Source organism: Castor canadensis, unplaced genomic scaffold, assembly GCF_047511655.1.
Source record: "Castor canadensis unplaced genomic scaffold, mCasCan1.hap1v2 HAP1_SCAFFOLD_119, whole genome shotgun sequence".
In the NCBI taxonomy this organism is placed as follows: Eukaryota; Metazoa; Chordata; class Mammalia; order Rodentia; family Castoridae; genus Castor; species Castor canadensis.
This window is the reverse complement of record NW_027395346.1, coordinates 66697-138785: the sequence shown is the minus strand read 5'-3', so window position 1 is coordinate 138785 and position 72089 is coordinate 66697. Positions and strand designations below refer to the sequence as shown.

The following is a 72089-nucleotide window of genomic DNA, read 5'->3' as shown; positions in this document are numbered from 1 at the left end:
CCCACACTCTTTCCTTATATCCTCCCCCCTCCCACTGATACCAAACTCCAAAGAGGACCTGTGTTACCTTCCTGTTCTCAGTTTTTGAAAAAAGACATTTTTGTTTGTATAAGATAACTACACAAGGAGTTTCCTTGTGACATTTCCGTGTATATGTGGGTTATAACCTGAATTGGTTCATCCCCTCCATTTTTCTTCTTTCTACTTAGTCCCCTTCTAAACCTGTGCTTTCAAAAGGTTTAAAAAATTCTACATTCATTCTTATATAGAAAGTAATTGACTATTTTCACCTTCTTAACTTCCTTCTTTTACCCTCCCTTTCTCATATGCAATGACCTCTCTTAGTGTGACCTGTTTTTCATAATATTGCTGCATTTGTATTAGGTTTATATTCCACATATGAGAGAAAACATGGTGACTTTTGGCCTTCTGAGCCTGGCTAACTTCACTTAAGTTGATGTTCTCCAGTTCCATTAAACGACAAAATTACATTCTTCTTGATGACTGAATAAACTTCCATTGTATATAAACACCATGTTGTCTTAATCCAGTCATCAGTTGTGGGGCATCTTGGCTGTTTCCATAGCTTTCTGGGTTTAAAGCACTGATGTGATGAGCTTTCCTTCTTCTCTGAAGACAGAACTGAATGTGTCAATAGTGCACCAGCAAGAAGAATGGGTATTTCTGGCTCTTCCAGTCAAACATAGCTCAGATATCCAGGGGCTGGTTGAACCCTATCCTAGATGGGAGGAAAACTTGACCAAAGATCTATAAGGACAAAGGAAAATTGTTTGAATAAAGAAAATAATCTCTTTTTCGAAAAGCAAATGGGAGGATATGTGATTTTACTATAGTAAGAGAGCCTGGGAGATCAGGTTGATTGCACCCAAGATGGTTGCAGTCCCATCCACTTATGGGACAAACAGTTGAATCTGGTTTCTGGAGCATCTTCACCAAGTGTGGGTAGAGGCCTGCTGGCCGTGTTGCGCTCAAGGAAGGACAGGACACTACTGAGTTGACAAGGCTGATGACCACACAAGAGATAAGATATAAACTCCTGGGTCTTCACACATGGTTTCGTGGCCTTGGAAGGTGGGAGACAGATGGAAGGATCGGAAGTGAGGGTCTGAAGCTGTATATTGAACTGAACTCTCCATATTGTATTGGTACAGAGCACATACTTCTATCGAGTGTGTGTCATCAAAGCCTCGTGTTCCCACACTAGAAGGAATAAGGAAGGGGTTGAGATGGTTAGTGGACAGACTCCATCTTCCCAGAGTAGGGAGTGAGGAAACTGGGATTGCAGCCCACATAGCCTACAGAAGAGTCCATCCAAGTGCATCTGGTGGACCTCCTGCCATTCTAAAGTCTCATCTGTCCTTCCCTACTAGGTCACAAATGCGTATATTTTAACAAAATGACAAATGTACCATCAGGAGTGAAGTTCCTTGAGTTTTGTACATAAGAATGGAGTGTAGTGGGAGAAGATGTGAGATTCCCCTGCTAATTGCCCTCCCCAGGGTGGAATCTAGATTTGATCCAACCACAATTAATGTACTGCCCACTTTGTGTCTGTCATCCCCACTGAGGGAGAGACAGTACCCTCCTCATTGAGAAGGTGCTAGTGTGAGAATGCAAGTCAGGGAGGACTTCCAGGAAAAGGGACGTAGTTACTTGTCAGAGCAAACAGTCACTGGGATAAGACGAGCCGAGTGTCCTAGCAGACACCAGAGGTCAGCACCCTGAGACAGGAGACTGTGGTTAGAGATCCTGTGGGAGAATTGGGTCGAGGTGTTGAGATGTGAGACTGGGAAGAGGTGGGTTGTTAGGACACAGTGCACCCCAGGAGTTGTACAGTGAAGAGACCAATTTCCTGATATGTCTTACTGGAAACACAGTGGCTTGTAAAAAAGTCATTTTCACTTTATAGCAGGACTCCACTGTGTGTGGTCATTTGGAATTCTTTTCCTGCTGGAGACATCTGGATGTTTGCTGGGCTGGGTGGTTGTGGATGCTTGTGTTGATGGGTCTTCTCCACTAGTGACCAGAGCACCCTCAGGGGTCTCTTTGTGGCTTTGCCTCCCACCACATGAATCTGGGAACTATACACACTGTCCACATATATTCCAAGAGGATAAATTTTAAACAGCAACTTTCACAATTATTCAGGACATCTCTATGGGAGATCTACAGCAAGGTTGGTGACATCAAAAGTGTCCCTGGGGAACTAAGAGAGACTCCATAGCTGGGGAGGAGCTTCCAGAAGCCAGGTCAAACCAAGGTAGTAACCTAATGACACCTGTTTGAGCACCATATGGAAACAACCCTGCTGTTTCTGGACATTTGTATCTCCTAGAAGTTCAAAGCTATCCCTGGCCATAGTGTGTCTTCATCTTTTGGGGTGGGTTTTAAAAGCAAGAGAGACCATCACTTGTACTTATTTCTAGAATGAAGAAGAACAAAGGAGAGCAGTATGGGAGGAGAACTTTAAAATAATTGAGCTGCACAATGAAGAGTACAGACAAGGGAAACACAGCTTCTCCATGGGACCTGGTGAGTGTGGTGTGCATTGTGTAATCTGTGCTTCCTCTCCTCTGTTTCTTACAAAATGCTCTCTGCTTTGAACATGTTCTTTACTCTTTCTTGAAGACCCATGAAGAATTCAGGAAGACAAGACTTGGCTATCAAACCATGGAGGACGATTGCATGGATTGTCAAGGTGATGTGACTCATGTGAAGGATCAGATATGACACTGTCACATTCAACCCTTCCAGTGCCCACAGAAAAGACAAGAAGGTATTGCCATTTCCTTTAGGAGACTACAAATTGACCTTAGGTTTACCTTTTCTTTTTAGAGAATAGCAGACATCAGAGCTGCTGTTCAGGTCTTGGTATTTGCTTTGTGGTTGATGCCTTTTATTCCCTTTCTAGGGTTAGTGTGTTTCTTGCTAAGCTTTTAGTGTGATTGGGGCCCTAGGAGGACAGATGTTCAGGAAAACTGAGTAGAACCTAGTGGAATGTTCTTCCTCTCAAGGAGATTGTGACTGCACAGATGGGCAAGTCAGTACACACTTCCTGTACCCGATAGATGATGGAGGGCAGGCACAGAGGAATCACCTCTTTAGGACTGCAAAGTAAATGGATCTCTTCACTTTGGTGTCATTCCTGCTCTGGTTGTGCAAGGTGAAACAACCTCAGAGGTAAAAGACTCCTTCCTCAGAATTCCCCTCTAGATGGGAGAATCTGGATATGTCCTAAGTGAGTTCACCCATTATGAAAAGTTAACCTGGCAGAGCTCTGGGGTGGTATGGTTAGCACACAGGCAATCTTATTTCCCTGTAACACAGAGCACATGCACACATTGTATATGTAATGCGTTTCTCCACTGTGGAAAAATTCCTATAGAATGTTAGATGAAGCATGTCTTATTAAAGACATATTAGCTATGTTTCGGTATCAAACAGCAGCATGGGATGATTTATAACAGCATTGCTTTGGAAACCCTAAGCTGCAAACTTCTGAGTCCTGGGAACCCAACCCATGTTCAGCGAGGTGGACAGCAATAATTAAGTCTCTTACTCTTTACTTTTCAAAGGGCCGATCCTCAGATTGTTTATCTGAGATCTCTCTAATTTGCTCTTGTGGGTGCTCCTGGCTGTGTACTTCCTTCTTAAATTAGTTGTTACTTTTATGAACACAAATGCTTTGTTCTTCCTATTAAATGGGGAATTTGCTCTTCCTTTAGATGCATGAAGATCTTAAGAGACCAGGACAACCACTGTGGTAGTGCCACACGGTCCAGCTACCCCACTGTGCGAGCTCCTCGTTGGTGATAGGAAGGTTTCAATTGCGGACATCATGACCAGAGGAGGGACTTTATCACCAAGGTGACCAGCTCCTACTGTGTCGGATCCAACGCTTGATAAGTTGTGAGCTCTGACATCTTTGTAGAAGTAAAATGATACCACTATTATAACTGACATAAACACAGTGGTATTAGTGTACATAATGCATTGACTCTCACTTGATTAATGAAATTTAAACTTTGTAAGGATGATACAGCTTTCTCTTTAATACACATTCCATTCTTCTCTGAAGGCAAAATTGAATGTGTCAATGGTACACCAGGAGGAAGAGAGGGTGACTTCCGGCTCCTCCAGTCATACATATGCAGACCTTATCTCAGGTGCCCTGTGTCAAACCCTAACCTTGAGTGGAACAAAATTTGACAAAAGATCTATGAGGATAAAGGAAACTTGTTTGAATAAAGAAAAAAATAATTTTTAGGAAGCAAACAGGAGGATATATGATTTCACTACTATGAAAGGGCCTGGGAGATCGGGTTCATATACCAAGATGGTTGTAGCGCCAACAAGGTATGGAATAAAAGATGTGGATGTAGTTTATAGAACATTTTCATCAACTGCAGCTAAAGTCCTGGAGGCTAATAACAGTCAAGGAAGGACAGGACACTGGTGGGTGGCCAAGGCAGATATGATTCCTGGGTGAAGGCTGTGCTTCACACATGGTTCCATGGTCTTGGAAGGTGGTAGACAGATGGAAGGATCAGAGATGAGGGTGAATCTGCATTAAACCAAGCCACAGGTAATCCTAGAAAAGAGCATCTCTGTTTGAACATAAATTAATAAGGAGAAGTGCTGCCCAGAAACACAGCTTCTTCTCCTGTAGTACATTTGTAAAGTGTCAATTCATGTATTTAAGTAGCTGCTGCTATTTTGAGTGTGTGCCTTCAACAAGTGTCTAGTGGGTCCATTCTTGAGGTGGCACTTGCTGAGCCTGGAGACACAAAGGTCAGATAGATAATGCCGGTTCCCTCCCTTTGGAGCTTCCATTACCTTTGGGCAGCCAACACATCCCAGCATGGTGGGATTCCAGGGCACTGACTTGCATCTGAAAGGGGAGCATAGGACACTGGATGTGTCAGGGTCACAGTGCCCTTTTGGGGTTGCAGAAGGTCTGACAAATGTTCTCTGGTCAAATCTCAGGAGACCTGTGTCATATGTAGTACATGAGATTAGGAGGATGTTTCTCTGTGCTGTGTGAACTTCAATTTTGAATTAATGAACTTTCAGTGAAATTTTGTCATTTGCAAATAAGTGAATGGAACTGGAGAACATCATCTTAAGTGAAGTTAGCCAGGCTTAGAAAGCCAAAAATAGCATGTTCTCCCTCATGTGTCGTTTATAGACCTAAAACATGCAGTATTATTATTGTACATGGGTTACACAGTAAGGAGAGAAGTTAGGAGGAATAGGAAAAGGGAAGAAAACCCAAAACTTGAATGTGGTTGATGTGCTCCTCTGTAGAGGAGTGAATAAAGTAATCCTAAAGTGGCAGAGGCCACAATGGGAAGGGGACCAGGAAGTAGAGAAGAGGTCTGGCAGAGATGAACCAGTGTGTTTTGTAATACACAAGTACATGGAAGCAACAGTAGGAATCTCTTGGTATAGCTATCTTTATCTTAAACTAGCAAAAGCACTGTCTTTTTTATTATCTCCTATGTTTTCTCTTCAACAAAAATCAGAGAACAAGAGGGCAGAACAGGTTCTGCCTGGAAGTGGGGTGGGTAGGGGGGAGGTGGCCTAAATGTATACACGTGAATAAATGTAAAAATGATTTAAAAAAAAAAACCAAAAACGTAAGAAAGTATTTTGCAAAATAAAAAGAATTGTGGAGAGAAAAAAAAGATAATGAACTTTCATCTATTTCATGGGCTAACATATGCAGAAATATGTAGTTCTAGAAAAATAATTGATAAATCAGATGGAAGAGGACAGGGAGAGCAAAAGGATCTTCAGTTCATAACAGCAAGTCTGCAATTGGAGAGTTTGTTCCTGTGATTCACAGTGACCATCCCCAGCTCCTCTCACACAGCGTGGACAGAGGAACCAGTACTGGCCAGTTGACCTCAGTGCAGGCCGTACAGGTGTCAGCACCCAGTACCTCTTGACAATGTTGTGGTCCAACTTACTGTTCCAGTCCAAGAAAAATAGGAAGATAATTTTGTTCTGGGCTAAAGGACAGAAAGACGGCTAGGGAATATAATGTTCTAATAAGACTGTTTTGCTGGTTTCATTAATGATCCCTTTGGTAACAAAAAAAGTAAAGTAATTGTCTCATTTCTCTTGTAAAAGGAGACCAATTAGTCATTGTTGACAGACTCAATGAAAGCTTAAAATTTAATACCCAACTTGCGGGGCACAATAGCAAACTTCTGTAATCCTAGCTGAGGCTGAGATCAGGAAGATAGGTGTTTGAGGCCTACCTCAGCACAGGAATGAAAGACCTGTCTCAAGCAACAGTGGGAGGCACCCTACCCTATGAGCCACACCTCCAGTCAGTTTTGTTCTGGTTATTTTTCAGATGGGGTCTTTTCTGCCCAGGCTGGCCTAGAACCATGATCTGAATCTCATCCTCCCAGGTAGCTAGAATTACAGGCCAGTGGCGCCCAGCTAATTCTTCTGTTTCTTACTTTAATTCTGGCATTTCCTCTGCTTCTGTGTGGTTGTTCCTCTTGTTTTCAATTTTGGACAGTATCTTTTGACTCCTAAATAGAAAGGTGATTTGGCTCACATGCTCCACCCCTTCCTCTTTGCCCTCTCCTTTTTTCTTTTCTTTTTTTGGTAATACTGGGATTTGAACTCAAGGCCTGGCACTTGTTAAACAAGTGGTCTACTACTTGAGCCATGCCTCCAAGCCCCTTGCAACTGCTTTATCAAGATCTAATTCCCATACCATCTATTTTCTGTGTTAAACTGCACAGCTGAGCAGTTTTAAGGATATTCACAAAGATGACGGCCACCTCTAAATGCAGCGTGCACCATTCCTAAGTGCAGAACAGGTTCGTCCTCCCTCCAGAGGAAAACCCCTCCATTGTCAGCACTCCTCATTCCTCTCTCCTCCAACCCCTGACAGCAACCTATTTTCCTCATCATCACTAGTGGTTTTTATTTGTTTGTCTTTTTCCTTTTCTTCTTCTGTGATGGTACTTGTGTTTGAACTCTGGCCCTTGAGCTTGACCCTTGAGCCACTCCTCCAGCCCTTTTTGCTTTAGGTGTTTCCTTGTAGTTTTTTTTTTTTTCTTTTAATGGGTCTCAATTTTTGCTCTGACTGTCTTGGAGCTTCAATTCTCCTACCTGTGCCTCCCATGTAGCCGGGATGACAGGCATGTGCCACCATGTCTGTCTTATTTGTCTCAATAACTGCCTGGGCTTGCTTTGAAACTCTATCTTCCTACCTATGCCTCCTGAGTAGCTGGGATTATAGGTGTGAACCATAACTCCGGGCTTGTTTTCTCTTGTAGTCATCTACGGATGTAACATAAGATCTTACTGTGGGTTTGAGTTGCGTTTTCCTAATTACTAATATTTTGAGCGTCTTTTCATGAGTTTATGTGTCATTTAGGTATCTTCTTCAGAAAAATATCTATACAAATCTTTTGTCTATTGTGTATTCAACTTAAGTTTAAGAACTTTATATCTTTTAGAGACTCTGCCCTTATCAGATATATCAGATAGCTGATTCACATACATTTCCTCCTGGCCGAGGATTATCTTCTCACTTTCTTGATGACATTTTAGAATCACCAAAGTTTTCAATTTTGGTGAGGTTGTTTACTCATGTTTTCTTCTAAGGTTTCTACATTCTTAGCTCTTACATTTAGGTCTCTGACAAGGATTGTGCTCAGTCTGTGGGCCACTTTGGGAACCTGTCATTTTAGCAATATTGTCTCCCAATCCAGCCTGGCACCAGTGGCTCATGCCTGTAATCCCAGTTACTCAGGAGGCAGAGATCAGGAGGATCATGGTTCGAAACCAGCCCCAGGCAAATAGTTCTCAAGACCCTATGTTGAAAAACCCATCACAAAAAAGGGCTGGTGGAGTGGCTCAAGTAGTGGAATGCCTGTCTAGCAAGCATGAGGCCCTGACTTCAAATCCCAGTGTTGCCAAAGGGAAAAAACCTCCCTCAAATATTACTTCCATTTTCAATATTTTGTTACTTTTCAATTTTCAATGCGGTTGTGAATGGAATTATTTTCCTAATTTCATTTTATTGTTATAGACATACAATTGACATTGTATTTTTTTGGTGGATGTGGGGTTTGAACTCAGGTCTTTGCACTTGCAAACAGGTGCTCTATGGCTTGAGCTACACTTTCTTTTGTGACAGGGTCTCACTCTGAAGGCCAGGTTGGCCTCAAACTCACTAGTCTCTTACCTCAGCCTGCAGAGTGCTGGGATTATAGGCCTGTACTACTGTGCCAGCCTCACATCTAATTTTTGTATATTGATTATGTATCCATGCTGGTGGAGTGACTCAAGTAGTAAAGTGTCTGCCTAGCAAGCACAAGATGCTGAGTTCAAGCCCCAGGGCTGAAAAAAAATAGAAAAGGAAAACGAGTTCTATGCATGTGTGTGCCTGCACCACCCATGCACTAGAATTTTCTATGTACAAGACCATGTCATCTATGAATAGAGATAATTTTACTTCTTTTACACACTAGGATTTTTTTTTTTTGGCAGTACTGTGGTTTGAACTCAGGGCCTCATGCTTACTAGGCAGGTGCTCTATCACTTGAGCTACTTGGCCAGCCCTTTTTCGTGATGGGTTTTTCAAAATAGGGTCTTGAGAACTATTTGCTGGGGCTGGTTTCGAACCACAATCCTCCTGATCTCTACCTCCTGAGTAGCTGGGATTACAGGCGTGAGTAACTTAGGTTTCTCTTGTTGTTTTGTTTTGGCAGTACTAAGTATTGAACTCAGGGCCTCACGCTTGCCAGACAGGTGCTCTGCCACTTGAGCTATGCTGTATGCCTGGGTGCCCTGGACCACCACCCTCCTATTTGTGCCTCCCAGTACAGCTGGGATTACAGGTGTGCACCACTGCCCCCAGCCATATGTTGAGATGGAGTTTTGAGAACTTGTTCCCAGGCTGGCCTCCAACTGTGATCGAAACTCTGCCTCCCATGTAGGACTGAGACACCTTACCTGAGTTAGTGTTTTCCCTTGCCTTATTGCTATGGCTTGAACCTCCAGTGAGGATGAAGGTTGTTGAGTTTCTCCTGATTATTGGGTGAAGTTATTTGATCTTTCATCATTGAGTATGATGTTAATTGTGGGTTTTCCAGAGATGGCCTTTGAGGAGTTTTCCCCTATCTCTAGTTTGTTGAGTGCTGCCGAATGGCAAAGGGTGTTGGCATTTGTCCAAAGCCTTTCCTGTATCTATTGAGATGCTTATGTACTTTCATCCTTTATTTAATTAATATAGTATGTTACATTGATTGATTTTCATATATTGAATCAACATTGCATTTCTGGAATAAATCTCACTTGGTCCTGTAATCCTTTTTATATGGATTCCATTCACTAGTATTTTGTTGAGGAATTTGGTGTGTGATTTTCTTGTGATACCTTTGATTTGGTATCAAGGAATACTGGTCTCCCACAGTGAGTTAGGAAGTATTTCTTCCTGCTCTAGAAGACTTTGTGAAGATTTCGTGTTAATTTTTCTTTAAACATTGGGTAGAATCCAGATAATTCAGTAGAGTTTTGTGTGCGTTGGCAGTGGGTAGGGGGCTGATGACTAATCCAGTCTTTCTTTCAGCAGAGAATTAAAAGTCTTGCACTTGCTAGGCAAGTGCTCTGCTGCTTGAGCCATGCACCCACCCCTTTTGCTTTAGCTATTTTTCAGATAGGGTTTTGTTGTTCCTCCTTCCACCCCTCCCCCTCCCCACAATGCCGGCCTGGACACAATCCTTCTACCTACGCCTCCTGTGCAGCTGGGATTACAAGTGTGTACCACTCAGCCCAGCTTCTATTCAGGTTTCTATTTCATCTTAGTACCCTCTCTTAGTGTTTGATGTTTACACTATTACTTTTAATTTCTCCATCAGCCATTTTTCTAACTTTAAATAATAGGATTACATTTTTGTTTCTTGCACATCAACTGTCCACTCTTTCCTTTGATCCTCTATTTTGTTAGACAAAGATATTTACATCCTTTCCTTCTGTGTACCTTATCATAACATCTATCAGCAACACTTTTACCATGTTAAGTTGGGAACATTTGCATTCTGTCTGTCCCCACAACTGATTCCTGAGTGCAATGTCTACAGTTTGGATTTAAAAGTTAAGACCACCCTAATCCTAACTACTCAGGAGGCAGTGAGCAGGAGGATCATGGCTTGAGAACAGCCTGGGCCAAAGAGTTAGTGAGACTCCATCTCAACTAACAAGCCAGACATGGTAGTGCACACTTGTCATCGTCTCAGCTGCTTGGGAAATGTAAGTAGGAGGATCTCAGCCCAGGCTGGTCCTGGGCAAAAATAATAATAACCATATCCTAATAATAACCATAGCAGTAAAGAGCTGGGGGCATGGCTCAAGTGGTGCAGTACCTTCCTAGCAAGAGGAGGCCCTGAGTTCAAACCCAGTACCACCAAAAAGATTTTAAAAAGTTAGAAATGGCTTCTCTCATACCCACAGCCTCAGGAGCATTCTATCTGACCCAATAGTGAACTCTTGTTATCTTTCACTGATTGCTTTGCATGGTGACACATTTGGTTTGTTTCATTTTTGGACCATTATTTCCCATATGGGGTTTGTTGTTTTTCTTGGAGTGTTTAACTGCCTTGTTTGGCTCTGGCATGACTTCATTCTGTTCTCAATACTTTTTCAGGCTCTTCATCATTCCGTCTATTTTTATCGAATCTTCCTTTTCACTACACATCTTCCTCTGAGAGCTCTCTTCCTTTCTGCTCCAAACTAGATGATTTCTTGGTACACCGTCCCCAGACTTCTGTCTTTCCTCCGTGAAGTCACATCAGCTCCTCTGAGCTTGGCCATGCCCTAGTCTCTTCTCTCTGAATTATTTCTTCTGTTATTAAGGGACTTAGCCTTACCTCAGTTTTCCTCTATCTCTCTTTTTGGTGGGACTGGAGCTTGAACTCAGGACTTCACGTTTGCAAAACAGGCGTTCTACCACTTAATCCACACCTCCAGTCCATTTTGCTCTGGTTATTTTGGAGATGGGGGTCTCACAAATTTTTGCCTGGGTTGACCTCAAACCTCAAGCCTCCTGATCTCAGCCTCCTGAGTAGCTGAAATTACAGGCATGAGCCATGGCACTGGGTAGTTTTCCCATCTCTTAAAGGAATAGTACAGATCTTTCTAGAATATAACTTCAGCAGAATTTAGGAGGCAATGTGCTTATATTGAAAATGTGCCTCAAAATGCCCAGGAGAAGGAATTCTGACATAAAATCAAGAATTGATTTCCTTGTTAATTTCTCGTGACTTTTCCCTGGTTTTGACTAATTATCCATCCTGCAGGCTAGATTAAGTTTTGAATTTAATACCTTATATAGCATTCAATCAGAAAAAGAGACAGTCAAGGTTAAAATTGTTACACAATTAAGTCATAGTTTTTCTCCCCTCTCTAAAATAGAAACAATAAGAAGTTACTTCCTTAACATTAAAATGAGTCCAGATATTGATAAGTCTATCAGCAACTATTTAAGGCAGATTTTTTTTTGGTACTTGGGTTCGAACTCAGGGCCTTACACTTGTCTGCCCTTTTCTATGTTGGGTTTTTTCAAGATAGGGTCTCTGAGCTATTTGCCTGGGCTGGCTTCAAACTGCAATCCTCCTCATCTCTACCTCCTAAGTAGCTAGGATTACAGGTGTGAGCCAGCGGGGCCCAATTTAAGGCAGGTAATCTGATGCATAACCCCTTCTGAGCACTATTGAAATCAGAAGGCTGCCTACTCTAGTGGGCAGAATTTGTATTTGAGTCAAGTGCTTTATTGGATGTATTTTGGCTTAATTCAACATATTTTCTTTAAAAAAAAGGAAATCAGATTGGATTTCCATATCTTTGTAAGAAAGAACCCATTTTATATGAGCAGTAATCAAGAAATAAATCAAAGTCTTACACCTCTGAGGTTGTGTGTGTGTATGTGTGTGTGTGTGTACTGGGATTTGAACCCAGGGTCCCAAGTTTGCTAGTTAGATGCACTACCACTTAAACCACAGGTTCAGTCTGCACTGATGAGCCTTTTTTTTTTTTTTTGGTGGTACTGGGGTTTGAACTCAGGGCTTCATGCTTCCTAGGCAGGTGCTGTATCACTTGAGCCACTCTACAGCCTTGTATTGGTTGAGTTTTTTTCAAGATAGGGTCTCATGAACTACTTTCCCAGGCTAGCTTCGAACCTGAGTAGCTAGGATTACAGGTGTGAACCACTGGGGCCTGGTTCCACACTGAGAAGTCTTTAGGGTGGGCTGAGTGGTGGTTTGAGTTTTTAACTTTATATTAAAAAATTCAGATCAGAAAGAAATTAGGGTAAATTGGGGGATGTCAAAATCACTTAAAAAATTAAGATGTTTAGCATCTGTGTGACTTGGGCCCAAGGGATCCTTCCACTCAGCTTCTCAAGTAACAGACTACAGACAGGTGCTACCATACGTGGTAACTTTTCAGATTTTTAAGAAGCATTTTTGCCTTCCCCAGCATGAGCTTTCGGACAAGCATGCAAATCACTAGAAGAAAAACTGTCAGCTCATAAAGTGCTTTAGCAGCCTGCCATGCTCTCAGATGGTAAATAAAGAAGAAGTCCTTGTCTTTTTCCATTTTCCTGCTGAAACAGTTAACAGTTCTAGGTGAAGGGGACTACAAGCTATTTGGGAGGCAGAGCCATTTTGTATGGACAGATGCCATCCTAAAGATAATGCCGATCAGTTAGAGCTTAAAATTGACACATCATAGGTTCCAACCCTTAATGTACAGTGAAATAAAAATAGTAAAAATGTAGGTGCACCGAACCTTTGCAGAGTTACCATTTTTATGATTTTGACAAGTTCACATTCTGGTTTTACCCTCACACTATTCCAGGCTTAAGTATTTAATATTTAACAATCTGTATTTTATAAATAGTAGATGTGCCTGTCTTCACAATGGAGGGTCAGTAGCAGGTTCGATTGTTGACAAGAGTGCTCATGTGTCAGGTGCCAGTGGCTCACACCTGTAATCCTAGCTACTCAGGAGGCACAGATCAGGAGGATCACAGATCAAAGCCATCTTGGGCAAGTAGTTCACAAGACCCTATCTCAAAAAACCCATCACAAAAACAGGGCGGGTGGAGTGGCTCAAGATCAAGGTCCTGAGTTCAAGATCCAGCACTGGAAAAATAAAGAGTGATCACAGTTGTCTCACCTGCTTAACTTATGTTACTGTTAATTTCCCCTTGTGGCTGAGAGTCCAGGGAGGGGTTTGGGTCATTCTGGAGAAGAAAGAGCTGGAAGGAGTCAATTGGAACTGAGCACCAGGGTGCTTGGGTAACTCTACAAGCATCTCAGAAGTTTTATTCTCACACACATGCACATGCTAAGCTGAGAGGAATCACCTGCCCATCCCCGCCAGGGAGCTGCAAGTCTCCCTCCCACAAATACAGTGCCAAAGCCTACTATGTGCAAAGAAGACCCTGTGGGATGGGATGGTTCTCTGTGAAGGGATTTGGCCGAGGTCATAGGGCTAATTGTTGGCAGAGTGGATGAAATTCAATTCAATCCAATTCAATTCAACTCAACTCAATTCAGTTCACCTCAACTCAGCTCAACTCAACTCAATTCAATTCAACTCAATTCAATAAATGGTTGGACAGCAGTAAGAAACAGAACCCTGGCTGTCTAGAAGTTTAGAGCATATGAGTCCCTGCTGGAAATTCTTACAAATGAACATCTACTCCATTTACAATAAAATCTGAGCTCCTCTCAAGGGCCAGCATTTCCCCATGAGTTCCTTCTTCTCTCTTTGTGGTCACATCAGCTCCTCAACCTAAGGTCATTGCCTCATCAGGGACATAAATGGAAACCTCTGAAATTGGAAGCCAAAATAAACCCTTCCCCTTTGGAGTTGATTTTCTTGGGTATTTTGTCACAGAGACAGAGAGCTGATATCAACCACTGTAACCATTTGTAGGTGCGCAGTTCTGTGGCCCTTGGTGCATTCTCACTGCTGTGCCACTGTCACCACTGTCCATCTCCAGAAGAGGAAGCTAGTTCTGGGACACTCCAACACTGAGGTCCACAGTGGAGCCGGGGACAAGTTGGCCTAGAGTTAGTGTTACCAGATCTCCCTCTTTTCGAGGGACAGTTCAGATTGTGCCTATTGTTCTGGAATAATTAATAATGGCTCTTTTCACTCTGAAAAGCATTCTAGTTTGGAACTATATGGTTTGGATAATATGGTCAGGCTGGTTCCTATGCCTGATATGCTCTTCCCCCATATAGTCCTGTAATGCTAGGTAAAACAGCATCAAGGCCTCCTCCATCTTGTTCTCCTGCTTTGTTGACTTGGAGTGTATCTCACCAGGGAACCCAACCTATGCCTTTGTTCTGTCTTCTTCACTAGAATGTGAGCACCCCTCATGACAGGACCTGCCTCTGTCCTTCATCTCTACAGGCCCAGAGCCAAAGTCAGTGCTTGGGCTGGTGTAGAAATGTACACGTCTGTGGGTTGATGAGTGAATACAGAGGGAGGCAGCTGAACTGAAGGCTGGCACAGTGCTGAGGGATGCTGGGCCCAACCCAGCCTTCAAGGCCCACCTTGGCCATCTCTCTCTGTTTTCCTCGGAATTTGGTATAGGTATTTCTTGGATTACTCAGGGTGTCAATGTGTGGTACCCTTGGTTTCTCTGCTTTGGAGGGCAGCTGGGGATTCCTTCTCTGAGCCTCATCACCAGCACATCCTTAGAGGATGTTGTGAAGGAAGGAGGACAGCTGAGGGAGCAGAGATGGGCATTAAGAACTTGGATAGCATTTCTCCTTCTCAATCATGAGCTCCCTTGGGTGGCTGCAGTCTTGGGCCACCCAGTGTTATTTATTAGTCTGATATCTACTCTTTACCAAGAGTTAATGTGTATAAGGGCTGCATTTTTCCCTTGCTTTCAGAACCCAGAACAAAAGCAGACTAGTTCTATGAGTTTGGCATAGCTGCTTAAATAAGCTTTGTGAACAGAAACAAGTAACATAGAAAAAAATATAAGCAAATAAGATGTATGTATGTGTTTAAGTCTCCATGTTAAGTCACCAGAACTTGCTTTCATATTTCCTACGACCTCAGTCAAGTATACTGCAACTTAAAATGAAAATGAGTTGCCAGGCATGGTGGTTCATGTCTGTAATCCCAGCTATTTGAGAAGCAGAGGTAAGAGGATCAAGATCCAAGGCTAACTTGAGCAAAAGAAATCAAGATCTTATCTGAAAAGTAATCTAAGAGCGAAAAGGGCTGGTGGAGTGGCTCAAGTGGTAGGGTGCCTGCCTAGCAAGCACAGGGCCCTGAGTTCAAACCCCAGTACCCCAAAGAGAAAAAAAGAAAAGAAAATGAATGGAGAGACACAAAGAGAGGTGCAACCGTTGTAGAGGATAAAGAGAAAATGGCAATGGGGATTATATACTTATTTTTTTGTCTGTTTTTTTTTTTGAGACAGGGTCTTGCTGTGTTGCCCAGGCTGGCCTCAAACTCATGATCCTCCTTCCTTAGCCTCTCAAGTAGCAGGGATTACAGGCACGTGCCACTTCACCTTGCTCACAAACAATTTTAGATGGGGAAAACAAAGCTCCCAGAAGCTGTGTGAGTTGCCCATTTGCCCCCATCTGACATCGGCAGAGGAATCCAGGCCCAGGTAGTTGTCTAGTGTCTTTCCTTGAATGCTCCCTAATGACAAAGTCAAGTTGGAAACCGCAGCGAAGGAAGTTGAGGAGTTTCTGCTGATTCCATGGTACCAACTGCCAAAAAGGAGTTTAGAGACAAGCTCCCTTGCCTCCTCTCTCCGATTTCCTTTCCCCTGTTGTGCAATTTACTGCTGACTGGGATGGTCTGGAGAATTAGGCTCAGCTGTGGAGTAATCCTGCTGTCATGAACATGGCATGAGGATCCCAGCTCTTGTTCGCTAGCCCTCTGTAGCATTTAATTGTGTTTCTGTGGAGGCCTGGTTGCGGGGAGCCAAGTGCAGGGTCCTGGGGGCAAGTGGAAGGAGGCGCTGCTTCTTGAGGCTGTGCACGTGCAGGGTGAGTGCCTCTGCTGTACCTTGGCTTCCTGGCTTTTGCCCCTGAAGTCCTGGCTCTAGTCTTGGTGCCCACAAAGCTAGCCACTGGAGAGGGAGAATGTGGTAGATAGAGGCTCTGGGGTGTCACTGGTGGGGCAGAGTCTCATTGCTCTTATTTTATTATTTTTGGCATTACCGGGGTTTGAACTCAGCACCTCATGCTTGCTAGGCAGACACTGTACCACTTGAGCCACTCCATCAGCCCTTTTTTGTGTTGGATATTTTCAAGAAAGGATCTCAAGAACTATTTGCCCAGGCTGGCTTTGAACCACAATCCCCTGATCTCTGCCTCATGAGTAGCTAGGATTATAGGTGTGAGCCAACAGCACCCGGCTGAGTCATTGCTCTTTAGACCTGAGGCCCTCTTCTCTGCCCTGTGCCATCTGGGGTTTATCCCCAGATGAGAGATCTCTGAGGCAGGCATTGTCATCCCCTGTCCAGGGCCTGTCACTGCAGCTCCAGAGAAAGTGGGTAGAACTTGAGGGAACTCTCTCTCCCTGCCCTTGACATGGACTCCACACTCACCCGGGCAAGCACTTTCCCCTTCCCATGCAGGTCTCCAGCTCTGGACCGTGGAAAGCCAAAAGGGACCCGTCTCCTTGGGCCTGTGAGACAACCTGAAATGCTTGGTCAGGACTGACTCAGCGCTCACTGCTCATAGGAAATTCCTGGCCGTTGCTGCTTCCCTTCAATTTGTAGGAACATTCCAAGGAGTGGCAAGATGGCCACATTAGATGGATAGACCTCCAGCCCATGGGACTGGAGGAAGGCACTTTGCATTTGGTGATCGTGGTAGCATCTTATTAAGCATACAGCTGGATCATGGTAATGACTCAAAAACTTTTATTACAATAAGAAAGAGGGTTGGGTTTTTATGCATCTCAAGCTGTCAGGTGGGCTGGCTTTGAGAAGGGTTTCCTCCACATCCTATTTAGAAAGAAGCATCATGGGTACTTTAAAAGATGTCACGCCAAAAGAACAGTTGGTTTTTATCTCAGACACACAAACATTGAAAGAGCCAGCTTCGTATTTGACTAGGGTTTAAAAAACCAAAAACACTTGGCGTCTTTGCCAAGGTTTTCCTCTACAGAGCAACTTTGTATGAGAGGAAATGAGCTTCAGTATTGCCATGGAGCCATCAGAGGCTGTGTAAGTCAGCTGGTTTGGGATGCTGGCCAGAGCAAGTGCACGTTTGATGCCGGCCATGGCACACTCCCTGCTTGTGCATGTGCATGTGAAATAAACAAGACCAATTTTGTCACCTCTACCTCTATTATCAAGAGTGAAAATTAGAACTACACAGTGCGGAGATCTAGTTTATGAAGGAGTCACTGAGGTGAGGCGAGGTGCCTCACGCCTGTATTCCTGGCTACACCAAATCTATGAGAGGGTGTGGTGGTGTGCACAACTGTGTCATCCCCACTATGGAGGAGGCTGAGATCGGGAGGGTTGTGGCTCCAGTTCTTGAGATCCGATCTCAACAGAAAGAAGCTGGTTGTGATGGCGTGCACCTGTCATCCTGGCTATGTGGAAAGTATAAATAGAAGGAATGAGGTCCTGGCCAGCCCCAGGTGTAAAGCCAAAGACTATCTCTAAAATAACCAATGCAAAAAAGGGCCAGCGAGTGGCCCAAGTGGTAGAGCTCCTCTCTAGCAAGTGTGGGGTCCTGAGTTCAAACCCTAGAACCAAAAAAAAAAAAGCCCATGATAAAGACAGCATATTTATAACTTCTAAGTATATTTCCTTTAAGTAGTGCATTTTCTGGAGCATTCTACACAAGTTATTTTTCACTAGGCTGTTTATGTTAATCACCTTCAGGATTCCCCTGCATGAAGAATTTTCAAAGGACTTTGAAAGTCTTTGTTGGAACTGACAGGTTTCTTGTCTTTTTCACCTTCACAGGTTTTGATCCAGTGTGCAACATGGCCAATTTTTTAAATTAAGGAAGCTCTAGACAAGGTGTCGAGAAGCTCCCTTCCCATCCCACCATGCAGCTGTCTAGTGTTCATCTCTCAGTGGTAAAGATTGGAAGGGAACCTGAGAACCAGGTCCGGTGACTCTCAGCTCTAATGAAGCATATGGCAGTGCCATCTGCAGAGCGGGGACCACTGACGGCCCCCTGTCCAGGTGTTTTTCCTTCTTTAGGGCTCAAGCAAGACCCCAGAATCTGCATGTCTAACAAGGCCCTCTGGTAGGTGCCTGGAGGTTCAGATATAAGACTTGGCCCAGAGTGCTGGAATCTCTATTTTTATCAAGGGCTGTAGGTCACTTTAATGATTGAGCAAATTTAGGAGATCCTGCACAAACTATATTGTTTCTTTACTATAAGATCCCCCCCAAAAGAGTTCTCCCAATCACTAAATTCCTAGAGTCTCCCCAAGAAAGACAGAAATCAAGCCAGCATATGTGATCTCATTTGTAAGAAGGGGCAAAAGCTTTGATTCTGAAACATAAAACAAACACCTAATTAAAACCTCTTTCCATTCAGCCTATAAACAGAACCATGTGCCTGCCTGCCGTCCTTGAAAACAAAGCCAGGCATGGTGGCTTGTGACTGCAATCCCAGCACTTGGGATGCTGAGACAGGATGGAAATGTCCAGGCCAGTTTGAGCTACACAGTGAGACTCTGTCTCATCAGCAACACAAAAGGAAAACCCTTGCTTTGCCTCTGTCCTCCACACCTTTCTCATCCCATCACTTTTGTGGTTTCTACACCAGGGCTTCACTTCCTTCCTTCCCAGTGGTTCCTCGGCCCCCTGAGGTTCAGCTCCTGCCCTTTTATTTCCACAGAACCATTTACCAAAATCCCCAGTACCTCCCAGATTGCATTCACATCTGTTCTCTAACTTGATGTCTTAAAAATTGTGCTAAAATATACATAACGGAAAATTTACCTTTTTGATCACTTTTATGTGTACTGGTTTGGTGCCATTGATTACACTGAAGTTCAAATGTCACTGCCTTCTATCCCCAAAGCCTCTTCCTCTTCCCAAATTGAAACTCTTCTCCCTGCCCCCTAAGCCCTTAGTACCCACCACTCTTTCTTTCTTGTGACTCCTTCAAGTACCTCATGTCAGTGGGATCATACACTCACTAGTTGTCCTTTGTGACTGGCTCCTGTCACAACTTTCACCCCTGCTGGGACACGTCAGAATTTCGTTCCTTCCCACGTGGAATGTAATACATGTGTGTGTAGACCACATTATCTCTATCCCTTTGTCCATTCATGGGCACTGTTTGATTCCACCTTTTGGTGACTGTGAACGAGACCCTGTTTTCAATGCCTTGGGGTGATACCCAGAAGTGGAATTGAGGGTTCATGTGGCTTCTCTGTTAAATTGTCAAAAGAATGGTCCAGACTGTCATCTGCTGTCCACAGCAGCACTGTTGTCCTTTCTCACCAGCAATGCTCAGATCCTCTGTATCCTTTCCAGCACTCATTGTTTAGTTGTACTTCTTTTCTTTTTTTTTTTTTTTTGGTGGTTACTGGGGTTTGAACTCAGAGCCTTACACTTGCAAGACAGGCGCTCTACCGCTTGAGCTACTCCACCAGCCCTGCAGTTACTTTCTTTTTGATAATAGTCATCCTTGTGGGTATGAAGTGGCTGTAAGTTAAATTTTCTGAGGTGATAATTCTATGAACACTCCTTCTCTAAACTCTTCTTTCCAGCCGGGCGCTGTAATCCTAGCTACTCAAGGAGTGTCGTGCTTTGAAGCCAGCCTGGACAAATAGTTTGAGAGACCCTATCTTGAAAATATCTAACACAAAAAGGGATGGTGGAGTGGCTCAAGGTGATGACCCTTAGTTCAAACCCCAGTAGTGAAAAGAAAAGAAAAGAAAAACCACGCTCTTCTTTCAGCCACACACAGTGATGCATACCTGTAATGCCTGCTACTTGAGAGACAGAGGTAGGAAGACCACAGTCCACTGGCCTGGGCAAAAATGTCTATGTTTTTCAGACTCTATTTGCAAAACAAACTAAAAAGGACTGAAAAAAGGGGTGTACGTATCTCAAGTGGTGGAGGGCTTGCTTGAGTTTAACCCCCAGTACTCTGACCCCTCCTACCTCCCAGAATTGCTTTCCTCGACCTTCCCCAGCTTTTCTTTTCTACTTTGATTTTGTTTGTCTTTTCTTTTCAGTCTCTAGCCACCTCATCAGCATTTGCAGTACCCAGAGCTGTATCTGAGCTGTGGCTCCGGGGCCACTCTGCTGCAGACTGCAGACACCATCTACTGAAGCTTCATCGAGAGGTGACTTCACCTTCCACCCGAATCGGTGGGGATTCTCAAGTCTGGATCCCCTACCCAGACCCTTTTCCTGAGCTCTGTTCCAACCAGCCACTATACACAGAAGTTAAGAATACCTGACAAAGCCTGACACAGAGAAGCACTCCTGTCTCTTGCCATGTGATGTCCTGCGCCCCCGTGGGTCTGCCAGCAAGAGGGCCAGCATGACCTACAAACCCTCAACCTTGTACCTCCAAAACCATGAGCCAAAATAGCCCTCTTTTCCTTATCATGCATTCTGCCTAAGGTGTTTCATTATAGTAACGAAAAGCTGACCAATATGGTGTCTTAAAATGTACAAATAGGACCTGGGGATGTAGCTCAAGGGAAGATCACTCGGGTAGCATGTGGAAGGCCTCGCGTCCCATCCCCACACCACACAAACATACAAAAAAATCCCTATGAAGCCGGGTGCTGGTGGCCAATGCCTGTAATCCTAGCTACTCAGGAGGCAGAGATCAGGAGGATCGAGGTTCAAGGCCAGCCCAGGCAAGTAGTTTGCGAGACCCTATCTTGAAAATATGCATCACAAAAAAGGACGGGTGGAGTGGCTCAAGGTGCAGACTGCAAAAAAACCAACCCTATGAATAACTTCAACATAAATTACATATCGCCTAATATATAACATAGATTATTAAAAAAAGAGCTAATATTGTGTCAGGTATGGGGGGATGAGTGATTTATAAGTGTTTTGTCATTGATCCTTTTTTCTCTTTCTTTGAGACAGGGTCTAGATATGTAGCTCAAGCTGGTCTTGAACTTGTGATCCTCCTACCTCATCCTCCAGATGTTGGAATTACAGGAATGCACCACCATGCCCAGCTGTGACCTACCCATCATTCAACACTCTCACCAATCCTATCAGGTAGCTTCTATGTTTAGTCCCATATTGCTGTTGAGGAAACTGAGCGTTTTGGGAAGTACCTTGCTCAAGGTCACACAGTTCTGAACCAGCCTCACCAAATCTACTGTGCAGCTAAGTCTGTGCCAGGCCCCTTGGTACCCTTGGCTCCTCACCCCGAGCTTCTTACTGAGTTGTAATCTCGTTTACTTCTCTATCACTGGAATATACTGCATGAGGCTGGGGAAACTTTATTTTTAATTTTTATTTCCTTCTGTATCAGGTCTTAGCATAGTGCTTACTGTTAGCACCTGCATCCAATTTGTGTAGGTGAATGAGCCAGTAGACAGCACACCGTTATTCATCCATGATCACGCAGTACCGAAGTTTACGATATGTGTGTGCATCACAGAAATTATACAAATTAATATGAGTCTTTTGTCTTCGAGCTCAGTTCTCATGATTAAGTGTCATTTGTCAGGAGACTCTCAGAGGATGTGTGACCTGATGCTCCCCTCTCCCCTCTAGGTAGGTAGAAATGGTAGGGAAGCAATTCTTGTTTTTCTTTTTCTTCTTCTTCTTTTTTCTTTCTTCTTCTTTTCTTCTTCTCCTCCTCCCCCTTCCCCTCCCCCTTCTCCTTCTTCTTTCTCCTCCTTCTTTCTACTACTTTTTTTTCCTCAATACTGGGGTACTCAGAGCTTCACACTTGCTAGGCAGGTACTCTAACACTTGAGCCACTCTGCCAACCCGTTTTTGTGTTGGGTTTTTTGATAGGGTCTCCAGAACGATTTGCCCAGGCTGGCTTCAAACCACGATCCTCCTGATCTCTGCTTCCTGAGTAGCTAGGACCACAACCTGCCAACACCTTGATCTTGGACTTCCAGCCTTCAGGACTGTGAGAAAATGAATGTCTGTTTAAATCTCTAGCCTGTGGTATTTTGTATGGCAGCCAGAGTGAACTGATATAGTCTCCATCCATGCATCCATGAATCCCCTGCCCCCTCAGCATCCTGCTTCCTTTGGATGGAGCTGGACTAGGCATCCATCCATCCACCCATCCATCCATCCGTCCACCCACCATCCATCCATCCACCCATCCATCCATCCGTCCACCCACCATCCATCCATCCGTCCACCCATCCATCCATCCACCCATCTGTCCACCCATCCATCCATCGTCCACCCATCCTTCCATCCACCCGTCCATCCATCCACCTGTCCACCGGGGCCTGGCGGGAGGCACGCACCCTTCCCCCGCGGCAGGCAGCGACGCCCAGACTCTGGGCCGGACGATGCACTCCAGAGCGTGGCTCCCCAGCGCATCTCAGAGCCAAGGCCTCCCGGGACCGCTCCCCGCCACTTGGCAGGCTACAGGACTGCGGAGATTCCAGCGCGTCCTCCCCTGCCACCGTGACCCTACGCGCTGGCAGCGGCTTCCCTGGGAACTTCCTTCAGCCCCAGGATCACGCCGGTGAGGTGGGGGGGCGGAGGGCGGCCGCGTCCTTAGGGTGACTCGAGGGGTGGCGGAGCGCGACGCCCCCCACCCCCGGGGGCGGGCTGGGCTGGGGAAGCGGAGGGCGCGCGGGGCGGGGCGGGTGCGCGGCGGTGGTGGCAGCAGTAGGAGGCGTGCACTCGGGGTCCAGGTCGCGAGGAGGAGGATGTGGTGCGCAAAGGGGAAGTGGCTGCCGAAAATAGCCCGGAGGTATGAGCAGGAGGGCGAGGGCCGGGAGGGGCGGCGCGGCAGATGGCGGGACTTGGCCCAGCTGGACATCCTGGGCATTGGCTTGTATCTGATTAGATACAAGCACGTGAGATGATTTGATCCTTTAAACTGGGCTTAAAAAGACTCATCTGCTCCTATTTATGAAAAAGAGAGAAAGAAATCATTCTCCCAAAAGTATTTGATAAACTTGAGTTTATTGGACTCATGACAGCTGATTTGTTATTATGCAAAATTCAAAATGAGTTGATTCTGGTTGCTATTGTGCTCTACCAAATAGTTTGTTTATAGTTCATTTAAATGTCATGTTATATTACATTTCAAACAATTTCCTGTCAGCTATACTTTACAAGGTGTCATTTAAGTCTCTGACTTGTGTCTTAAAATGTCGAAGCAACAATTAAACTATCCCATTATGCTTTCATGAGTGGAAAATAGTGTTTTATAAATTTTGAGAATTGCATTACTCACTTGTAAACATCAACATCAACCAAGATGCAAATTGTATATTTTACTTTGTTGAATTACAAAAAGGATATTAAGTTACATTGATAGGCATAACCTAGCTTGTCTCTGCTTGTTTTTCCAAGAACACAGATGAACTCATTTAAATGTAGCAGTACCAAGGAATCATCAGCCAGAGAGAAAACCATGGCAGAGAAAGTTTTCCCTCACAGATAAATGAATCACTGTGTCTTTTAAATAGATTTTTCTCTGATGTTGAATGAGACATTATTTTCTTTGCATCAATAGAGTAGAAGTAGTTATATTTTTGTTTTTGTTTTATACTTGCGTTTCTATTAAGTCAAACTTCTTTTCTTACTGTCATGGTCTGATACTGTGCCGAGTAAAAAGCAAATTTAGTTTGTTATAATGTATTTAATTTTACAAGAGTCAGAAGAGAGTATGCTTTTTTTATTTATTACTACTGGAAGCATTACAAATATTGTGCTAAGTGTTTTGCACGTACTATTTTATTTATCAGCGAATAACCTGAAATAGGTACTATTAATTTATTTATAGTCTACAGTATTCATTTAATAGTCACAACTAAAACTTATTAGTCTGATGTTCCACAATGAGAACGTAAAGAAGCTGGCTCTAGCATGTGTTCTAACTTTCATATGCTAATCGATTAGGATACATTCTTTCACTCAAGGGGAAAAATGGGCACACGCATACACACACAAATAGAAAGATAAGCTCTGCTTTATTTTATCCATGGATTTTTAAAGTATTTATTTTCATTATTTCTATACTGGGAGTGCATTGTGATATTTGCCAAATTTCTTACAATAAATTGTAGTTGAATTCACCCCCTCCATCACTCTCCTTTATCCTCCTCCCTCCATTCATAAAAGAAAATACATAGTAGAGAAGAAATTCATTCAGCTGATGATAGAAGTAACAAGATAGAAGTTGAAACCATAAATGTAAAATCTGTATGAATTTTAATTTTAGCTGTTGTTTATTTTCTGGAACCTCAAGTACCTATGATAAAATATGAGCACACATTACTTTGCTAAACTGCATCATATACAATTTATTTGTATGCCACTTAAAACTTTATTTCTCCTATTTTTCCCTCCCCCTCTTAATAAAAATAATTTACAAAACTGAAAGTACAGCCTCTAAAGTATGGGGGCTTAGAGACCCTCATACTGATAAGTGACATTTCCATAAAATGAGAGCTACCTATGTAGTGAACATATGAAATTCAAAATGAATTGATTCTGGTTGCTATTGTGCTCCACCAAAATCATAGCTACTGTTTAAAGGTAGTTTAAATGTCATTTTACATGACGTTGCAAATAACAAATCAGCTGTCAGGAGTCCAATAAATTCCTTAATTTTGTCAAATACTTTCTGGAGAATGTCTTCTTTCTTGTTCATAAATAAGAGCAGATGAGTCTTTTTAAGCCCTGTTTCAAAGGATCAAATCATCTAGTGTCCTTGTTTTTAATCAGATGTCTTAAGCAATAAGAAGAGACAGAGATCTTTATCTTAATATGAAGGCTCATATCAAGGCATGAGCTCATCAGGCTTATATCATTATCAAAATTAAACCCCTTTGTACTATTAAATGTATGCTAACAAAAAAGGATCTTCCTAGAAAAAAACATTCTAATGTATATTTTCCACTTATGTTTATGAAAGGGGTTATTTTCAGATGTAATTATATGCCTGAATGCAATTGGATGTAATAATCAACAGAGAATAACTTTGCCTGGACCTACAGCCAGTGTCCCCCCACTACAGAGTTCATTCATTAGCTGTAAGAAGAGACATTTGCCAGTATTTTAAAATAATATTCTACTTTCTGTCTCGGCTATGAAAATTAGTTGGAGTGATTTCAATGTTTATTCAGTTAGTACTTATTGATCCACATTATTTTTCTTTTTGTAAATTGTTTGAGTGTAATGTTCAATTGAGAAAACCCTATAGAAATCGGTGAAACCAGACTTGGGAGGCATCTTTATGGAGAGTGCATTTTCATCTTTGGCTCTCAATTTTGCATGGGCTGTAGACGACCTTGATCCAGTTCTCCCAGTTTATCCTGCTTTGTCTGGGTTTTATCAGCAATTTTGTAACATTAGGGAAACAAGGTTAATTATTCGTGAGTTGCAAATTAACAGTCAAGATTTTTAACTACATTATTTATCCACATTACATTCATCGTCTTCTCAGACTTGATTGCTGATTGATCTGTCATCTATCCATCTCTATCTACCTATCTATCTCTATCATCTATCTTGGCAACTATAATTTAAAAGGTGTCATTTAAACATCTGCCTGTGTCTTAAAATGTCTTTTGTATATTTGCCCTTGGTTTTCTGGAAGGGGATATTTTAATATGTAATTATATACCTGAATGCAATTTGATATAATAATCAACAGAGAATTCCTTTGCCAGGACCTATAACCAGTGTACCCCCACTACAGACTTCATTCATTAAATGTAAGAGGAGACATTTAACAGTATTTTAAAATAAATAGTATTCCATTTTCCATCTTGGCTACGGAAAATGAAAATTTAGCTGGAGTAATTCCAATGTTTATTCAGTGATTACATATTTATCTGCATTATTTTCCTGTTTTTAAATTGTTTAATTAAGTTTAACAATGTACTCTTCATCTTTGCTGAATTCATTAATTGTGGATTCCTTGAGTTTTTATAGAAAGAATCATGCCATATGCTGACAGAAGGGTTTATTTTCTTCATTTCTAAGTTGACTGACTTTTTAAAGAGTTTTCTTACCAATTACTCTGGTTAGAACTTTAAGTACAACATTGTGTAGTCTTGGTGATAGTGAGCATCCTTGTTTTGTTCTGATCACGGGAAAAGTTTCAGTATTTTACTGTAGAGTATTCTTAGCTGTGAGTAATCATGTTGGGGAAGTTTTCTTCCATTCCTCATTTTAAACTCTTTTTATAAAGCAAAGGTGTTGAATTTTTTCAAATGCATTTATCAATGTTTTCAAATGTGGTATATCAGCTTGGGTGATAATCCATTTTTTCCCTTCCTTTTCTATTAGTGTGTTACAATATATTGATTTTCTTTAGTTAAACCACCTCACATTCCTGGGATAAATCCCACTTGTTCATGCTGTAAGTACTTTTAATATATTGAACAATTTGATTTGCTAAAATTCAGTTAGTATTTTTATATCTGTATTAATAAGGAATATTGGTTAATTTTTTGTGCTGCTTTTTGCTTTGGTATCAGAATAAACTCTCACCTCATAAAATGAACTAATAAGCAATTTCATATTGTAGAGTTTTTGGAAGAATTTGTGAAAGATTGGTGTTAATACTTTTTAAAATGTTTAACTCAGAAGCAAAGTGACCTAGTCCTAAAGTTTTCTTTTTTGGGAGGTTTCTGATTACTGATGAATTTTTGTTGCTATGTACTTGTTATAGGTCTGTACAGACTATCTTTTTTTTATTTTGGTGAGATTGGGGCTTGAACTCAGGGCTTCAACTCAGGGCTTCATGCTTCTAAAGCAGGTAGTCTACCACTTGAGACAGACCTCCAGTCCATTTTGCTCTGGTTATTTGCCCAAGTTTGCATTGAATCATAGTTCTCCTGATCTCAGTCTTCCTAGTAATTACAAGTACAAGCATGAGCCACCTGTGCCTGTCTATATTTTCTTATCCTAAAATTGTTTAAGTTTGTGAGATTCTAGAAATTTGTCCATTTCATATTGGCTATCCAGCCATTGGCATGCAGTTTTCATAGTTTCCCTCATAATCTTTGGTTCTGTAAAGTTGTATTCATTTCCCCAATTTTGTTTCTAATCTTATGTCCAACCACTTTTTCTTCTTAGGTAGTTGAGATAAAGATTTGTTAATTTTGTTGATCATTCTAAGCAACCAATATACTCTATTGAATGTGTATCCCGCCATTGATTTATTACTACTTTAATCTTTATTATTTCCTTCTTTCTTTTAGCTGTCATCTCGTTTGTTTTCAATTTTTTTGTTTTCTTAAGATATAAATTTAAGGTTTTGAATTGACATCTTTTCCCATTAAATTGGAGGTTTTTCCATCCATAAATTTCCTTTTGATTAATACTTGTAGTAAATTCTATAAACTTTGGTATTTTTTATTTTATTTGTTCCAAAACTATTTCTTCTTTTTCCCTTTGTTACTTTTCTCACCCATTAATTTATTGAAAGCATGTAATTTAAATTCCACATTTAGCCAAGTTTTCTTCTTTTATTGTATTATTTATTTGTATCTGTATTTCATACCATTAAAAAAATACTATGTACTATTTCAATATTTTAAAATTAACTGAGAGTAGCACTCAGGAGGCAGAGACAGAGGAAAATCAAAAGTTTCAGCCAGTCTTGGGCTACATAGTGAGTCCTAGGTCCAGGTCATATACTGAGAAAAAAGGATTACTGAGACTATTTGGGGGAACTAATGATTGGTGTATTCTGGAGAATTTTAGCCTATACATGAAAAACTTGTGCATTCTTCTATTATATGGTGAACAGTTTTGAATTTATCAGTGTTTTAACTACTTGTTTACATGATCATACAGTATTATTGACCTTCTATTCATTCTTGGAAGTAGAATATTACAGTTTCTAATATACACTTGGCCATTTCTCCCTTCAATTTTGTCCATATTAGACACATATACTTCTTTTGTTCATTTGTGTTGCTCTCACAAATTACCATGGACTGGGTAATTTATAAATAATAGCAACTTATTTATCAGAGGGTCTGGAGTCCAAAATTACAGTATCAGCAGAGTGAGAGACTGGGGCTGCTTTCTGCTTCTAAGATGGTACCTTGTTACTACAACTTCTGAGGGTGAGGAATAGTGCGTCCTTCAATGGTAGAAGTTTTAGAAGAACAAGAAAATCCTGCTTTAGCCTCAAAAGCCTTGCTAAGAAAGCAACTCCCGATCATGAGGGGCAGAGCACTCATGACTTTACTCTTATCAGAGGCCACACTTCTTAACACTGTTTGCACTGAGGATTTATTTTCAATAAGAATTTAGAGGGGACACCATTGTTCAAACTTTAGCATATAATTGTGGCTTTAGTGTTTGTTGCTTCCATGATGACTGTTGTCATATCTCATTTATTGTACTTTTTTGCCTTTTGTAACTTTTTTTACTTAAAGTTTATTTTGTTTTACATTAGTATAGCCAACTCTGCTCTCCTTTAGTTATTATTTGCATGGAATATATTTTTACCTTCATTCATCCTCTATATATTTGTGCCTTTGGATGTTAAATAATGTATTATTTCCACTCAAATGTATTACCATTTTTAGCCATTTTATTAATTAGAGCCTAATCCATTCACATTTAAAGTTGCTTACGACTAAGATTTTTTTTCATTTTTACATTTTTATATTTCTTTTACCTTCTTTAATTCCTTGAGTTCACCTAGTGTTGCCTTCTTTGATGTTTCTTTTTTGCATGTATACTTTTGTTGATTCTTTTTTATTTCCTTTTTGTATTTTGTGTATAAATCAGACATTGTAATTAATATATTAAAATGACAGCTACCCTCTTATGATGTTTTTGGCACACAGAACCTCTGGGTTCGTTGTATGACTTTTCACATAAATTTATAATTACTTATTTATATGTTTGTCTTTTAAATCAAATAGAAAATAGAGTTATAAAATAAATATAAAATAATACCACACTTTATATTTGCTTACATAGTTATCTTTAATGCAGTTCTTTGTTTTATCACATGGTTTCAATTGATTGTCTAGTGTCCCCTGACTTCATTCTGGAGAACTCCATTTAACATTGTTTTGAAGGGCAGGTCCAAGGGTAATTTTGCTGGATATAATGGTTTTGGCTAACAGCATTATTTCAATATTTTTAAAATGCTGTTTCATTTCCTTCTCACTTCCATAATTATTGATGTGAAATCTGTTAAAGTTATGATGGATTCCTTTTTTATGTTAAGTAGCTTCTGTCTTTCTACTTCTAAGATCATTTATTTGTCCTTAGTTTATGATAATATGATTAAAATGTGTCTCAGAATATATCTCTGTTTCTCCATATTGAAGTTTACTGAGCTTCATGAATATATGAACCTATGTTTGTTTATCAACTTGAGAAACATTTAGCTTATCATTTCTCCAAATACTCATTCTTCCTTTTGCACCCTTTCCTGTGTTTTTTATTCTTGTATGAATACCATTACAGTTAGACTGACTTATTTGAAGATTTATTCCAAGTGGTTTTTAATAAGAGTATTAAAAAAAACCCTCCCATGTGTGCCTTATGCAGCTCACATGATGTGAAGAAGCTGTGTCAGTCCCGCCTTAATGTCAGTGGTGTGAGTGTTCATGGTGCTTTCTCATGGTGTCATTGGAACTTTTCACCCACAGACAGCGAGGGCCAACTCTGTCCTTATGTTTGTATGCTTCATGCTCCACATGTACCTTCGGTTCATTGCATGTTCTTTTGTTCTTTTTACTCTCTTCTCCTTCCGTTCCTGGTAATTTCTGGAGGAGGAGGATGTGGCGCGCGAAGGGGAAGTGGCTGCCAAAAACAGCCCAGAGGTAAGAGCCAGAGCACGAGGGCTGGGAGGGGCGGCGCGGCAGATGGCGGGACTTGGCCCCGCTGTTAATCCCGGGCATCGGAGGCGCCATTAGGGGCGCGGCTGGCGGGCGCCCTGGCCGGGGAGAGGGCCGGTGAGGTGGGGGTGCGGAGCACGGCCGCCTCCTGAGGTGACTCGCGGGGTGGCGGAGCGCGGAGCCCCCCATCCCCGGGGGCGGGCTGGGCTGGGGGAGGGGGGGGCGGGTGCGCGGGGGCTGGCTGGGGAAGCGGGGGGCGCGCGGGCAGCAGAGCCCCGGGTGTGGGGCAGGGGGGAGGAGAGGGAGGCTAGATGGATAGAATGCTGGAGGAGGGAGTAGAGGAGCACAGCTTCCACCTGCTGGAGCAGTGGGTGGGTGACCCTGGAGTGCTGAGCACAGATGGACACGCGGTGGCCCAGATCCGGTGATGCTGCAGCTGATCCTGCTCCCCGTGGGCCTACCAGGGATGATACACACGACACACACACACACACAAAACACACCAATACAGACACATACAACACAAACATACACATCACACACAGTACACATACGCACACAACTAGGCATACACAGAGACACATACATGACACACATGCACAGAACAAAGATACACAACACATATACACACACATAGCACACACACACATACATACACAAGATACACAACACACACATTCACGCATCGAAACACAGCATACAACACACATACACGACACACACAGACGCACATGCACACACACCTCCTACACCCACAACACATACCACACTAACACGTATACAAAACACACACACAAAACACATACATAAACAACAATACACATAAACAAAGACACATACATACAACACACACAGACACACACCTAATATCCCCACAAACCTACACACAAAACACATATACACACTGGCTGAACACACTAGACACACCAAACACACACAACACACACACCTGACACCCACACCAAACACATACAACACACACATACAATTGTGCTACTGGTACAGCCTGCATCTGTGCTGTTCTGAGCCCAGGTGCCTCCAGGAGCCTTGCAGTGCATTCAGCAGACCATTTCTGCAAGGCAGAGCTCGCCACAGATTGAGCACCCTGCCTGACCCCACAGGCAAGGATGGCTCTAGGACGCCATAGCCCAGAGACATTGGACCCAAACAGGGCAACTCTGGTGCCTGTGACCCACACGGACTTCTGGAGCAGCCAGTCCTCTCTGGAAACCTCAAGAGGCCTTTGGGAGGATACAGGGAGCCAGTGCCCAGGTTGCAGACACGAACACTGCGACCTCCTCTGGAGGGGGTAAGGGCATCTACAGTGGACCAGACCAGTCACCCTATAGACCTCAAGCATCTTGCTCTGACCCAGGCCTCTGGAGGAGGAAGAGGACCTCACTGCTCAGACCCCAACAGGGTTTGGCTTCCATCAACCCTCAGCAGAAGCCTCAGCAGACAGCCCACATGCAGGGAGGCATCTGGGGAGAGACTTCAAGCCCAGATGTCAGCCCTGGCAGAGTTGTCAGAGAAAATGTGCAGCATGGAGCTTGCATGCCCCATGAGGATTTTCCTGGCCACCCCGGGCTGAGTACCTGAGATAAACTGGGAGAACTATGGCAGCTACTTTCATGGACGTGTACCTGACCTAGCCCTTGGGGACTTTGTGTGCTTGAATTGTCTAAAGATGGGGTGCTGAGGGGCAGGAATGGTGAGGCTTTCTAACAATACTTGAAACCTAATGATAAGCAACATTTCCTCATTATTTTCCAGTGACCGACCTTACTGAAATGGTGCTACAGTTGCTGTGCAAAGAAATTCTGGCATGAAGAAGAATGTAAAAATCTACCTTCTGTGGTTCAAGATCAGGTTGGGTGTGAGTAGGAGGTTGTGGGGATCCTGGGAGAGCTAACTTAGCAAAGGTGTCTTTAACTTTTCCTTGCTCCAAGAAGCACCCTGACTGCTTTGCCACTCAGGCAGAGGGGACATGTGGGGAGAGTTATTCGATTTTTTTTGTGCTTTATTCTTTCCAGAAATCCACAGCCAAAGTACAGGCTCTTGAGCTCCAGGTACTGCTCTTGGATCACCTTGCTCAGAGCTCACTCCATCTCCCTCTCATGGAGTGTACTTTCTGCTTTCACTTTCAGTAAAACTTGGCTGCTGCTTTGCAATCTGTTTGTTCCCATCCAGTTCTTTGTTCAGGATGCCAAACACCTGAGATCTTCTCAACCAGGGTCTTTTGCGACCACCCTCTGAGAACACTATGAATACATCTGGGACACATTCATCTAGAGTGCCTTTCCCCACAATTTCTTCCTTTTTTTTTTTTAACTTTCATTTTTCTCTGTTCTATTTTATCACCTTCACATTTATTTACATATGTGTACATTGTTTGGGCCACCTGCCCCTCCTCCCATGCCCCCCAATACCTCCAGTCTGGGCAGAACCTGTTCCACCATCTTGTTCTCCGATTTTGTTGAAGAGAAAACATAGGAGATAGTAAGAAAGACATAAAGTTTTTGCAAGTTTGAGGTAAAGATGGCTGTACAGAGAGAGTCCTAGTGTTGCTTCCATGCACTTGTGTATTACAACCCACATTGGCTCATCTCTGCCAGACCTCTTCACTTCTTCCTGGTCCCCTTCCCATACTGGCCTCTGCCAGGTTAAGATTACTTTATTTGCTCCTCTACAGAGAGCACATCAACCACATTCAAATTTTAGGTTACCTTCCTTTTTCCTATTCCTCCCACACACATTCTCTCCTTACTGTGTGACCCATGTCCAATAATAGTATTGAATTTATTTTGGGTCTACAATCTGCATTTTAGGGAGAACCTGTGATTTTTGGTCTTCTGAGCCTGGCTAACTTTGCTTAAGATGGTGTTCTCAACATCCATCTGTTACTTGTGAATGACAAAATTTCATTCTTCTTTGTGGCTAAGTAAAATTCCATTGTGTATAAATACCACATTTTGTTAGTCCATTCATCCACTGAGGGGCATCTTGGCTGTTTCCATAGCTTGGCTGTTGTAAATAATGCTGCAATAAAGATGGGTGTGCAAGTGTCTTTGAAATAACTTGAGCCGCATTCCTTTGGGTATATCCCTAGGAGTGGGATTGCTGGATCATATGGCAAATCTATGTTTAGTATTTAAAAAGCCTCTATATTGTTTTCCAAAGTGGTTGTACTAGCTTGCGTTCCCACCAGCAGTGTATGAGGGTTCCTTTTTCCCCTCATCCTTGCCAACATTTGTTGGTGGTGGTGTTCTTCATGCTAGTTATTCTAACAGGAGTGAGGTAGAAGCTTAGTGAGGTTTTGATTTGCATTTCCTTTATGGCTAGGGATGGTGGGTATTTTTTCATGTGTTTTTTGGCCGTTTGGACTTCTTCCTTTGAAAAAGTTCTGTTTAGTTCAGTTGCCCACTTCTTTATTGGTTTATTAATTTGGGGGGAGTTTAGTTTTTTGAGCTCCTTATATATTCTGGTTATCAGTCCTTTGTCGGATGTATAGCTAGCAAATATTTTCTCCTACTCTGTGGGTGTTCTCTTCAGTTTAGAGACCATTTCTTTTGTTGAGCAGAAGCTTTTTGATTCCATGTAGCCCCATTTGTCCAACTTTTCTCTTAGTTGCTGGGCTGCTGCAGTTCGTCTGAGGAATTCCTTGCCTATAGCTATTGTGTCCAGGGTATTCCCTATTCTTTCACGTACTAACTGCAAGGATTTGTATCTAATATTAAGTTCCTTCAATCCACTTTTGAGTTGATTCTAGTAAGTGTGATAGGCATGGATCTAGTTTCAGTTTTCTGTAGGCAGATAACCACTTTTCCCAGCAACATTTGTTGAAGAGGCTGTCTTTTCTCCATCATTTGTTTTTGGCACCTTTGTCAAAAATAAGGTCAGATAGCTGTATGGATTCATATCCAGGTCCTCTATTCTGTTACACTCTTCTTCATATCTGTTTTTGTGCCACTACCATGCTGTTCTTATTGCTGTGGGTCTGTAGTATAGTTTGAAATTGGGTATTGTGATACCTGCAGCATTGGTCTTTTTGCTCAGTATTGCCTTGGCTATTAATGGTCTTTTGTGTTTCCAAATAAACTTTAGGGTAGATGTTTCGATTTCCATGATGCATGTCATTAGGATGTTGAGGGGAATTGTGTTGAATGTGTAGATTGACTTTGGTAGTATAGCTATTTTTACTAGGTTGATCGTGCCAATCCATGAGCATGGGAGATCTTTCCATCTTCTATAGTCTTCCTTGATTTCTTTCTTCAGTAGTTTGTAGTTCCCTTAGACAGTTTATTTACATCCTTTGTTAAGCTTATTCCTAGGTAGTTGATGTTTTTTAGGCTTTTGTAAATGGAATTGTTTTCCTATATTCTTTCTCAGTTAGTTCACTGTTGGTGTATAGAAAGGCTACTGATTTTTGTAAGCTTATTTTGTATCCTGCTACATTGCTGAAGGTGTTTGTGGTGTCTAGGAGTTTTGGGGTGGAGTTTTCTGGGAATTTGTAAGGTAGTACTTGTATATACTCTCAAAGGTTCTCCAAGTTATTAAGTTCGTTAGTTCTTGTGAAAGAGAGCACACAGTAATTAGTACCTATTAGTCTTTGCAATTGAAAGGTAGTACTCAATGTAGCATTCACATATGAAGTATTTACATTCACTGTTTTATGACTCATGTTCCTAAAAGAAGCACAAATTGCAAGTTTACCAAATCTACCTTTGTTAATTTTGAATTTTTCTTATTTTAGATTTTCATTAATTTCAAGGATATATATGTATATGTACACATACGTATAGTGTTCATGTATAAATAATATAGCCTCTGAAACTAAACAAATCTTTGCACTTGTGATTTACAAAATATCTGATAACACCACCTTTGATATTCTGTATTCTGTATTCTTTCATCTCACAAAATATTTTGATGTTAATTATTTCCAGAAATACTTTCTGTGACCAAAGATCAAGTTAAATTAATGTATTCCACTGGTTGAATTATTTGAAAATGTGAAAACATTTCACCACAGTGCTTGTGATGTTAGGTCATCCCCATAACCACGGAATTAGGGATGTGGACATGAACTTGACAGGTGAGATTAACTTCATGATGTAGTTCACCGCCTTGCAGGTCAGAGACATTCAAAGCTGCCTGTGCTCAGCTCCCACTGCGCTGCTGTCCCTGCATCTTGCTGTACAGCCATGGCTACTCAGGGCTCCTCTCGATGCTGTTTGGAGAAAATGTTTGTCACTGTGTCACCCAGGTGTCCAATACAGTAGTGTAACTATGTGTTTTCAGTTGAAACTTGAAATTGTGGTGTTAGTAGTCACATTGGTTTTGAGGAAATCCTCAGGTTAATGTGAAGTGATCATGAGCAACAAAATGAGAATGTTTTGAGGAAAATTGGGTATTAGGTGAAATAATTATTAGCAGTTGGAATAACTTTTCTGATATTTGCTTTTTTAGAAAATCAGGAAATACACAAATCAGATTCTGCGTGATGGACCCTTCAGAAGATCTGAGAAGCCAGCTTGGACATTTAAAATCAGAACTGTCATTTATACATATGCTGACTGGCTTCAATATGAGAAATTCTTCTGGAAGACAAGGACTGCTGACCTCTGAGATTATCAAAAAGGGTGAGCATTATTTTAATCTAGAAATAGTTTTGAAGCTCACCTTGTTATGCCCAGGAACTTGGTTATAATAATGTTGAATTAAGATTCTGCACATTCATTGTCATGGTGTACTTGTGCAGTGAGGCATCTTTTGAACACCATACTTGCTCAGTACTTTTTTTGTGTCATTAGGGTGTGAATTCAGGCCTTGTGCCACCTAGGGAGGTGCTCCAACTCTTGAGCTGAAGTTCAGCCCCCAAACTCTTAAAAGTCACCTGAAGTAAATATTAAAGAACAGAACAGTGTCCTTGATTACCTTCCTGGTCAAGTAAGAGTGATATGGTATTTGCGATTTTAACACACCCCAGGGCCTCATGCATGCTAGGAAAGTGCTGTACCAATTGAGCCATGTTGTCAGCCTATTTTAATTTTTTTGAGACAAGGTGTACATCGTGGCCCAGGCTGGCCTCCTGCCTCAGCTGCCCAATTGCTGGCATTACAGGTGTGACCATTACACCGGCATTAATTTATAAATCTTACAATTCATCGCTCCCATGAAAGCTGCCTCACTGTACTGTACTACTCCTAACTGTCATTACCTAGGGTCAATAATTGACCATCAGCTGAAGCTTTTCCCAGAAAGAAGCAATCTGGTCTTAATGACTAAGTTTTATTGCCAAGGATCTAAGGTGCCCTGAGAGGTGAAAGGAAGGTAATTTACTGTTGCAAATGAATGTTAGGAACTTTCTTTGATCAAGAACAATGTTCTTTAGCAGAAATCATTTTTGGAAGTGCTTGCTGATTTTTCTACTGAAATAACTCTTAGGAGAGGGAGAGTGCTCAGTGGGTCTTCAGCAGCTCACTGCAGCGGTGTTTTCAATTACTTATATAATTGAAGTGATGGAATTTAGAGACTTGAAAAGATTTGAAAGGAAGAGATGGGATTCAGAAAGTACAGCCAGGTAGGGTTTGCAGAACAACTTGAGCAGTAGAGTGCCTGCCTAGCAGGTGGAAGGTCCTGAGCTCAAATACAGTCCCACAAAAAAAAAAAGTAAGGCTAGCCCTGTATGAAACTCTTTACCTATCTATTCATTGCTGGTACTGGGGTTTGAACTCAGAGCCTCACATTTGCTAGGCAGGTGCTCTACCACTTGAGCCACTTCAACAACTCTTTTTTGTGTCTATGTTGAGTACTTTTGATATAAGGTGTCATGAACTATTTGGCCAGGCTAGCTTTGAACCACAGTCCTCCTGATCTCTGTTTTGTGTGTAGCTAGGATTGCAGACATGAGCCACCAGTACTCAGTTGACAGTCTTGAGTAGTAGTCACCCACCTCGGGTGGGTCTCAGACCTCAATCCTCCTCACTGTGAGACCTCATGCAGAAGGATTACAGGTGCATACCACCATGCCTAGCTTGTTGGTAGAGATGGGGGTCTTGCAACATTTTGGAGTTTGTTGGGTGGTACTGGACTTTGAACTCAGGGCCTTGTGTTTGCACAGGTAGTCTACTACTTGACCCACACCTCTAGACCAGGTCTTCTAACTTTTTGCGTGGTCTGTACTAGAATTGTGATCTTCTAATCTCTGCTTCCCAAGTAGCTGGGATTTGAACAGGCATGAACCACTGCGCCTGGCCTCTGTTCTTTACTTTTTATTTTTTCATGATTTCCCAGCACTGTACTAATGAGGACTGCTCTTACCTTTTTGTCAGCTCTAAAAGCATGTTATGAAGAGTAAGTACTTTGGCTTGATAGTTGATCATTTTGAAGGACAAATCTTCCGGTGTTCATTAATTTTGATAAAAAATATACTCTCACTGTTTAAAATTTTTTTCTAAATTTTATTAAGAGTATAGATCTTTAAATTAAGGAAATTCAGTGAACCCCCAAAAGAACAAACACAGCAAAAACATACAAAACTAATTGCTATCTTGTTTAGGAACAGCTAAAACATGATAAAAACAAAGAGCAATGTCCAGATTTCCCAAAATTCACAAGAGTGGTTATGTCTGGGGAGAAGAATGGCAAGGCTTCAAGTATATTAGTAAATTATTTTCTTCAAGTAATCTAAAGAGTACATAATTATTTATTACTCATTAAATTGTGTGTACACATTTGTGCATATATTATAGAGATCACAATATTAATACAATATTAATGAAGTCCATCTTTTTTTGTGTGTGTGTGGTTCTGGGGAAGGAAACCAGAGCCTTGTACATATTAGGCAAGTGTTCTCCCAGTGAGCTGTATCCCCAGCCCTCCATTCTTCATCTGTTACTTATAAGAAGAGAAGCTATTCCTAATCACACTTCTTATTCATTTAAAAAAATTCTGGGGCTGGCAGAGTGGCTCAAGCAGTAAGAGTGCTTGTTTACCAAAGCATGAGGCCTTGAGTTCAAACCCCAGTGTCGCCAAAAAAAAAAAAAATCTGTGTTCAAGTTAACAAGTACTGACATTACAATTTGGCACACTGTTTTTCTTTAGAAGCAATTATACATGCATTTTATACTTCCATAAAGAAAAGAAATGAAGCCTGGACCTTAGATAATTCAGAATATCTCTATGGGCCTGAGTTTGTTGTCTACAAAATAAAGTGTTTGCACCAGGTTATTTTAGATTCATCCACAATTCAATGTTTACTGCATTTTGACACATTTTTATGGAGAAAGCCCAAGGTCACCTAGGTTTTCTTCTATGTTATTTTCATAACATAAGTTTTACATGTGTGTCTGTGGTCCATTTTGCATTAATTTTTGTAAAAATTGTAACTCAGTGTTTAGATTTACTTATTTGCTACATGTGAATATACAGCATCTTCTATGGAATAGACTGTCCTTTCTCCATTGAACTTCCTTTGCTCCTCTGTCAGGAATCACTTTATAGCCAGGGGTGGTGGCTCATGTCTATAATCTCAGATGCTCTGGAGGTGGAGATCAGGAGGTAGTGGTTCATGGTCAGTGGGAGCAAAAATTTAATGTGAGTTCACCTTGACAAATAAGCTGGTTGTGAAGGTGCATGTCTCTAATCCCAGCTACATAGGAGACTGTCTATAGCAGGATCACTGTCTGAGGCCAACCTGGGCAAAAAGCACTGGATCTTATGTGAAAAACAGCTAAAACAAAAAGGACTGAGGGTGTGGCCCAAGCTGTAGAGTGCCTGCCTAACAAATGTGAGTCCTGAATTCAAACTCAGTACTCCCACACTCCACTGCCAAAGAAAATCACTTTTCTGTATTTGTGAATCTATTTCTGGACTCGATCTTGAACTTGTGATCCACCTTCTATGCTTTCACCAACACCACACTTTTTATTAGTGTAAAAGTTAAGTCTCAAAATTAGGTAGTGTTAGTTCTCTGACCTCATTCTTCAGTATCATGCTGGCTGATCTGAATCTTTTGCCTTTTTTTTTCCTACTGTGTTGTGATTGAACTCAGAGCCTTGTGGCTGCTAGGCACGCAGTCAAACTCTGAACTATATCCACAGCTTCTGCCTTTCTAGTCCATGTAAACTAGAGATTCTCTTTTCTTCTCATTTATTTACTTTTTTTTAATTATAAAAAAATTTTATTGCGATGTATTTGTTATATGGGGGGAACCATAGTGATAGTTCTGATTAGGATTATATTGTACATTATTTAGATTGCCCTGATCATGTCTCCTCCTAAAAATCACTTCACTTAAAGCATTTGCAAGAGATTTCTTTGTTCTATTTCATATAAGTATAGGAAGTCCATCTAAGGTATATGCTCATCTTAATCTCCTTCATTCACCCTTCCTCCTCCCACTAGTGCCCCCAGACACACACTGTACCTGTTTTATAGTCCTTGTTTCATTACTAATATTTAAGTTGACGTTCAAAGGGTTTCTCTATGTTTCCCCTCTGTGAGTATATTTTGTTCTGTTCCATCCCTTCTGTTGCTCTCCCTTACCTCTTTACCTCCCACCCTCCCCCCTTTTTCAACTGCTTTCAGTACACACCTTCATATCCTCTACCTTCACAGATGTTATGTTTTATGATGTTACTGATGCTCTATCATTCTCTTTTCCTTTCCCTCTTTCTCTGAGTTCCATGGAGCAGTTCTACTATGACAAACACATTCTGCATCTGAGTTTGTATATGTTTTTCTTTTGGATCTATCTTCCACGTATGAGAGAAAACATGTGGCCTTTGTGTTTCTGATCCTGGCTAACTTCACTTAACATCATGTCTTCCAATTGTATTCACTTTCAAACCACATGTCATTATCCCTTCTGGCTGAGTAAAACTTCTGTGTATACACCACATTTTCTTATGCACTCATAGTTGTAGGACACCTGGGTTGTTCCCACAGCTTGGCTATTGTGAGTCATGCTCAGATGAACATGGGAGTACAGGTGTTTTTATTGTATCCTGTCTTATGTTCCTTTGGGCAGATGCCCAGGGGCAGTATCAGTGGATCATATGGCAGTTCTAGCTTTAGCTTTCTGAGGAATCTCCCTACTGCTTTCTGAAGTGGTTGTACTAATTTGCATTCCCACCAGCATGTTTAAGGGTTCCATTTCACCACATCCTCGCCAGCATTTGTGGTTATTATTGCCCTTGATTACAGCCATTCTAACCGGGGTGAGATGAAATAAGTGTTGTTGTGATTTGCATATCTTTTGTAGCCAGGGAAGTTGAACACTTCTTGTATATACTGTTCATTTGTACCTCTCCCTTTGAGAATTTCCTGTTTCATTCATGTGCCTGTTTTAAACTCTTGAGTATGCTTGTCATTATCTACAAAGCAGCTTGCTGGGGTTTCAGTTGGGTTGCATGGAATCTATAGGTCACATTAGGAAGAACTGACATCTCAACCACATTGAATCTTTCTTTTCATAAAATCATGATCAGGCATTCCATTTAGCTGTCATGTGTCTTTAGTTTCCTTTAATCTGGTTGATCCTTCTTTGTCTTTTGTAACACTGACTTTTTTGAAGTTCACTTACGTTATAGATTGTTATTTTTTTTCCTTTCTCCTTTCCTTCCCCTTCCTCTTTCCCTTCCTTCTCCCTATGTAGTCCAGGATAGCCTTGATGTGTGATTGTTTGACTTCAGCCTCCTGAGTGCTGAGCTTACAGGTATGTGCCACTACACTTGGAATCAAAGTTCACAATCATCTTGTTAGAATAACTTGGTTCTACTAATTCTGAATACCTACCTAGCACTCTATTTAAATTGACTTCCCTCTGGGCTTTCCCCATTGCTGTCTTAGGTTTCAATTTTCCTGGATATACCAGGTCAGTTCTACTTGTCCATGTACTATTGAATTTATCCCAGTGAGTTCCAGCTTCCAAAATTAGGTTGCTCTTATCTTTCCTTTTCTCTTTACCCTTGTAGAATTGTGCCCTTCTAAAAATAATCTCATTCACAAAACTGCATGCCAACCTAACATCAAAATTGTGCTTATGAGGTATAATAAATTTCTGTTTCTTGATCTGGGTGGTGGTTGCATGGATAAACATATATGTAGAAAATGAGTCAGGTTTGAACTTCAGAATAGGGCATGTTGGCTGGCTGTGGTGGCAAATGCCTGTAATCCCACCTACCCTGGAAATGGAGAAAAAGATTGAGCCTCAGGCTCAACTTGAGTAGGAACTGGCAAGACCCTATTATAAAATCAAGCTTTGTTACATGATTCAGGCTGGCAATCCCAGCTATTCAGAAGACAGAAATAAGGAGGATTGAGGGACCAAGTTGGCCCAGGAAAAAGTGCAAGAGTCTACTTGAAAAAAACAAAACAAACAAAACTAAAAGCCAAAGAACTGGTGAGTCTACCCAACTGGGCATACATTGAGAAACCCCTTTGAACACCAACTTAAATATTAATAATGAAAAACAGGACTGTAAAATGGATACAGTGTGTATTGGTGTACTAGTGGGAGGAGGAGAGTGAGTGAAAGAGATTAACATGATGGTATATGGTTGATGGACTTCATGTACCTCTATGAAGTAGAACTGAGAAAACTTGCAATTGCTTTAAGTGGGGTGGGGAGAGGGTTAAGGGGAAGAGATAATGGGGACAGTGTAACCAATGTACAGTACAAGTCTATTCGGAATTGTTGTTAATCCCCCCATATAACGAATATCCTAATAAAAAGTTTATAAAAAATAACCTTGTTAACACCTCCCTCAAAAAAAAGGAAAAGGACTGGCTCAAGGGGTAGTTTGCTTGAGGTGTTGAAGTAAATGCTCAGTGCTGCCAAACTAAATAGATGCATAAACAAACAAACAAAGGGCTTGCTGGGCACCAGTAGCTCATTCCCGTGATCCTAGGTACTGGGAGGCTGAGAACAGAGGGTCATAGTTTGAGGCCAGCACAGGTGAAGAGACCCCATCTCCAAAATACCCAGAGAAAAATGGTCTGGAGGTTTGGTTCAAACAGTAGAGCATGTTGAATTCAAACCCCAGTTCCACAAAAATGTATGCATGTCATATCTTGAAAATAGCATTCATATTAGTGAAATTTTGAGAGGTAACAGAGATAAGCATGTGGGTTCCATTTATTGTCTTCAACAGTATTTAGGACAAATGGTCCTAATGTATGTGGCCCACCCTAGGTGTTGTGAGACTAAAGAAAGAGGCTAGACATATCTACAGTTGCACAGAGTAGAATTTATTGGGGGGAGTTACTGCCAGAATCATGGCTCTGGGTGGCAGCAAAGACCACTTGGATTCCCTAAATATGGTTTAGAAAGAATGGCATATTTGTGAGTTAGGACAAAAGTGACTTCATTCCGGCTGGAATGCTCTCAGTTTATCTTAATATTGAGAGTCAGGTGCATCTGGGAGCCAGGATCCCTATTTAAAGCTCCATGAATGTCTCTAGTGGTTTTGTCTAATAGTGATTGTTGGAAAAACTGACTAGGGTTACTCTGGGACCACCATAGTGGTTATGAACCAGGATGGCTACAGTCATGTCAAGCCAAATCCATACATGAACAAGATAATGATGAGAAACAGAAAAGAAAGAAGAACATCAAACAGTGAACATGATTCAAACTTACCTAGGGTTTTCTATGTCTATTTCTGTTTACCTTGAATGTTGGTATAATTGAGCACTAGAAAGTATAAATTGATATTGATCCAATTTTGTAAGGCTAATCAATTTGATATACTTTCTTCCAGATTTTTAAATACAATTGCTAATGTACACTTTCATATTTCTACATATGTTGTAGATATTCATACAAAATAATGGATATCTGAAGACAACTGTTGTTTGCATATAAAATGCTTGTTTATCTAATTTACAGACGTGAAGAATGTTCTACAGAGACACTGATTATCAGAAAGTTGCCACATGGTTACATTTCAACTTGAATTTCAGATTCTGGAAATGCAGGTAAATTAAGGAGCATGTTGAGATAACAAAGATCTTTCTTCTATGAGAGAAACAATTCCCACACCCCAGCTTCTAGCAGTGACTGAGCTGAGGAGGAGGAGTCCATGAGGCAGAGCTCCCTTAGCACATTTCATCACTTCAGTTTTGTTAAGTATCAACCCCATCATCTGCACGTGGTAGGGTTGTTGCTGAGGCCATAAGCACTTTCTTGTAGAGCAGGTGTCACGATGCTCCTGGGCTCCCAGTGTAAGACCCTGAGGTTGCAGAACAGTGCCAGATGCCACCAGTAGTTAGCATATGGGCCTGCCATCTGTTATCTGTAAGTTTCCTAAGCTGTGTAAGAGATTTCTCTAACATTTAGCATAGTAAAACAAGAAAAAATACTACTTTGCTCTTTTTCTGTGGGTCAGGAATTTGGAAGCAGCCCAGTTGGGTGTCCATGCTCAGGCCTTCTCTTGAGCTTGTAGTCATCTAGGACCATAGCCTTCCGGAGGCTGCTTTGGCTGGATGACTCTGCAAGTTAGTTATATTGGAGTGCTGAAACCCAAGATAGGCAGGGGAGGGAGACAACTTTGGTTAAGATTTTAATACAAGATGATGAGGCAGACAGAATGATAACACATAGCCCTATTGACTGGGGATGGGCAGTGCAGGCTGAAGCATCTTCAAAGGCTGTCTTCAGGAAGGGCAGAATTCAGGCATAATTTTGAGAACTGACAATGTTTGATGGCAGAAAGCAAGTTTCAACCAGTAGATTTTATCATTTGGAAATGTGTACAAAAAAGAGGAATAAAACAAGTCCAGGAAGGCTGACTTGGCTTCAGCTTTTCAAATGAATGTAAGTATAGAGCAGATGTTAGTCAACCCTGTGGACTGGCTGCATTTTTGCAGTCAGGGAGCCAGAATTCCTCATCTGTGTCAGTGTGTCTGCTTGTGAGCCTGTGTTCACACACATGGCCATGCATATCTGTGAGAGCATATGTGATTATCTGTGAATGTAGATGTGCATAATAAGCCTTTGTGTGTCTGTACATACACATCCCTATGCTTGCAGTTGTGATTTTCTCTAGCTGGCACTGTGGTATTCATGTCTGTGTTGAGTTGTGTTTCAGTTTTATTTTTATAAGAGATGAGGACTGGTTATGGAGACCAGGGTAGCCTTTAACTCTAAATGCTCTTCCCTTAGCCTCTTAAGTGTGGGGACCACCACACTTGGTCCTCATTATATTGTTCTTCTCCTTCTTGTCATTGTCCCATCTCTGTTAGTGCATGTGCATCAGGTGCCAGCTGTCTCTGAGGGTTCCAGGCTAAGGCAGGTAAGATAGGCATGGCTAACTGAGGCCTTTCTATGAGACAAATACTAGGATGATCCCAAAAGTACAAGTAATGAAACGAGGAAAGTCATGAGAGTCAGAATAACCTGTCTGAGATCACATGCCTTATTGGAAAGAGGCACTGGGTGTGAACCTAACTTGATTTCCTCCCAGTTGGGCACTGGCACATTCAGACCCATCTGGAGACAGTGGTGGGGTGGTTGTAGGTGTGACATAGAGCAGTCCAGGAAGCATTCAGCAGCATAGTGAACCTAGGAGATGTCTTGTCTAAGACAAAGTGTCAGTTGAGGAGACCTTCAGAGATATCCTCACTTCCTGGATACGGGCCAGAGAATTTAGAACCCTGTTGGCCAGGCAACCACTGTCCTGATCCACTGTAACAAACTCATATCTCTCTAAACCTTATAGAGTAAAGGATGTTTTCTCGATGTCTCCCATTGCGCAGAGGCTCACGTTCCAGGAGAAGCAACCCTGGAGGCCAGCCTCTGTCTGGAGAAACTACATCAGTACTTGACCACAATGCCAGTGGAGATGTTTCCAGAGGACCCCAAAGGTGACAGAGGGCAGGACAGGGCAGTTGAAGGGGGGGGGCACACAAGCCACTCTAATCTCCCAGAGACCACAACAGATCCCTCCTCTTGTGGGTGTGTGTTTGTGTGTCTGTGTGTCTGTGAGTATAGGAAAATTTGATCCTCCTATTTCACTTGACTCTATGACAAAGTCCTTTTTCCAGTGAGCTACTGTCTCCATGCTTGAACTGTCCCTCTTTGGCCCCAAACCAGGAAGAACTTGTGCCAGCCAACTTCCTCTGTGAGGCCTACAGGGAGAAACTCTCCAGGGCAAAAATTTTGGAGAAAATGGTGCCTTCTGTGCTGTTCTGGGACCCCATCTTCCTCCCCACAACCAGGGGCAGCAACCGAAGGTTCACTGCAACAGAGCATGAGCTCAACAGACTGTTCAAATGGTGAGCCCAGAGGATTTCCACTGCTGTGACTTAGCAATGTAGTGTCCTGCTCTTGGCCCAGTTTGTTGTTCAGAGTAGGTGGCTCAGGTTATTACTCCTGGAGGATGATTCTGGGACTCAGTAGGATGATCCCTGTATGTGGTAGCCCAATGCCTCATCCTACAGAGTCAGCCAACTAACTAAACCTAGCATAATCTCTGCCTTTGGAAGTCAAGGCAGAATTACAGGATCTTATCTCTTCCTGCAGTTCTATCACCACATCAAGGTGTGGAACCAACTTCAGAACCTATTTTGGAGGATGTGGAACTCAAATTATCTCATTTAGAGGCTGTGGAGTTTGAGACAGCTCCCGAAGAGACTCCAGTGCTCCAGCAGGCCATGCTGCCGGTTCCATCATGCAAGTCTACCTGGCCTTCATCTGTGACCGTAGAAAAGGTGCTGATTAAGTATAGCCCAAATTGGTGGCAGGGCAATTAATGCTAACTGATGCAAGTGGTTGTGCAGTCATAGTGGAGGCAGGCATTCTTGGGACCCTGTGACCCTTCTGCCCCAATCTGGCATTCCCTGGTGCAGGAACATTTTTCCCATTGAAATCCAGGGAGCAACATGAGCAGGGCCATTTTCTAGACCTGATAGATAATTCAACTCCACTTTGTCCACTGCACAAAGGCCAACGCAGTTACTATGTAGATTCAGGAATGGAACAGGATGGCTAGTCCCTGATTGATCACCTGTGTCAGAACTCTGAGTGAATTCTCAATGATTGGCCTCACTCCGTTAGTGAAAGTGAGAGGGAGTTTAAGCCTGTAGGTTTGCATGAAAGGATAGATTGGGTAGTGGGTGCCCAAGAGGCTGTGAGCACAAGTAGAAGCTGGACAGCTTCCTGAGGGAGGAAAGAATGACTTAGAGTCACCGTGGTAAGGTCTTGGAGCATGAATGTGAAGAGCATATCACAGGGTCCCCAGGTTCAGGGACAGCGACCTTAACCTTGATACCTAGTCATGACAGGTCATTTTAGCTTCAAGGAGAATGGGAATGATAAGGGGAACCTGAATCAAGGAAGCCATATCCCACACAACCGCCAACATGGCCTCACAGCACCTTCCATGCAAGGGTGGGTGTGGGCAGGGCAGGTGCCCTCCTGGGTGACACACCTCCTCAGAATAGCTTGGATCAAGGGCCCTTCACAGTGTGCTCAGAAAGAGTTGAGTGTTGAATGGCAGGTACATGACACCATCTAATCTAGTACTCACTGGGTGACTACAGTCTGTGTGTTATAACACATCAACCTCCATCTCTGTGTTCTGTGACTTTGCCCTTGTCATCATTTCTCATCCTCTTATACATCACCCAGGCCTTCCTGGGTGATGTCTGATCAGTCGATGGACATAAAGCTCATGCCAATTTTTAGTCAAGAGTTGTAGAAAATATTTGGTTTGTAGGAGAGGGCCATGCATTAAGAATTTATTGATAATAAATATTATATGTAGAATTCTATGTGATGAAGAGAAAGAATCTTCTCTCGAGACCAAATTTGGGCAAGGGGAGGAAGCAGATGTGGACTGGCATGACCTGGGCCACTTACACTCTGGTGAAGCCTCCTGATAGCAACATTTGTTGCTCTCTCAGGAGAGGGAAGCAAATAGCAACATTTGTTGCTCTCTCAGGAGAGGGAAAGCAAATAGGTGGACCTATTTGCAACAGCTCCTCCTTTGGCAGGCAGACCCAGCACCATAACCCAGGGCATCCTACCTAGGACTACCTGTAGTCCTATCCATCAGCCTGAGATTCTCCTTCAGGACAGGGCCCTGATATTGGAATCCTGGGTCCTAGCATCACTCCTTTCTAGGGTTGTCACCTCCTCTGTGAGGGCAGGAGGAAGTGGAGGCAGTTCATGTTGCACAAAGAGGGCAAGCTCAGCCGTACAATCTATAAGAGCAGCTGCCTGGTTCACTTTGCTGTTTCTGTGCATTCTTACTGTTGCCTGCAGTTCATTCTGCTTTGTGGCACTGGGAGCAGTATTCTCACTTACCTTCATGAAAGCCCATCCTCATTTGTCTGTCTGTATATAGTTTTGTTTGGATGGCATTACTGTGTGAAGTTAGCCATTCTCAGTGTCCTTGATGCTTTCTCAAGTGGCCTTGAGCAGAGGAGAGGTTCATCAGAGTGGGAAGTGCACTGCCTGGGAATCTGGTACCACAAGGATAACAGGAAGGGTTTCTTGTGATACCTGCCTCTCCCAAAGCCAGGATCAGCCCTAGTCCTGACAGACACCCTGGAACTCCTTGTCCACCCAGGATCTAGTTCCCATCATAAGGGTGGTCTCCACACCTCCACATTCCTCCCAGATATTCAAATATCATGCAATGTCCTGAATACCCCCAAACACTTCCAGGGATACACAGGGCTGTGAATGTGCATGTAAATATGTGAGCTTGCATAAGCCATTTTGTCCATATGTATCCATTTCTATATACACACCTGTGATCTTCCCTTCATTCCAGTATTGAACTTAGGCTTGTGTAGAGTTGTGTTTCGTTTTTTATTCATTTGAGGGACAGCATCTTCCTATGAGGCTCAGTATAGCCTCGAACTTGAGATGCTCTTCCCTGAACCTCCAAAGTATGGCAATTGAAGATGTGTACTGCAATGCCTGCATTTCATTTTTTTTGTTGATTCCCTTATCTACCCTTCTAATTGTCCCTTCTCCATATTAGTGCATTAGCTACATCTTCCAACTGTCCCTGAGTGCCACAAGTAACACAGGTAGCTATGGGCATGTAAAAGCAAGGGTTTCCTAGCTAGCAGATGCTAGGGTGGCTGCTCAATGAGAAAAAGGGGAGAGTGGGGAGGATGTGAGAACCACAGTGACCTGTCCAGGGTAACATCCAAGGTTGGAAGGAGGGGCCACTTATGAATCCTGCTCTATCACTTCAAATTTGGGTTACTGTCTAGCCAGGCATGTCTCTGGACAGTGTGGGTGAGGATTGGAATGTGGCTGTGTGTAGCTTTCCACATGGTCTGGGCAGGCAGGTGGGTCAGAATACCAGTGGACCTGGGGCAAGTTTTCTCTGAGACAGAGGTTCAGTGGAGTACACCTTCAGAGATGACCTTACTTATAACATTGAAAGCCAAAGACAATGCAGACTTTGAAGACCAGCAAGTAGAATGCAGAGCAACTACAGCTAGCTCATTTCTCTGGAGACACTAAAGAGTGAAGGATGTCCTCTTTGTGTCTCTTGACTGGCATATAGTCAGGCTCCAGGAGAGGCCAGAACAGAGGCCTCATCCACATTTTGAGACACTGGATCAGCTCACGTACACACATCCTTTGGTTTTTCCCAGAGGATGCTAAAGGTGACACAATCATTGACAGTATAGGTGATGCCAGCCATCAGACCAATCTGTCCCCTCGCATAAAGCAACAGATCACTATTGGTATGCCTGTGGGTGTGGGTGTGTATATACCTGAGTGTGTGAAAAATTCTTTTTGGCAATTTTCACTTCACTATAGTGCAATGCTTTTTGCCAGTTGCTACTGTTTGTGTTTAAATTGTTCCTCCTTTTTCTCCACCTAGAATAATAATACATCAGCCTCCATGTTGGATGAGCCCTGCAGTGAACTGAAACTCAAGGCAAGAAATCTGCAGAATTTGGTGACCGAAATATTGAACTCTGCCTTATGTGAGGACACCACCTGTATCCACAACTTTCTGGGCAGCTATAGATATTTCACTACCACCAAGCAGATGCTGGATGTGCTTTTCACTTGGTGAGCACTACTTCAATACCCAAAGGACAAGCCAATTCCTAGCTGAGACTTGGCAATGCCCTGCCTTACTTTTGTTCTGGTTTAATTGTGGAGACTGGAGTGCTCAGTAGAACCCTTTCATAAGGACCAAGAGGAATGAGCCCTAGAAATGCCTCTCCCAGGCCTGATCCTGTGGAGTTCGCCACCAGGTCTGTTGATTACATTGGGTGTCCCGACCCCTCCTTGGATAATCTCTCTGACTTGGTCCTCACTTACCATGTCCTCACCCCAACAGTCTTATTTTTAAAAGGAGGTTTCCCATGTCCTGTAGCACATCAGGGACTGCTCCAGGTTCTGAGGAACCTAGACCCAGTGCGGTATCTGTACAGGAGCTAGGTGACCTCATTCATTGCACAAATATACACAAAGCACCTACTGTATGGGATTGTGTTTCCAGCCACATAGCACAATACTGTAAAAGAACAGTCAAATTGTTGATGTCCTAGGCTCCATTCCCTTGGGAAGTCACCCAGGAACACTCGGTGTCATAACAGGTACAGTAGATGTGACACTTTCATGGACTTCTCTAGGTTCTCTGTCTAAAGAGTGGGGACATGTGTAGGCTGAGTTTGGTTAGGATTAGACACACCCTGTGATCCAAAACACTTGTGATTCCAACTGCAGGGCTCAGATCTAGAGCTTCACCTGAATACAAGGAAGCCAAAAGAGCTGTGGGTGTCATTCTGAGCACTTGATTGCTAGATGAGCTGTTAGGACCTCAGAGCAGGACCCTGTGTTAATCCATCATCCAAAACACATCCCATCCCTGTGGTAGTTGCCCACCGTGTTGCCCCTCAGGGCCACAGAAATGGATTGATGTCCTCACTTCATAGTGGGAACTTAGCTGATACCCAGGGACCCAATGCATGCTCAGAAGCAGGCTTTGCCAATCAGGAGAAAAGTGCTATGGGCAGATAGACCACGCCCATGGTCTTCAGGGTATTGAGGCAGCTGGAACTGCAATGTGAGGGCTCCCAGAGCCGTGTGTATGCCAGGCAGGAGAACAAGCCCTAGTGTAGTTGACATGAGGAAAGAGGCCCCAGAGACACATAGAGCTGTGTGTGGAGAGTCCTTGGACAAGGAAGAAGTGCTCAGACCACTTAGCTTGGGCTCCCTCTCATAGAGGATCCCTGCAACTCCTGTTTTTTTTTTTTACCCTGACTGCCATGGCCTGGACAGACAAATATCATGGTCTAGAGTGTGCAGTACTTTGGATAAGCAGGGGTAGGCACAGGAACCATGCACCCATTAATCCACTGTGGCAGGGAAGGGAAAGGGAAGGCCAGGCCTGTGATTGAATTGCCCTTCCATCTGCTTCCAGGGTCTTGTCATCAATCTTTGGCACCTGGCTGGATTATTTCTCTCAGGATTTCCATGAACCACCACACTTCCCGTGCCTGAAGTTATTACTTAATTACCTGGGGATTTATATGCCAGGCTCAGAAGTGGAGGTCCAAACATTCCTTCTGCTGGACCACTGGGAGGACATGCAGCCCAGTGAGATGGAAGGTAAAAGTGAGGAGCCTGGGGACAGAGGACAGAGAGCACATGAAGAGGGATGTGTGCACACAGCCCTACCTTGTGTATATTCCTAGTCTAGCACTGGAGCAGGAGTAAGGATGAGCTTTGGACACTACAGGGATTGAACCACAGTCTGGGAGGATGTCCTGCTGTGGGTTCCAGGCTCTGACTTCTCAGGGAAGCTGAGAGAGATCATCTCTGAATTTCCAAAGAATAAGGGCAAGGTGTTCATGTGGGTTTCTTATCACCTCTTGCAGATCTAGCTACAGCTCCAATTTTGGCATTACAACCAAATCCAGAGCCTGAACCAAATTCCTCAGGAGCACCAGAGGTGGAGCTGCCTCCTGTGGAGATGCCAGAATATAAGACTGGTCCATTTGGAGAGCCTTTAAGGCCTCAATTCTTGGACATGGAGCTTGACCTGATCAGGGAGAACCCTTCTATATTGGATTCCCCTCATGACCTTGTTGATCACTTCATCCTGATGGAATCTGTGAGTGGCTCTGCAGGGCAGGGTGGTGACAGGTGTCCTTCTGAATTCCTCTGTCCAGACCTGGTATTCCATGGCTCAGAGCCATTTTTCCCCATTCAGATTCTTAGATCTACATGAACATGGCCATTTTCTTAACCAGACCTCATTTTCCCCCTTCAGTGCCTGAAATTTGGCCTTCTGCAGTAATAGAATCAGGGTGGAGAAAGGTACAGCAGAAAGGACTTCATTTGTCCATGTGCTAGAACCTCAGCATTTAGGTGAGTGCTGAGGGGCTGACCCCACACTCTTTGAGCAGAACATGGAAGTTATACTCTGCAGGTTTGTGTTAAAAGTTAGGGTTGCTCAATTCACCAGACTAGGAGTCTATGAGCCAGACCAAGAGCTGGACACCACCCTGAGACAGGAAAAGGTGATTTAGAGTCATAGTGGGAAAACCTTGAGGTCAGAGTTTATAGGTCCAGGTGCACTGCAGGGACCCACAGTTCCTCAACAGCATCCTTGACCTTGAGCTCTCTTTGACACAAGGTCAGTTTAGCCTCCTGGAGGAAGAGAGTAAGGACAGTGGAATCCATATACAGGAAGTCATATCCCACACAGATGGTGTCAACTCAGCATCTCTGAATCTTTGATGAAAGGAAGGGGCTGGGTAGAACAGGTCCCTCTTTGGTGACAAACCTCCTTGGATTAATAAATACCAATTACCCCTCACAGCCTGCTCAGAGAGCTGAATGCCAGAAACATACACCATAGAATCCAGGACTGCCTGGATCACAATGAGAATGGTGTGACAGGTCAATCCCCATCTCTTCTTCTGTGGATTCTGCTTTGTCCACCTGTCTTACTGTCTTCATCTCAGTGATGAGGATTCACCCAGTGAAGGTTGATCTCTCTAGGGGCATCAAAGCTCTCTGAGATTTTAGTTGAAAATTTTGGGAAATCTTTCATTTCTAGGAAAGGGCCAAATGTGGGCATTTCATTGACTACAAAAATTCTCAATACAATCCTGTCTGCTGCAGAGCTGACAGTTGGTCAGAGTGAGAAGCAGGTATGAGCGTGTCATGACTGGCAAGACCTGGACTAGGGACATTCTGTGGATACCTGCTTACACAGACCGATTTTTCTCTCCCAGTGGAAGGATAATCATTCTGTATCCTTAGGGACTAACTCAGTAGATTCTCCTCTGTCAGGCTCACCTGGTATCATAACATAAGTCATCCTACCCAAATTTACCTGTGGGTAAAGTCCAGCAGACTGATGCTATCACAGAGGACAGGGTCCTGACTTTGGAATCCAGAGTCAGATGCTCATTCCTTCACTGGCCTGTCACCTCCTCTGAGAGGATATGAGGAAGTAGAGGCAGCATGGTTCTCCCACAGAGGGAAAACAGACATGCAATCAGACAGAGCACTGCCTGGTCCCAATTCTCACTCCAGGCCTTTCTGCAATTGCCTGCAGTTCTTTCTGCTGTGAGCAGGACACTCCTTCACCTGTACAAAAGTGCACCCTCCATTGTTGGCCCTGGGTATTGATTATTTGGAATGGATATGAAAAGAGGGCCCTGTTTTGTGGAGTTAGCCATTTTGAGTGACTTGATACTCTCTGAAGTGTCCCTGAACAAGGGAGAGATTTGTCAGAGTGTCAGTGCCATAGCAGTGAATCTAGCACAAGGAGGATGATAGAAAGGGCACTTTGTGCTATCTAACTCCGACAATGCAGGTTCAGTGCTGGTCCTGAACAACACTCCTGGAGGACCTTGTCCAATCTCAGGACCTGCACTGACCATCAGTGAAGTTCTCAGGCCTCCCCAGTCCTTGAAGGTCTTCAAGTAACAGGCATGGAGTCCATCTCCTGTCCAAACACCTGCATCCATAGCCAGCGATATGAATGTTTGTGTGAATGTTCATGTTCAATTGAGGTGTTTTGACATTATATACATATATATTATAATATGTATAAATACACAGAGATAGATAGATAGACTGATACATGTACTTATCATTTTATCTCAATTCCATTGTGGAACTTAGGCTTGGTTTGAGTCCTGTGTCATTTTTGTAGTTGAATGAATGACACATTCTGGGTGTGTGGTCCTGGCTGTCCTTGAAAACAACATTCACTTCTATTAGCCTCCAAAGCATGGAAATTACAGGTGGGCATCAGCACAACCCAGTCTGCATTATATTCTTTGTTTTTCAACTTACTTCTATTGTTCCTTCTCTGTGATTGTGCATTAGCTTCCTGTTCCACTTGTCCCTAAGAATCACAGGGAATACAGTCACCCTGGAATGTATAAAAGCAAGGACTTTCTTGGTAGCTGACACCAGGATTATCCACAGCAAGCACATGGGGACAGTGCCAAGGACAGTAAATATGCAATACCTGGCCATAGAGAGGCACCTGCTTAAATGAGGGTCCAGGTATAAACCGAGCTCTTTCCCCTCAAAATTACAAAATGGGCTGACTAGATCTGCTAATGGCGGACATGGTGTAGTGTGTGGGTGTTATCGTGTGGACAGGGTAGGCAGGTGAAGCAGTATACTTGTAGATCTTGGGGCTATTTGGTCTAAGGACAGACACTCAGTAGAGTAAAACTTCAGAGAATAAACCTCTTACACCACTCAGGACTAGTCACATTGTAGAACACAGGGGACAAGGCATCTACATTCCAGAGTAACTCAGCAAACTCATTGCTCTAGAGAACCTCCAGGGAGAAGGGGATACAATTGGTGTCTCCTAATTTGTACATACTCTGTACCCAGGAGCACCCAAAAGGAGGCCTAATCCCAGTGTTGAGACTCTCGTTCTCCCCCAGCCCATGATGCCTCTTGATTTTTGCAGGTGCCACCAAAGGTGACCCAGGGATGGCCAGAAGAGCTGGCAAGGGACATCTAGTAGAATCTGATCCCCCACCTAAAGCAACAGATCCCTATCAGTGTGTGTGTGTTTGTGGAAAATCTTTGGGTATTTTCTCAGTGCACTCTCCTTTTGCTGTTTGATACTGCTTTTGTGTTTGAATTTATTGTCATTTGTCCCCACCTAGATTGAAACTCCACCAGTGTCTCTCCAAGAAGAGTCCTGCCATAATGAAATTCCTGAGGCACACAACCTGGGGAATTTCACAGACCAGATTTGGACTGCCCTGCTCTGTGGAAACACTGTTTTTGTTTACCACATCCAGGGGATTTATGGATGTTTTACTACCACTGAGCATGTGCTGGATATTCTTTATACATGGTGAGCAATACTTCAACACCCAGAGGAATCCCAAACTCCTGGGTGTGACTTGCCCAGCTACCATGCTTCTCTTTTCCCCATTTGATTGTGGAGACTGGTGGGTTCAGAAGAACCCTCTTAGGAGGTGTTTCCAGGATCCAGAGATATGTGCCACAGAAGCTCTTGTGTTGGGTCTGATGTTGTGTTTTCAGCTAACAAGGACTTTGGCTCTTCTGTGTGCCCAGAGTTTCTCCAGGAGAATCATTCTACCTTGGTCTTCACTTACCCTTGGCCCTGGCAAAGCACCTCCCCATTTTTAAAGGAAGTTCTCTATTCTGTGGAGCAAACACTGTCATATCACAGTCCAGGGAGCTCTTGGGGATGCAGGAAAACAGGCCCAGCAAACTAGCTGGGAAAGACCCAGGTGGCTTCATTCATTTCTGAAATACAACATGAGGCTTTACTGTGTTTGGGCAGGATTCCAGGCACATAGCGTATTTTAGTAAAAGAGCAGGCAAGTCAAGGATTTCCTGGGCTCCATTCTTGTGGGAAGTTACCAGGTAACACTAGGTGTCACGGTAGATGTGACAGCTGCATTGACTCCACAAGGTATGACTCCAATGAGGAAAAAAGACCAGAGGACAAACTGAAAAAGTGACCAGCTATTGGGTAAAGAGGATGTGTACCAGTCTCCATAGGGACATTTAGGGGCTGCATTTGGGTAGCAGCCAGTCTGGGTGCCCAAACTCTCCTGATTCCAAATAGAAGTCTGAGGTTGGGGGGCACCTGAGTTGAAAAGACTCCACGAGAGCTGTGGTTGTGTCCTGAGCACCTGAGTGTGGAGTGGCTGCTTGGGCCTCAGCAAAAGGCACCTTTGAGAGTCCATCATACACAATACAGCCTATCCTCCTGGGGCTTGCCTACCCTGTTGCCCATCAGGCCCCAGAGAATCTGTGAGGGTGGCCTCATCACTAGTGGAGAGTCAGCTGTTCCCCAGCTGCACTGTAAGTGCTCTGAGGGAAACTTGCACAGCAATGGAATAGTGTTCTCTCAGACAGCTGACACGCATTGCTTATGGAGATGAACCAGCTGGAACCACAAAGTGAGAGAAACTAGCCCCATAGAGAAGCCAAGGAAGAGGACATGCCCTAGTGGAGTTGACATCCCAGAGGCAAGGGAGGCCAAGGCGCACACACAGCAGTATGTGGAGAATCCCTGATCAGGGAAGATGATTCAAGCCATTTAGCTTCTACCTCCCCACCCCATGCAGGCTTTCTGCCCCTGTGCCTGTCCTGCCACTGCTTGGACAGACAAAACATTTGGTCTGCTTTTTCTTGTCCTTTGGATAAAATGGTAGCAGGCACAGGATCCTAGCACTTCCAAGTCTGGTGGAAAAGGACAAAGAAAGTCAAGGTGAGTTCTGTCATTCTTCTGCCCTACTCTCTGCATCCAGGGATATCAGCTCCATCCTTGGCATATGGCTCTACCAGTACTGGGAGAATTTTGACAATTCTGCCGAGTTTCCCTGCCTCACACTGACCACAACATACATGCAGTTACAAATGTCTGGAATACATGAGGAGTGCGAGGCCCAACTTTTCCTGGTTCACTGGGAGTACCGGGTGCCCAGTGGGGCCATATATGAAGGTGAGGAGCGTGGCATGCATCATTAGCACATGAGGAGTGGTCTATGTAGGCCCCACCTTGTGGACCTTCTATTTCTGGAGTTGGGCAAAGTGGAATGAGGGTCCCACAACCCCGCAGCACTGGGACCACAGTCTAGGAAGGTTTCCTGTTGTGGGGCCAGGGCTCTGGCTCCTCCGGCAGCCTGGGGTCATCTCTGATGTTCAAAAACATCAGGCCAAGGTGGTCATCTGGAGATTTGTCTCCTTCTGCAGCTGCATTAACAGGTCTGGTGATGGTTCCCCAACCAAATGCAGAGCCTGAGCCACCTCCTTCAGAGGCCCAAGGATTTGAGCCAAATCCTATGCCAGGACCAACAACAAATTCTCCTGGGCCTATGGCTGAAGACATGGATGTGGAGTGGATCGATGAGGACACTAAGTTCATTGCCATGCCTCAAGACCTGGTGCAAGAGCACTTCCTGGTAGTGGATGATGTGAGTGGTGGTGCCGGGAGGAGTGTTCACAGGTGTCTTTCAGACCTCCTCTGTCCAGACCTGGCATTCCCTGGTCATTTTAATAACCAGGATCACTATGGAAAGAGCTGATCTTTAACCAAAGACCTGAGTTCTCCATTTGAACAGTGGAGATAGGCCACCACAACTGGCTGTATGCACTCGGAGATTGCACAGAGGGGCAGCCAAGCATACATTTGTCTTCTGTGCCAGGACCTCAGGACTTTGGGTTAGGTCTGAATTGACTGACCCCCACTCAGTGTGTTAAGTAGATAGGAGGTTAAAGTCTAGGGGTTTATGTGAAAGGGTAAAGCACGGTGCTGGGTTCTCCAGGCCCAGGCAGCTTTGAGCATGGACACAAGGTGGACAAGCACACTGAGACAGGAAAGAAGAAGTAGGACTCATAATGGTGTGTCACTAGAGATACCCACAGCTTCTAAAGAGCTTCTTTGACCTTAAGCCCTGTTTGGCACCAAGTCACTTTAGTGAATAGAGGGAGGACAGCCATGGTAATGGAACCTGAATCCATGTAGCCATATCCCACACACATACTGTCAACTCAGTTTCTCTGCATCATGCATGGATGGGAGGGGCTGGGCAAAGGCAGGGGCACACCTTGGTGGTGAACTCCACGGAGTAGTAAAAATCAGTGGCTCCTCACAGCCTTCTCAGAAGAAGCTGAGATCTGAATGTCAGACAAGGCACATACACCATTGAATCCAGTACTGAGTGGATCACAATCATCATGGTGTGAAAAGTCAATCTCTCTCTGTCTTCTGTGGCTTCTGCTTTGTCCTCCTGTCTCACCCTCTTACACCTCAGTGATGAGGACCCCATGCATTTCATCCTGCTGTGTCGTTCAGGGAGCAGGACACTCATTCCCCTGTACAAAAGTCCACCCTCCATTGTGTGGTTGTGGGTATAGCTTAGTTGGCATGGATATGAAAAGCGGGCCCTGATTTGTGGAGTTATCCATCCTGAGTGACTTGATACTCTGAGGAGTCCTTTAATAAGGGAGAGATTTGTCAGAATACAAGTGCCCACCCATGAATCTGGTACCAGGAGGATGATAGAAATGGCACTGTGCTACCAAATTCCCCACAATGCAGACTCAGCCCTGGTCCTAACCAACACCCCTGCTACACCCATACACACACACACTCACACAGGCACACATATATACACATGCACTTGTCATTTTTTCTCAATTCCATTGTGGAACTCAGGCTTGGTTTGAATCCTGTGTCATTTTTATAGTTGAATGAATGACACATTCTGGGTGTGTGGCCCTGGCTGTCCTGGAAGACAACATTCAGTTCCATTAGCCTCCAACGTATGGAAATTACAGCAGGGCATCACCACAACTTGGCCTGCGTTATATTCTTTGTCTTTCAACTTACTCCAATTGTTCCTTCTCTGTGATGGTGCATTAGCTACCTGTTCCACATATCTCTAAGAGTCACAGTAAATACAGCCACGCTGGGATATGTAGAAGCAAGGACTTTCTAGGCATCCAACACCACCATCATCTACAGTTAGCACATGGGGACAGTGCCAAGGACAGGAAATATACAATACCTGGCCATAGTCACACACCTGCTTAAATGAGGGTCCAGGTGTAAACGCAGCTCTGTCTCCTCAGAGTAGGAAAATGGGCCGTCCAGATCTGCCTGGGGCTGATGTGGTGTAGCATGTGGTTGTGACTGTGTCTGGTTTTCCACATGAACTGGGCACCCCAGGGGGTCAGCATATCAGTACACCTTGGGGAGGTTTTGTGTGAGGGCAGTGAGTGGGTAGAGTATAACTTCAGAGAATAAGCTTCTTATAGCACTGCGGACCAATAACTTTGTAGATCCAGGGGACCAGGCATCTACATTCCAGAGCAACCTCAGCAAACCCACTGATCTGGAGAATCTTCAGGGAGCAGAGTGTTCTCTTGGTGTCTCCCAACTTCCACAGTCTCATTCCCCATGACCTCCCCAAGTGATGCCTAGTACAAATTGGCAGATGTTGGATCACTACAGTCCCATGAAGCCAGGTGATCACCAAGGTGACACAGTGATTACCAGAATAGGTGTCAAGGCACCTTCAGACCATACTGAACCTTGTTTAAAGCAAGAGATCCCTACCAATTTGTGTGTGTGAGTGTGTGTCTATATAATATGTTTGGGACATTTTTCTCTACACTCTGAAGGCAAATAGCGTTTCTTGTTTGATATTTGAATATCACCTCATTATACCCATCCAGATTGAAAATGCACCCGTGTCCATACAAGAGGATTCCTGGAGCAATGGAATACACACAGTTGGCTCCCTGGAGAATTTATTGGAGCAACTTTGGATTGCCATGTTCCTTGGGGACATCATATTTTTCAACCACTTCCTTGGCATCTATGGCCAGTTTACTACTGCAGAGCATGTTCTCCATGTTCTCTTCACATGGTGAGCACTGTTTCCTTACCCACTGGAGTCCCTCACTCCTGGCTGTGATTTGGCCATGCAGTGTCCTGCTCTTGTCCCAGGTTGATTGTAGACACTAGTGTGCCCAATAGAACACCATCATGAGGTGTTTCCATTGCCTACAGGGATGAGCCATAGAAGCACTTGTCTTGAGCCTGATGTTGTGTAGGCAGCTAGCCAGGGCTGTGGCTGCTCTGTGCATCCCCAGTCCTCCTGGGAGAATCATGCTACCTTGGACCTCACTTACTCTTGGCCTCAGCAATCAGTCTTCCCAGTTTTCAAAGAAAATCCCCAGTCTATGGAGTACTATCTGACCTGTCTTAAGCAGATTGGCAGCTCTCGGGTTCTGAGGAACACAGGCCAAGGAAGTTATCTGGGAATGAGCCAGGTGGTTTCATTCCTTGCACAATGTAACATGAGGCACCTGGTACGTGTTGGCAAGTTTCCAGGAATGTAGTATATGTCAGTCAAAAAGCAGGCAGATCCCTGACGTCCTGAGCTCCATTCCTTTGGAAAATTACTCAGTAATGCTATGTTTCATCGCAGGCTCAGTAGTGTTGACAGCTTCTGTGAGTCTGCATGGTGTGATTCCCATGAGGCTGATAGACCAGAGAACAAGCTGAAAAAGTAAGCTGCTGTTGGGTAAAGAGGGTGGGCACCTGTGCCAAGACTGTGTACTTTTAGGGGATGCTTCGGGTAGGACAAGGCACACACTGGGCCCCAAAACTCTTGTGATTCTGACTAGAGGGCTGCAGTCTAGATCTTCACCTGAATTAAAAGAAATCCTAGAGGACTGTAGGTGGGACCCCTCCCTGTGCACCTGAGAGGGAGAGGTGTTTCTAAGGCCTCAGTGAAGTCCCCTTTAAGAATTCATCATCTACTTCATAGCCTATCCCTGAGGGGCTTGCCCACCATGTTGTGCCCATCAGGCTTTCCAGAGAATCTGCGAGGATTGTCTGGAGAGATTCTCTAGTGGAGAGTCTAGTGGATTCTCTATTGGAGAGGCACCAGTACTGAGATTCCTGGAGTGCTCACAGTCAGCATGTCAATTGAATAGTGTAATTGGCAGACAGCCAACACATATTGCTTAGGGAAATGACACAGCTAGAACCACAATATATGAGGGACACCAGAGCCCTGTGGAAGCCAAGCAGGTGAACATGCCTTAGTGGATTTGACATCACAGAGACACACAGAGCAGCATATAGAGATTCCCTGAACAGGGGAGATGTGCTCAGACCATTTAGCCTTGGCACTGTCCCATGGTGGCTCCCAGCATCTCCCTATTCTTTTCCTTCCCTGCCACTTCCTGCACAGACAAAGGTTTGGTCTGGTTGTTCTGTCCTCTGTATAGACAGGGATGGGCACAGGATGCCAGGTCCAACAAATTCACTCTGGCAGTGCAGGGAAAGGAAGACCAGTTTCTGATTCTGTTGCCCTTCTATGTGCTTCCAGGGCACTCACCTACATCCTTCACACGTGGCTTAACATGTACTGGGAGGATTTCTATGAACCTAGTGAGTTTCCCTGCCTCAAATTGATGGTAGTGTACTTGAACCTCCATATGCCTGGTTCAGAGGAGATGCACCTGGCCCAACATCTCTTGTTTCAGTGGGAGTTTCTGGAGCCCAGTGAAACAGCCTATGAAGGTGAGGAGCCTGGGTTTGCATGCTGGGCACATGAGGAGTGGTCTGTGCAGGGCCCCACCGTGTGGACCTTCCATTTTATGAGGTGGGCAAGGAGGAATGAGGAGCCTGTGACTCCACAGCACTTGGACCACAGTCTAGGCTGTGTTCTCTGCAGTCAGGGCTCTGGCTTCTCTGGCAACCTTGGCCTTTTCTGATTTTTGAAAGCATGAGGACAAGGCGTTCATATGAGGATCTTGTCTCCTCCTGCAGGGCTTTTAACTGCTCAATTGCTGATGCTTCAACCCAATGCAGAGCCTGATCCATCTCCCTCAGAGGCCCAAAGATTTGAACCAAATCCTATGCCAGGACCAACAATAAGTTCTCCCAGCCCTATACCTGAGGACACGGAGCTGGAGATTATCAGTGATGACACTCAGCTCCTTACCATATCTGAGGACCATGAAGAGCACTTCATGGTAATGAGTGGTGGGAGTGGCTGTGCAGGCCAGGATGGTGTCGGTTCTCACCTGTTCTGTTCAAATGTGGCTTTCTTTGGTTCACAGGCATTTTTCCCATCAGAGGATCCTTCCTGCCCTGGCCTTATTTCCAAAGAGGATGAGCCAATGGAAGAGGAGCTTTACTTCCTTTTTTCTTAGTTTGTTTTATTTGTTCTTTTTGTGATATAAAAATGAGTCTATGAAAATTACTGTTCATATGATATTTACATTATTTACATATTGATTATTTACATTATTGTAACTAATTGACAACATTATTTGACATAAATAAACAATTTTCTTTACTCTTTGACATTAGATGCCAAACTTCGTGGCATTTCCTTCAGACCTAGTAGCATAGCACTTCATGCTGACAGATGCTGTGAATGGGTCTGCAGGGGAGGGTGGTAGCAAGTGTCCTTTAGGCTGGTTCTGCACACACCTGGCATCTCCTGGCTAAAAGCCATTTTCCCCTTCAATTCAACCTGAAGAGGGCCATTTTCTTAATGCAAAACTTCAGGTCAACCTTTGGACTGTAGATGTGTGCTCCCTCCAGTTACTGTGCAGAGTCAGGGATAGGGTAGAGGTGCATCTATGCATATATTTACCTCTTATGCTATGACCTCAGGCATTTGATTGAGGCTGGAGATGGCTGACCCATCCCTTTTGTGAGTATAACATGGTATTTAGAGTGCAGGGCTTTGTGTGAAAGAGATGGATGCTGTGTTCACCAGGTCCAGGAGTGTGTGAGCATGAGTGACAAATGGACTGCTCCCTGAGAGAGGAAAGGACTTTTGAGTCATACTGGGATGACCTTGATGTCAGAGTTTATAAACCAATGGGTTGCATTTGTCATTTGTGGGAGTCACAGTTCCTGGACAGCAACCTGTTTGGCTATTAATATCCCTAAGACTAATTCCTAAGTCTATTCCAATGAAACTTTACAATCTAATTTGGTAATACCATTTGGATATAGGAAAATAGTATGGAAACTATAATGCTCAGAACTTCTTTGAATTATACACCGACAAACAAAAAGACACAGAGATATTTTAATTTTAGTACCAAATTTATCCCTTTTATCCCTCAGTTAAGAGTAAATCCAAATTTAAAAACCCTTTTCTCCTCTTAGGAGGGTGGCATTTTTAGTGATTTTGATCTCAAAACACACAAATAAAGGAGACTCACAAACCCAATTTTCTTATAGCTCTTACAGTGAGGAGAAGATCTCTAGAAAGAATGTATCTCTATATAAAAGTCACAAAGGTTGTTAAATCATTGAATGAAATTTCCAGTGGTGGAATATATATACAAATCACAACACAAGGAACTAGCAGCAAAAATCAGGACACTAGCTAAAACTATACAAAATCAAATCTATGCTTCATTACAAATGATCAGGATTTCGATACATAAGGCCAGAAATTATTCTTCCCTTTAAGTCCTGAGATATCTGTCAGGGAACGAACAAAAGAGACTGTGTTTTTATTTGGCTTGAGTAAAGGGGAGTTTTAAAATGAAGTGCAATCTTAAGTCATGGTATAAAATATAAATTGGAGAATGCAGAAGTTAATTTTATTTCGACTATTGCAATAGTGAGAACTTTCATTTCTGCAGGAAAACACAAAAGTTTTACAGAGGCATCAAACAAGGGAGTCAAGTGGAAGGGTTGATGGACTTTAAGTTGTGAAGAAGAAGGACTTCTTGCAGTTAGCTGTTTCAAAAGATAAAGTATGCAGTGAGAAATTTCTTAGTCATAACTGCTTTCCAGGGCCACAGGATAAAAGGAATCCAATATTATCAAGAATATGCATGGGTTTTTCAAATCTGGTCTTTGACAAGGAAATTCAAGGCATTGACGAAGATGGACTTAAAACTCTTTTTAGCTTGAGTAAACATTGGATAAATTTCTTTCTAACCATAGCTCTGACCTCCCTTTCCTATGAGCCCTTTATGAAACCTGTGACTGCAAGTTCTCTTCTGTGCTCTTTTGAAATGTCTATCCATCTGCTTCAAGTCATGTTTTTTTTATTTAGAAACATAAACATTTAAGTCAAAATCAATTTTAAAAGGAGTACTTGCCTGAAATTATAAAATACACTAAAATTTCATAACAGTTTATATTTGCTTGCATTGAAATACATTTGTTGACATATTGGTAGGAGCAATTTAGCAACATAAAATAGCTGTAGTATGTTCAAAATATTAAGAAACAAATTCAGAGATGAAACCACCTTTGAAAGATAATTACGGATCCATTGGCAGCATATACTAATGGACTAGATTTTTACTTCTAGGACTAAAACCTCAAGGAATGTGCTGATACTGATTAGCTCTGAGCAGAAGTCAGAATGTGCACACTTCCAGAGTCAAAACTCAAGTAGACCAACTGAACACCAACCCTTTCTTTTAACTGTTGAAATGTTTACTCGTGACCATGGGCTTTCTTAAGTTACTGGAATGCTAGACCTTAGCTCTTGTGCTGGAGTAATGATTTAGGCTAGGAGAGTCATTTTGTCTAGAGTGTGGTATAAGCAGATGTTTTTTTTTTTTTTTCGTGGTGGTGGTGGTGATACTGGGGTTTGAACTCAGGGCCTCATGCTTTCTAGGCAAGTGCTCTGCCACTTGAGTGTACCCTCAGCCCACATTGTTTTTTATTTTTAGAAATTACTAAACTCCGCTGGTGCCATGGCAGATCCTTCCTCAGTTCCAGAGGCTTCTTCTGGAGTCTGCAGTTCTTGACAGTGGTACTTCACTTTCAGTGGTTTGCCAGGGTACCACACCAAGTGAATACAACAGGGAACAATTTCCTGTGTTGAGAATTCATGAAGCAGAACAGTATAATCAAAATCAATTGCACCAACACTAGTTTTCCACTGCTTCACACTACTGAGCTGGGCCAAGTAGTAGTGTAACAACTGGGTGGTCTTTCCCCACATCACCTAAGAGATGCCAAGAAAAGCCAAGTCCCAGATGGGTCTCAGTGAGGGATCGATATGTCCATGACTCTCAGGTATGCTGCCAATGCCCAAGGGGTTCTTAAGTTGCTTCATCTGTTTGTAAAGCAGGTAATCCTCCTGTTGCCATTTCTGTTTCTCAATGAGCCTTGTGCAGGTTACACTGATGGCTGGTTTGGCTTCTTGAAAAACACCCGAGCAGAGCATTTCCCCAAACGATCCTCACCTTCCTCTGGGTTGTAGCGCTCTGTGCTAAACACCAGGTCAACTTTACAGCCCTTTTTTGGATCCACCCATGCGCGGCCCTCCTGCACGGCGGCCAGCACTCGCAGGGTGCTGGGCGAGCCGGCACGGACGTGGAAGAAGTGCAGTGCCGCGTGCTGCGGGATCCCAGCCCCTTCCGCGCGCGCTGCCTGCACGGCCAGCAGCAGCGCGAGCCGCTGGACGCCGGGCCGGGGCTGCATGGACGCGGGCGGCCGGCGGGTCAGAGCCAGGGTCGCCGCTGGGCCGCCTGCTTAAAGTCATCTTGACAGTTTTAGGATGCAGGGAGTTTTCTTGTGGAACTGTGTACCAGCTCTTTGAAAAGTTAACAAGTCTCTTACTCTCTGTGGGAGAATAGGATCCTAAAACCCAGAAGCACCAATTAGTAAACCCAGAGACAAGAATAGCAGAGATAAAAATTTAAAAAAATAACAAAGATAAAAAACTCAGCTCCCATTAACATCCAATAACTGCAATAGATTACAAATAATTTATCATTGCTCAACTGCTCCCCTAGTTCTTCCTTCTGTTCCACTAGATCCCAGCACTAAAAAGTTATTTTTTTTAGAAAGCAAAGTTGAATTTGGTCTCTCCTTCCTATTAAAATCATCTTTGAAAAGGTCTCCTTTATTTGCTCAACACTAGTGTAGTTTTTGCCCTGACAGAAGTAAACTTGGCAGTCGTGAAGCTCTTGTTACTTGTTTCTCATCTCAAGACAATTCTGGAAATTCTGGAGTTTGAACTCAGGACCTCATGCTTGCTAGACAGCTGCTCTGCCATCTAAGCCATGTCCTTGCCCTTTTTTTGCTTTAGAGTCTTATTTTCTTTTCTCAGAGCTGGCCTTGGACTGTGTTCCTCCTACTTCATGCATCCAGCATAGCTGCGATTACAGGCTGCTTCACCACATCTGGTCTTCCTCTCTGGAGAATTCTTAAAGTTTGCGGCATGAGTAGCTATATTCTGAAGACCATTATTTCGCATATGTTTTTCTTTTGTGTTCGTTTTGTGAAGGAAGTTACTTGACCTTGAGTGGAAGCAGAAAAAAGCCACACAAATTATTTTTAATTATTAAGTGAAAACTCATCAACTGAGAGCAATAATATGTTAAGTTGGAAGTGCATTTTCTAAGTGGACAATGTGCTGTTCCTGTGTAATTTCATAAACATAAATTAATAATTAAAAGTCATCAAAGTGGCTAGTTCATTATTTGTCAAGTAGTTATACATGTTAAAACCAGGAATGTGAAGGAGGGCATCTCCTTGTAGTTCTCTGATTGTGCAAGTTGTCACACACCATTTTGTCCCTCCATGGAAATTTCTCAGTGTACAAACTTTTGAAATCCTTGAGTAACCATCTCTTTCTAAATCACTTTTAGGAATTGCTTGCTGAGGAAGCGTACGGTCATGTACAACTTTGTCTCCAATTAGTCCAGATAAAACGAGTAGGAAAAGAACTTTAAGTTATGAACATCAAAGTATATGAAGCTGAGATGACACATAAAATGCAGAGGTAGAGATAAAAGGTTGTTGAAATGTTACTATCAACATTTACAATTATTTATAGCACTCCCAGAAGAAAATAAGACTAACATTTATGAAAGATGTACTAAAATACTGAAGTTAAAGTGGTATACAGTATTCCAATAGGTAAGTCCTTGCATAAAATTGTCATGAGTAAGATTAAATTGTGTGTTAATATATTTGAATGAGGAATGTGGACTAAGACATTCTTTAACAGCCAAAGAACATTTGTTTAAATATGAGTTTGAATAACAGGAGAGAGAATATAAATCTAGAAAATACCAGCACAGAGAATAAAAAATTATATAAACATCTTTTGAACTTTGAAAATGGCAAGAAAAATTTTAAAGAAGTTAATGAGTTAACAGTAATTTGTGAGTTATATAACTTTATACACTAAATTTCAGTGATATATCATTTAAAATTTCATAAGTTTACTAATTTTGCCTTCCTCACTGTAACATTTTTATACATTATGGGGTGAGAAAGAGGCAAAAGTTTTGAGTATATGTTTTAATGGTCTTTGTCTAGAACAATGAACTTTTTTGGAATAGAATGAATATTAACAATCCATTTATTTCCAGCTGATAAACCAGGGCTATTCATGTATGAAAATGAGAAGTGTTTGATAATTTTTGTTACCCCAAATTTATAGACAAAACATGCACATACATATTTCCCACAGCATTTATAATGAAAGCTCAAAATAGTACACTAAAGATCAGAAACGAGTTTATTTGTTATACATACATGTACCTGACATAAGCTCTGCTCAGGAAATTATACAGCAACTTGTCTTGGCATTTATCTTATAATAATAAGCACACAAATGTGATAAAGTAGTGAAGATTAATTATTCTTTTAAAAGATTTTTAAGCAGGGCCAAGAGTGGTAGGGTTTGCCTGTAATTCCAGTTACATGTGAGGTGGAGTTAGGAAGATCATAGTCCAAGGCTGGCCCTGGTAAATGTGAAAGAACCTATCTGAAAAACAAACAAAAGCAAAAATGGCTAGGATTTGGCTTAAATGGCAGAGTACTTGTCTAGGTTGCATGAGGTTCTGAGTTCAAACTCCAGTACCAACAACAAAAAAACCAAAAAATTAAAAATAATATCTAAAATCAATTAGAGGAAATCACATAACTTCACGAGTAGTAGTTTTTGGAAGCACACAAGATATATTTTTCTACTATTTCATTTAATTACATTTATACTAAAGAAAAATTATTTCTGATAATTGCTTGATCCATGTTTGATGACATGTTGTTAGTGGTTGGACACAGTTATCATCCTTGTAATGGTTGAATGTGGTGCAGGCCAGTCTGGGCACAAAGTAACACCCTATCTTAAAAATCACCAGAGGAGAAAGGGCAGGAAATGTGGCTGAAGTTGCAGAGCACCTGCCTACTAAACATAAATTCCTGGGTATGAATTTCAGTACTGTAAAAAAATACAACCCCCCCCAAAAAAACAGAACACAAAATTCCAAAATGTAAAACAGTCAGAAAAAAATATAAAAGACAGGAAAGAAGGACAAGAAAGTATGGCTTGATTTTACCAGATAGGAAGCACATGGAAACCAACAACAAAGACCAGGTGCTACACCAAAGAATGACTAGAAGAGGAACTCAAGATAAGGAGAGTCATGCTGATTTACATGTCATCACAGACTAATTCCTGAGAGTAGCAAGGCAAGTGGGACCTTTTGTGGGTTCTGCACCTGGTCAAATGCTGAGGTACAAGCAACTGGTCTGGCAGATAGAGACTCACTGGGGGCTCTATAAGAGAAAAACATAACTAAGGAATTGTCCATCATTGATCAAGTCCCACCCACCTGAGGATGAATGTTTGAGAGGTTATTATTTGAATTACTTGAATACTTACTCAGGAAAAACCTACATATGTCCTCCAGCTTTATGTGCACTTAGTTGACTTTAAAGAATAACTAAGTTTGGAGGTCATATAGGTGGATTATACATTATTCAACTTCCACTAGCTTTCCTGTTGACGCCACATCTGACTGAAGCCACCCAATGGGTCAAAAGTGTTCTCTAGAGAATTCTATCTCCACCTGTTCTATGGGGAAAACTTGCTTTTCTGTACTTCACCTGTTCCCACAGGGAAAAATTGCCTTTTACTATCTTCACCTGTTCTCTGGGGAAAAGCACCCTGTATCTTAATAACTCCAGAATTGTCTACTCCTCAGAAAAGGATTATAGGAATTTCTGATCAGTAACTTTTCTGTAAGTTGACAGATCCCAGGGCACCTGAAAACCTGCAGATAGGAGAAACCCATGGGTCAGAAAAACCCAAAATTTCTAACTACCCTGGAATTTGTAATTACCTTGGTGTGTGCTTGTCAGACCACCTTCTGTATAAGCTTTGAACCTGCAACTTCTAAGCAACATTTTGTTAAATTTCTTTGATTTGCTAGCATTCCAAATATTTTTTTCTTGTTCCCCAAACTCATTATTGAGTTACCTGCCTTCTCAATTTTCGAGCAACAAGCATTGAGATGTTCTTTGAGAATATTACCAGATATTCAAGTCTGATTTTCAAGTCAGATTTACAGCAGGCTGGCTTCTTGGCAGTTTGTTGAAAATAAGGGATTTCCATCTAGTAGATATGAGGTAGCTTTCTGGACAGATGCCGTAGGTTGTAAGTCAAAGTTCTATTATCACATATGGTTGGCAATTGTCTATTTATGTGTTTGGTCTCTCACATTATTACATATGAGAATTACTTGCATCATCATCAAGCCTCCACAATTAACATTTAACTCTTCCTGGCTGCCAAGTTACCTAGATGGTGCAAATCCTTATAGCATAAATTAACTTTTGAATTTATTTTAGTTAACACCTAGGAAATAAAAAGTATATAATATTTTTGTCTCCTTACAAAATGTCCCCTAATCTGGGCATGGTGGTTCATCTCTGAAAGCACAGCTTGGGGGAGGCTAGGGCAAGAGAACTGCAAGTTCAAAGTCTGCTTAAGCTTCATAGGGAAACCATATCACTTAACAAAAAGAACAACAAAAAAGAAAGAATACTGTCCTACTTTTTACCATGATTAATTAAGTATGGTTTATATATCTAACATACTTGTGAGGAGTTAGAAAAAATATACTGCATACATACCCTATATCTAGTTACATATGTGTGTACATGCATTTTGCCCATTAGAACTGTTACTTTTTATTTATCTTCTTTTTTCCACATTGAAATTTAGAATGTAAAAGACATCTTCTTACTATTTGATGTTTTGAATCAAATTCTTTCTATCTATGTCTTCAATCCAGTTATTATGAACTTGGAAGAGAGATAGGGAGAAATTTGAATTTTAGTCTGTGCTTGTAGCTGTTATTTTTCAACTATGCAACCAATGAGGGTATTAATATAATTTCAAGTGAATTTGCTTGTAATTTTCTATTATTTGTTTCTATAATGTTTACATTTGAGATCAAGAAAAAGATACACAATTATAATTAGGGAATGGTATTGATAGCTCTCAGGTTATAAAGGCATGTCTTAGACCTCTAACTATTGTAAGTGCATTTTGTGGTGTGATTAGCTTACTTGATCTACACAAAATAAGAAATATTATCACATGCTTTCCAGGTGGTATAAATTAAAGTTGTACCGATTTGGACTCACTTGCCTTAGGTCACCCACCAACATTGCAAACAGATTTTGAATGCAGATGTCCAGCTTAACTGTTAGTGAACCGTTAGTGGGCTCAACTGTTTTAAAATGTGCTTCTAAAAGTCAGGTAGTAATAGAGTACTGTTTTCATTTACTTTTGTTTTGCATGTTCTGTATTTCAAAATTGTTTCCATTCATTAACAGAAAGTAACAGACATGGCATAGTGATTCATACCTGTAATCCCAGGTATTCAACAGGATAAAGTAGGAGAATCACTGTCTGAGGAAAGTCCAGGAAAAGCAGAAGACCCTATCTGAAGAACAAACTTTATCCAAAAGGACTGGGGTGTGACTCAAGTAGTACAGCACATGGCTAGAGTGAGTTTCTGAGTTCAGTACCAAGTATCACCATTTCTCTTAAGGACTTGGGAGCCATGTCTTTGAAATGACAATAATAACAGAGATTTCTTTCTATCTTCCGATCTCTGTGGAAGAATAGATGCTTAACTTCACTAGGAGTCAGTTAGGACACATAGATGGTTTAATAACAAGAAAAATACAAATCAGAAATAATTCCAAATGCTGGACACATCAATCAAAAAATAAAATAAAATATTAAGATATCTGTAAAGTTTATATATAAAATAGTAAGTATATGTACAAATATACACATGTATAAATATGCTGTGTACATATATGTGCATATACATATAGTATAAACTGATGGATTATCTTTTTCACAGGTTTATATTCTCTCTAACTGCAATAGTATCAAAAGAAAATAAATTTCCCTTTGCTCATCCTGTGGGATGTGATTTATATTTTTAATATGTAGGAGGTATTTGAATGTGATATTTCACCATCAAGCAGCTGTAATGTAAAGACCTCAGCCTGATTATTAATGAATGCTGTGAAATTCACCATAAAAAATAGGGACATCTGTGGAAAGGATGTTTAGTTTGCACTTCAATGGTAGGTGATAAAATTGAGACGGTCCTTGCCATACATTGTACTGTTGCATTAGGGCCCTCTTCAGCAGTAACAGCTCAAGGTATTTTCTAGGGTGATAAAATATTTAATAAAAGTAAAAAGAGGCACAACAGACCTCAGCAGCTCTTTTGGCCTTTGAGAAGCATTGCTAGTCAAAGCTATTATCTGAATACTCTCTTCTAGTAAAAATTGCAGCTCATCCTCAAAAAGCACAGGGGTTTCAGTAGATCTGTAAAACTTCTCTTCATCTTCATTCAAGATCCTAAACCAGATCTGATTTAAGTTGCTGTCTTCACATGCACAGGATGATATGAAGGACCTGATGTTACAATAATGCCATTTCCCCTATCAACCAACAATCAAGGAATCTTCAGTGCTAAAAGGACAGCACTGACTTGCTAAATTACATCCTGATTCTGTGCAGTGGTGTGGAGAAATCTGAGCTGAACACATTAATTCAATTAATTAATTAATTAATGGGAGGCTGTCCTCCCATTAATTGTTAATGATTACCTTCATGAATTGAGAGTAACCCTGCATCATCAATTTCATTTTTCTTTTTTTTAACTCATTTATTCATATGCGCATACATTGTTTGGGCCATTTCTCCCCCTTATCCCCAACCCTTCCCTCTCCCCTCCACCACCCCCATTGCTTCCAGGCAGAATCTGTTCTGCCCTTATCTCTCATTTTGTTGAATAGCAATAATAAGAAGGACAAAGAGTTTTTGCTAGTTGACATAAGGATAGCTATACAGAGAGATTCCTAGCATTGCTTCCATGTACAAATGTGTTACATCCCAAGTTGGCTCATGTCTAACTGACCTTTTCACTAATTCCTGATCCCCTTCTAATATAGATCTCTGTCACTTTAAGGTTTCTGTTATTAGTTTTGCTGCAATGGGGACATCAAATACTATCATGTTTTGAGTTTCTCGCCTATCCCCATATCTGGTGTGTGTGCTCTCCCCTTGTCATGTGACCCAAGCCCAACCATATTGGTGCATTTGCTCTAGATCTAAAGTCTGCATATGAGAGAGAACATGTGATTAACTTCCTTCTTTTACTATCCCACTCTTGTGTGTGACCTGCCCTTAGCATGACCTGTTTTTCATAGCATTGCTATATTTGTATTAGGTCTGTATTCCACATATGAGAGAAAACATGTGGAGTTTAGACTTCTGAACCTGACTACTTCACTTATGATGAAGTTTTCCAATTCCATCCATTTACTTGCAAGTGACAAAATTTCATTCTTTTTGTGGCTGAATAAAATTCCATTGCATATAAATACCATATTTCCTGAATCCATTTATCAGTAGAGGGGCATCTTGGCTTTTTTTATAGCTCAGCTATTGTGAATAATGCTGCAAAAACTTGGGTGTGCAGGAGTCTTTGTTGTAACCTGACTGACATTCCTTTGGGCATATATCTAGGAGTGGAATTGCTGGATGATATAGCAGATTTATTTTTAATTTTCTTGAGGAGCCTCCATATTGTTTTCCATAGTGGTTGTACTAATTTACATTCCCACCAACAGTGTATGAGGGTTCCTTTTTCCCCACATCCTCACCAACAATTGTTGTTGTTGTTCTTGATGATAGCCGTTCTAACAGGAGTGAGGTAGAACCTTAACCTGGTTTTG

General features: G+C 42.5%; 2 protein-coding genes across 8 annotated transcripts; one reads left to right on the top strand and one right to left on the bottom strand.

The window, feature by feature from the left end:
- Positions 1-29376: 29376 nt before the first annotated feature.
- On the top strand, positions 29377-61313 carry LOC141420317 (uncharacterized). Of its 7 annotated transcripts, none has more exons than XM_074064598.1 (18): positions 29377-30021; positions 31810-31873; positions 35506-35678; positions 42932-43020; positions 44800-44907; positions 45137-45318; positions 45566-45753; positions 48897-49090; positions 50451-50638; positions 50908-51143; positions 54184-54377; positions 55810-56003; positions 56297-56475; positions 58742-58935; positions 59500-59580; positions 60409-60602; positions 60852-61057; positions 61145-61308. In XM_074064598.1, the coding sequence occupies exons 4-18, from the start codon at positions 42941-42943 to the stop codon at positions 61235-61237; spliced, it is 2511 nt and encodes an 836-aa protein (XP_073920699.1). In that variant the 5' UTR covers positions 29377-30021; positions 31810-31873; positions 35506-35678; positions 42932-42940; the 3' UTR covers positions 61238-61308. The 7 variants fall into 7 exon arrangements, with proteins under 7 accessions (XP_073920699.1, XP_073920696.1, XP_073920702.1 ...); XM_074064595.1 differs by having other exon boundaries at positions 31810-31910; XM_074064599.1 differs by lacking the exon at positions 29377-30021 and adding an exon at positions 41319-41443 and having other exon boundaries at positions 30346-31912; positions 61145-61309.
- A 2329-nt stretch (positions 61314-63642) lies between these two features.
- Positions 63643-64499, bottom strand: LOC109676996 (retinoic acid receptor responder protein 1-like). The gene is given in 2 exon segments (XM_074064592.1): positions 63643-64214; positions 64217-64499. Coding segments are annotated over 2 exon segments (759 nt in total). The 3' UTR covers positions 63643-63738.
- Between the last annotated feature and the right edge of the window lie 7590 nt (positions 64500-72089).

Excerpts from the sequence above, each read along its gene's own strand:
- LOC141420317 (XM_074064599.1), top strand. The coding sequence starts at position 42,941 with ATGTTCTACAGAGACACTGATTATCAGAAAGTTGCCACATGGTTACAT. Across the intron at positions 44,908-45,136 it reads GTTTCCAGAGGACCCCAAAG|GAAGAACTTGTGCCAGCCAA; the intron begins GTGACAGAGGGC and ends GCCCCAAACCAG. Across the intron at positions 58,936-59,499 it reads CTCCATGTTCTCTTCACATG|GCTCAGTAGTGTTGACAGCT; the intron begins GTGAGCACTGTT and ends GTTTCATCGCAG.